We start from the raw sequence: 72089 nt of genomic DNA, 5'->3' as shown, positions 1-72089 counted from the left end.
GGTAGTGGGTTCCTTAAACTGGGGAGAAGCCCAAAAACTGGGGATAAACCCAAAGACTAGGGATAAACCCAAAACGTATGAGAATTCAGTGGATACCCAATCCTTTATCAAAGATGTACCAACTTCTGCAAAACTTAGAATTTAGTGAAGAAGGATAAAGGATCCTGGATCCTTCTCCTTAAAATCAAGTAAAATAAAGGATTAGATAAATTGAAATCAAATCATTACCAAAATGAGGATCATTAATCCTCTAAGGATCCTTAATGTGTATCAGATATGAAGATGGCCAAGGATCCTGGATCCTTCTTACATGAAGTATCTCTTCAAATGGACAGCATTCCAAGCTCTTGGTAACAAATCACCTTCCATTGTTAATAAACGGTATGTCCCCTTTCCTGCCTCAGCTTCAATAAGATAGGGGCCTTCCCACTTTGGTGCCAACATGCCATCAGCAGGATTTGTGGTATTTTGGAATGCTTTCCTCAAAACCATGTCACCCACTTGAAACTTTCTGATCCTGACATTCTTGTTATAAGCGCCAGCCATCCTTTGTTGATAGCTAGCCAATCTTATCCTTGCCAAATCCCTGAGTTCTTCTATGGTATCCAGATCTTGAACCAAGTTTTCAGCATTTCCTTCAGGATCACGGATGCTTGTTCTTGCAGTAGGGACTACCATCTCTATAGGGATCACTAATTCAGCTCCAAACACTAAAGAAAATGGAGTCTGGCCAGTAGCATTCTTGGGAGTTGTTCTATCAGCCCATAACACATAAGGTAGCTCTTCTGCCCATTTTCCCTTCTTGGATCCAAGCTTCTTCTTCAAGTTGTTGATGATGATCTTGTAAGATGATTCTGCTTGACCATTAGCTTGTGGGTGGACTGGTGTTGATGTTATCATCTTAATCCCCCAACTGTCACAAAAGTTAGTGGTTCTATTCCTAATAAATTGGGATCCATTATCACAAACAATTTCAGAAGGTATGCCAAATCTAGTAATAATGTTTCTTTTAATAAAGGATATCGCTTCCTTTTCTCTAACTTGTGCAAAGGCTTCAGCTTCTATCCACTTGGAAAAGTAATCAGTCATGGCAAGCATAAACACTTTTCCTCCTAGTGCTTTGGGAAGTTTGCCAACTATATCCATTCCCTATCTCATGAATGGCCAAGAAGAGGATATAGGATGCAGGAGCTCCACTGGTTGATGAAGGATACCGCTACGTCGCTGACAAGCATCACATTTCTTTGCATAATCCACAGCATCCTTCTTCATAGTAGGCCAATAGTATCCTGATCTAAGGATCCTTGAGAACAGTGCTCTGCCCCCAGTGTGGTTTCCACAATCTCCTTCATGAAAATCCTTTAGGACTTCTTGAATTTCAGGATCCTCGATGCACCTTAGATATGGACCTGCAAGAGATCGTTTATATAACATGTTATTTAATATTGTAAATTGAGATACCTTGACTCTGAAAGCTCTGGGATTTTCTCCTGTAGGAATCTCTCCATGTTGTATATATCTCATGATTGGAAGGATCCAGGATCCTGAGTATGACTGTGCATCATCACTGGGTATGATTTCAGAATTCTCCACTATTTCCATAGTTGTGTGATCCTCAATAGCAGGAGTCAAGATATGGATGATGGGAATTATAATATCCTTTGTATTCTTCAATGATGATCCAAAGTTGGCTAAAGCATCAGCTTCTGCATTCTCTTCCCTGGGTACCTGTGTCAAACTAAAAGAAGCAAAAGAGTTTGCCAATTTCTTGACTATCTCTGGATATTTGATTAGTCTTTCACCTTTAACAGCATAAGAACCATTAAAGTGATTAGTAATTAACAATGAATCTACATGTACCTCAAGATACTTGATCCTCATGTGCTTAATTTGCAAACCAGCTATTAAGGCTTCATACTGAGCCTCATTATTAGTAGTTTGAAACTCACAAGCAATTGAATGGGGTATTATGTCCCCCTGTGGAGATTTTAGTAGTATTCCTAGTTCAGTTCCCTTGATATTTGAAGCCCCATCTATGAAGAGTGTCCAAGGATCCTTAGTCTCTTCAAGCTGTTGAACTTCTAACTCAGCTTCCCTTTGTAGATCACTACTAAAATCAGCCACAAAGTCAGCTAAGGCTTGGGATTTAATGGCAGTTCTTGGTTCATATCTTATATCATAAGCACTAAGCTTTACTGCCCATTTTGCCATCCTACCTGACATTTCAGGTTTCCTGAGAACATTCTTAATTGGAAAGTTAGTCTTAACAATAATAGCATGGGTTTCAAAATAATTGCGTAATTTAGTAGATGCCATAATTAAAGTGAGGATAAGTTTTTCTAAATGTGAATACCTAGATTCAGCATCAAGCAAACTTTTACTTACATAATAGACAAGATGTTGGGTACCTTCATGATCCTTTACAAGGACTACACTTACCGCCTGAGAAGAAACTGCCAAGTACAAGGATAATATGTCCCCCTTTTCTGGTTTCATTAAGGCTGGAGCTGAGGATAGGTAATCCTTAAGGGCTTTGAGAGCATTCTCATGCTTTTCAGTCCACTCAAATTTCTTGTTCTTTCTCAGGATGTCATAGAATTCCTTGCATTTCTCTGATGACTTTGAGATGAACCTGTTCAAGGCTGCGATCCTTCCTGTTAATCTTTGCACATCCTTGGAATTGGCAGGAGACTTAATATTCACAATCGCCTTGATTTGCTCTGGACTTGCCTCTATGCCTCTTTTTGTCACCATATATCCTAGGAATTTTCCAGCTTTTACGCCCAAGTGGCACTTGGAAGGATTCAATTTCATGTTGAATTTATCAAGGATATCAAATGCTTCTTCCAAATCTCTAAGGTGGTACTCAGCTCTCTTGGACTTAACCACCATGTCATCTATATAGACTTCCATCGTGTATCCAATTTGTTCTTTAAACATCATATTGACTAGCCTTTCTTAGTCCAAATGGCATAGCAATATAACAATAGATACCGGTAGGGGTCATAAAGGTTGTATCCTCCTGATCAGAAGGTTCCATCTGAATTTGTTAAAATCTAGATGAAGCATCCATGAAAGTCAACAACTCATGACCTGCAGTAGCATCCACCATGGAGTCAATGTGGGGTAATGGGAAAGGATCCTTGGGACATGCCTTGTTTAAATCAGTGAAATCGACACATACCCTCTACTTTCCAATTTTCTTTTGAACAACAACCACGTTGGCTAACCACATTGGACACTTAACGTCTCTAATCATACCTGCTCTGAGCAGTTTATCTACCTCCTCCTGGATGATGGCATTCCTCTCAGGTGCAAACTTTCTCCTCTTTTAATGTATGGGTTTGAACGACCTGTCAATGCCAAGCTTATGAGTAATAATATCTTTAGAAATACCTGTCATGTCCTCATGCTTCCAGGCAAAGGTAGCTTTTCTCCTATTGAGGAAGGATACTAGATCCTGTTCGATGTAATTGAGGATCCCGGATCCTATAAAAACTTTGGATTCAGGATCCTGAGGATCCATCAGGATATCTTTCATATCTTGTTCTCTTGCCTCTAGGATATCTCTTGGAGCATACTTTAATTGCTATTGCTCCCTAGGTCTTGAGGCTGGCTTCATTGATGAAGTATAACAATTCTTGGCTTCTTGTTGGTCACTTTCAATCTTCACCACACCCCCATGGAGTAGGGAGTTTCACACATTGATGGTATGTAGACGGAACCGCTTTCATGTCATGTATCCATGGCCTGCCAAGGATAACATTGCAACAGGATAAGCAATCTATAACACAAAATTTTTGAAAAGAATTAACTCCCTTTATGTAAATGGGAAGTTTAATGTCCCCCAAAGTGTTCTTGGTTTCTCTACTGAATCCCACAAGAACTTATGATCTTGGGATAATTTCTGATTCAGGGATGTTCATCTTCTTGAGGACATCAAGTTGAATGATGTTCACTAAGCTTCCTCCATCTATCAGAATCCTACGAACAAAATGATTAGATATAAACAATGTTATAATAAGACCATCATGATGAGGATCCTGAATATCCACACGATCATCCTCATCAAAGGAAATAACTTTCTCATGTGTAAGGATTGAGGTTCGAATGGGCCTATCCCCATTATCCATCTTTGGCTCTTTGGCATGCCTCTTGGCTGCTGAAAAGGAAGTGCCACATATGTCTGATCCACCAGATATGAAGTTGATAATTTGTGCATCAGCTGGGGGAGCAGGAGCTCTTTCTGGAATCTTTTCAGGATCCTGGATCTTGACTTTTTCTTCCAAATAACTCATTCAAATGTCCTTTGCTTAATAGGTAACCAATCTCTTTCCTGAGTGCTATGCATTCGTCAGTGAGATGGCCGAAATCTTCATGATATGCACACCATTTGGATTTGTCTTTTGTTGCAGCTAGCTTATCACTCTTTCTGGGCCATCTTGCTTTTTCATCTAGATTCTACGTTGCAAGGATTAGTTCATTATTATCAACAACAAAGCAATATTCAGAAATGGGTGGATAATCTTCATCATCCTCTTCTTGCTCCACTGCATTCACATTTTGATTATCAGACTTGTTGTATGATTTGGACTTGTTGTTCCTGAAGTAGGATCCTTGTTTTTCCTGCTTTGAGGATCCTGATAGTCTTTCTTGGATCCTTTTATCATCCTCTAAACGGATGAATCTAAGGGCCCTGGTTCTTACTTCATCAAGATTCCTGCAAGGGGTCATGACAAGATCATCATAGAATTGTGAATCCTTAAGTAAACCCATTTTAAGAGCTTCTACAGCTGTAGCAATATCCAAATTAGGAATCTCTAAGGATTCTCTACTGAATTTAGTGATATAATCTCTAAGTGATTCATTTTGACCTTGTGTTACCCTATATAGATCACTAGTCAATCGTTCAAATCTCCTACTGCATGAGAATTGGCTATTAAACAAATTAACTAGATTAGCAAATGAAGTAATAGAGTAAGGGGGAACACTTAGCAGCCATTTAAGAGCTGATCCTGTTAGTGTGGATCCGAAACCCTTTCATAGACATGCTTTTTTTAACCTCTCAGGAATGGGATTGATCTCCATTCTTTCTCTGCACTGAGCTACATGCTCTTCTGGATCAGTTGAGCCATAATACAACTTCATGTTTGGTGTCTGAAACCTCTTCGGTATCTCTACATCACAAATAGGTGGTGCAAAATGAGATATCTTGTGGCTCCCATCTGGAATTTCAGGAATTGGCTTAACCACTCCAGGAACGTTGGATATCATATCCTTGAGTTTTTGCAATTCCCTAGCCATAGCTTGGTTGATTCCTGTATCCTGCACAAAGCCATGGTTAGGATTATAAGAAGTATTCAAAGTGTTACCTCCTGATGGATTAAATGTTGGAATTCCTGATGTGAATCCATATTGGTGAGATTCTGGTATAATTGAGGGACCGGATGAAGCAATAGTTTGCATAGGTATGAAGTCTCCCAAGTGAATCTCTGAACTTCTGGGTTCTGCACTTCTTAAGGATCCTTGATCCTTAAAGATGTTGGATCCTTGATACACCGAAGTTGGGGGTCTTGGAGGATAATCCATGGATCCGTGAGGCTGAGATGAGGATCCTTGACCCTGAGATGAGGATCCTTGAACCTAAGATGAGGATCCCGGATACTGAGAGTAAGATCCCTGAACTGTCTGCATCCCCATGTATCCTCCTGAACTATTGAAGGATCCTTGATGTTGGAAGGAGGATCCTTGAGGCTGAAGAGAGGATCCGGAAGGCGGAAAGTAGGATCCTTGAGCCTGAGTCATTGCCGATGATCCATAACGCATACTCGATGATCCACCCTGAACTGGACACCTGATGCTGTAGAGTGCTGGGCGGTTATGGCTGGAGTGTCGAAATTCAGTGATCTCGGCACCAATGGAGAGTGATCCTCTGCTGACCTCTTCAATTTCTTGATCTCGTCAATTTCTCGAAGGATCCTGTCATTAGTTCTGTCCTGGTGCTGCATGTAATCCTTCATCTGCAAAATCAAAGAATAAAAATCGTTGTTAGTAGGACTAGAAGAAACAGTAGTAGTTGATTTTGAGAAAACGGGGGTTTGTTTCTTCGCAGCATTCTCAGCATTATTCTGGGATCCAGAAGAAACAGGAGGCAAAGGTGGAATGCCCTGTGAAGAGGTGATCGCCGGCATAGAGCTTGAAGTGTTCTTCACTTGAGAAGCCATGTTATTGAAGGTAATGAGCCGAAATGAATGAAATGAATAAAATTTTCAAGAATGAAACACCGATTGCCCCACGATGGGCGCCAAACTATTTTGGTCAAAAATCACACAAGGATAATGCAACCAAATCTGATTTTGTGAGGTGTGATGCTTAATTAAATGAACAAATGTATGAACAATGAATGAATGAATGAAATGAATGGTGAACACAAGGATTTATAAGAAGAAAAAGCCCTTGATCAATGTATGATCTCCGGCACAAAAAACCTCGGGTGATGGAAACTACCGATCACCAACTATATTAAACAAACAATGTTTACAAATCGGGATGATAACAAGCTTGGTACCAGGACCACTAGTGTGCAAAAAGTGTATAATCGCCAATAACTTGCAGAGCGTTCTCGAGAGTAGTGTGTGTTGCGAATTATATTCTAATAAGCTTGTCATCCCTTTTTAAAAATAGAAACTAGCTAAACTAACAAACAATCCGAAAAAGGTGCAAGTCCCCCACGATCACCATAACGGTCGAAGAGCTCATGCACGTGTAGAATCATGAAGCATATTCCCCTAGAATCTCGGTTAGACAAGGTCCTACTCGAATACTCCTGCAAAACAAGTTCAAATATGATGGAAACAATTGTTAGTATTAGGATAATAATGAGGATCCTGGATCCTTACTCCTGCAACGTCTTCTGAGGATCCTTAATTCAAACTGAACTGAGGATTCGTGATCCTTGTTGCACTTGAGGATCCGTGATCCATACTCTGTGAAAATCCATCCCTAACAAATTTGTTAATTTTTTGAATGAAAAGTAATCATCGGTCTTTTATAGAGTTTAAAAACGCGTCTATATGGTAAATGAAGAGGTTAATTGTAATTATGAGAATCTGCTTTTTTTCTTTGAAGTTCTAAAATTTGTCCCTTGGGTTTCTTGATATTTAATTGTATAGTTTTCCCGTAAAAATTGGGGTTAGAAAAGGTTTTTGCATTAAAAGACTGTTGTTTTGAAATATACATTAATATGTTTATATTAAATCTACACATTTTGATTGATTAGATTATTAAATGTATAATGAGTTTAAGCGTGATTTCTTTCACTGTTAGATATTTCAGTATATAAAGTCATTGCCATTTCACCTATTTTTCATCACGTTTTCCTACGAAGATATCATACTTTCAGGAAAGTCGAGTAATATAGTTTATTGAAATGGCGTCATACACTTGTGCAAAATCAGATGATTTAAAGCAGCGTTTTATCAGGCAAATTGAGGAACAGGTGTATGAGGATAGAGCTACTCTTCGAGAGCTGAAGAGATGTTTTGATGGATTGCAAGTTAGCCTTAGGGGTGTAAACGAGCCGAGCCAGTGTGGGCTCGGGCTCGGGTTCGAAGTTAAACGAGCCGGTTCGGGCTCGGTTCGATAATTATAGCGAGCTGAAAATAAGGGCTCGAGTTTGTCTTGAATAAAGTTCGAGCCAGCTCGCGGCTCGTCACGACGAGCCAGCTCAGTTTTAAAAAAATTGTTCAAAAACTAACCTTTGTAAGTGGGTACTAGTTTTAATACTGGAACAGGAACTTGAAAAAATCACTCAAAAAAACAGGAACAAGAACATGAATACATAATACAGGAACATAATACCAAATGCAGGTTATAACCAAAAAATAACTCAAAAATTGTACTAGTAATGCAAGAACATAATACCAAAACAGGTTACAACCAAGTTCAAAACATAAACAACCAGAGTAAATGTCACACCCCCAAAATACCCCAGGCGGGAACACCGCGGGATGTGTGACGCATCAGAGTTCGAGCCACCAATCACATTGAACCAATGATAAATATTTAAATAAAACATGTCATTAATTACCAATAGTAAATGTCAATCATAAGATTAAATCAAAAGAGTTGTGTAGCGGAAGCATATAATAAATCGTTTAACAACCGTATCATAATAAATGTTCAAAACCAATGTATCAAATGTATGTTATTCCATGAGCCTCGATCCATGACCACTCCAGCACTCCCAGATAGCAAGTCCATGTCACGAATCCTAACGACCTGCAAGCATGTAGACAAGTGTGTCAGACGACGCTGGTGAGTTTAAAGTTTTGTCAACGCGTTTAGTTACCAGATGTGTGTTTAAGACAGTTCAACATTTTGTTTTGATGTTGTTATTACTCGATTACCGTATGTGGCGACTAGATGTGAATGCCCAACCCCAATGCCTCCATTTAGGCATTGGTCATGATGTCAAGGTATCAAACAACCTTGAATAGATGTAAGGGGTCTTATATGTACACGATGTGAATGCCCAACCCCAATGCCTCTAACTAGGCATTGGTCATGAAGTCTAGGTAATTAGTTCACGCCCGTCCTTTCGGCCCGGTGTGAGGGTGCCAAACCTAATAGCGCTATCAACTAAATACCTCGTTGCTTCTTCAGCAACACGGTAGATGTATGGGGTCTTACATGATTTATACTGTGTTCAATAACCAACATCCCAAATAAACAGTTTACCCAGTATTCCCTTTAGAAACGTTTACAAGATGTCCCAAACCACCGGGACGCATGCTTAGAAAAGTGCAGTGAACTCACCTCGATTTGCTCGGTAAGATTAACCACTCGTTCACACTTAATCAGTCAATCCTAAAGTAGGCACATGTACCAAAATCAGTTTGTATTCACAAAGTTCACGTATGGATACAATCAATGATCACCAAGAAGTACATAACACGTAATCAACATCGTACAAGTGATGCCTAGCATTTAACAGCGGTTAACTAACTGGGTTAACTCTTAACGGAAATAAACTAAGTTACTGTGCGGTTTGATCACTTTACGAAACACCCTTTGTTTCGTCATATATACCCTTGGCGAAACAAATCTGTTTCGTCAGACTTACTCATCACGAAACGCATTCGTTTCGTCGTAGCTACCCTCGGCGAAACACATTCTGTTTCGTCGTGATCCCTTCGGCGAAACACATTTTGTTTCGCCGTGAGTTCCGTTTCATCAAATCATCCGTTTCGTCAGTTACGTCAGTTACGTCAAATAATCAGTTACGATTTACAGAAACCCTAATCATGCTAACAGCCGTCAACCATCCTACAATCATTATCAATCACAGAATCATCATCACATACACCGCTTTTACCCTAAGCGTAACGACTTGCTAACAACCCCGCATATCTTTGTCATCAAATCATACATACAAGAATAAATCTGCTAGGTTTGTTAATTAATCAGAATTTGTCCTATCAATTACTAACATGTACAACCGTTGCAAGATCCATGAAACTCTATACAACATCAAGTTCCACATACAGTTATGTAATTGATTAATCATGCCTAACCAAATCAACATCATCAAACTCACAACACATTCATTCTAGAGATCGGACAAGCATATACAAACATATATCGAGAAATCAAAGCATCAACGAAAACCAATTTAATGAACACACTAACCGAGATAATAGAATAACGGATTGATCGCTAAGATTGTCTTCGGGAATCTCAAACTGTCGTCACACGGAATAGAAGGAGCTCTAGGGTTTTGGTTCTTGACAAAAGTGTGACAAAGTAACCCCTATCGTGTAACTTATACGCGTTTTCATGAGTTGGGCCGTACTGGGCTTTCGGCGAATCATGGGCCGGCGAAACGCTCGTTTCGTCGAGATTGGGTTGACGAAACAGACCTCTGTTTCGTCGGGTGGTTCTTGGCGAATCAACTTTTGTTTCGTCGGGTTGTTATTGGCGAAACACATCTTGTTTCGTCGAGCCTAATCATGGTTTAATATTCTAAGTTTTTCAACAAGCTCCACGTTATAACACCAACACATAAACATGCAATAATCACAATACGTTTCGTCATATCACGATGTGTACTTTACAAGTCAAACAAGTCAAACAACTAAACAGTCAAAGTCAACGTGTAATAAATGCGAAAGTGAAAGTCAGAAACTCGAGTTGTCACATCATCCCCAACTTGAAAGAAATTTCGTCCCGAAATTTGATTAGCCATCCGCAAAACGATGCGATGCTAATCAGGATGACTGTGCATTTTCCGCGGGTGCCACATCATCCCCAACTTGAATGGGAATTTCGTCCCGAAATTCACTAGTTACATTAGATCTAGAATTGGCAGGCTTGGTCTTGTCTTTGGGGAACAAGTGTGGATACTTAAGTTCCATTTGGTCCTCGCGTTCCCACGTCAATTCCGGACCACCTCTTGAGTTCCAACGAACTCTCACAATTGGTATACGGCTGTGCTTACGAACTTTAACTTCACGATCCATAATCTCAATTGGTTCTTCGACAAACTGTAACTTGTCGTCTATCTTCAGTTCCTGGAGTGGTACGACCAGTGTTTCGTCAGACAAACACTTCTTTAACTGCGACACATGGAACACATCATGGACGTTACCCAACTCAGTAGGTAGCTCCAACCTGTAGGTCACTTTACTAATTCGCTCCAAAATTTTGAATGGCCCTACATAACGAGGATTCAGTTTGCCGCGTTTCTCGAAACGCACCACACCCTTCCAGGGTGAGACCTTTAACATGACTCGATCATTAACTTCAAATTCCAAGGGCTTCCTACGCTTGTCGACGTAACTTTTCTGACGGTCGCGCGCTGCGGCCATACGGTTCCGAATCTGAACAATATTTTTCGATGTTTCGAGCACAAGCTCCGGGCCTGTGATCTGACTGTCACCCACTTCGAGCCAACAGAGAGGAGAACGGCATTTCCGCCCGTACAATGCTTCAAACGGAGCTGCCTGGATACTAGTATGGTAGCTGTTGTTGTAGGAGAATTCTATCAACGGCAAGTGCTTCTCCCATCCTTTCCCAAAATCGATTACACATGCCCGTAGCATGTCTTCGAGTTTCTGGATGGTGTGCTCGCTCTGACCATCTGTCTGTGGGTGATAAGCGGTACTCATGTCGAGTTGTGAACTAAATGACTTATGCATCGACTGCCATAATTCCGAAGTGAAACGCGGATCTCGATCTGAGATGATAGAAGTTGGCACCCCATGCCTAGAAACTACTTCCTTAAGATAAATCGCTGCCAGTTGCGAAAACTTGTCTGTTTCTTTGATTGCCAGAAAATGCGCTGATTTCGTGAGACGATCGACAATTACCCAAATAGTGTCGTTCCCAGCTTGAGTCTTTGGTAACCCGGTAACGAAGTCCATGGCGATCTGTTCCCACTTCCACGTGGGTATTTCTGGCTGTTGCAGTAGACCCGAGGGCTTCTGATGCTCCGCTTTGACTTTAGCACAAGTCAAACATTTGCTGACATAAGTCGCTATATGAGCCTTCATGCTAGGCCACCAGTATGTAGTTTTCAAGTCGTGGTACATTTTATCTGAACCTGGATGTACGGAGTAACGCGACTTATGTGCTTCCTCCATCACGAGTTCTCGTAAATTGCCATAAAATGGGACCCAGATGCGTCCGGTTACGTAGTAGGCACCGTCTCCCTTTTGTTCCAACCGTTGCCTCGAGCCGCGTAAAGCCTCAGCCCAGACATTTTCTAGTTTCAACGCTTCTACCTGAGCGTCTCGTATCTGGGAAGGATGATTGGACTGAATCGTGAGTTGCAACGCTCACACACGCCTAGGTGCATTATCCTTTCGGCTGAGGGCGTCGGCTACGACATTCGCCTTCCCCGGATGATACTTGATGGCACACTCGTAATCATTCAATAGCTCAACCCATCGTCGTTGTCGCATATTCAATTCTTTCTGGTCGAAGATGTGCTGAAGACTCCTATGGTCGGTGTAGATGGTGCATTTGGTACCGTACAGATAGTGCCTCCAGATCTTCAACGTAAATACCACAGCCCCTAACTCCAAGTCGTGTGTCGTGTAGTTTTTCTCGTGAACCTTCAACTGTCGCGAAGCATAGGCTATCACCTTCTCGCGTTGCATCAACACACAGCCGAGACGCTGAATCGACGCATCACAATAGACCACAAAATCTTCGGTACCCTCCGGTAAAGACAAGATCGGTGCACTGCAAAGTTTCTGTTTTAGCAATTGGAAAGCCTCTTCCTGCTTTGTTCCCCAAGAGTATACCGTGTTCTTCTGTGTCAGCGAGGTGAGGGGTTGTGCGATTTTCGAAAAATCTTTAATAAACCTCCGATAGTACCCAGCGAGACCGAGAAATTGTCGCACCTCAGAAGGAGTCTTTGGTGCCGCCCAATTCTTAACCGCATCTACTTTTGCAGGATCCACATGTATCCCCTTTTCATTAACAACGTGCCCAAGGAAATGCACTTCCCGAATCCAGAAATCACACTTAGAAAACTTCGCATACAACTGCTCCTTCCTCAAGAGTTCCAAAATAAGGCTTAGGTGTTGCTCGTGTTCTTCCTCGCTCTTCGAGTAGAGCAGGATGTCATCTATAAATACTATAACGATGTCGTCGAGATATGGTTTACACACGCGGTTCATGAGATCCATGAAGACTGCTGGTGCGTTTGTCAATCCAAACGGCATAACTAAAAACTCGTAGTGCCCATAGCGTGTTCGAAAAGCAGTCTTGGGAACATCCTCCTCTCTAACCCGCATCTGATGATAACCCGATCTTAAGTCGATCTTTGAATAGAAACTTGACCCTTGCAACTGGTCAAACAAGTCGTCGATGCGTGGCAATGGGTACGGTTCTTGATGGTTACCTTGTTGAGTTCCCGATAATCGATGCACATGCGGAATGACCCGTCTTTCTTCTTTACAAACAGAACTGGGGCTCCCCAAGGCGAAGAACTGGGTCGAATAAAACCTCTATCCAATAACTCCTGTAGCTGATTAGACAGTTCCTGCAACTCCCCAGGTGCCAACCGGTAAGGAGCTCGAGAAATTGGAGCCGCTCCCGGCGCAAGATCGATCTGAAATTCTACTTGACGGTGAGGCGGTAAACCTGGTAGCTCCTCAGGGAACACATCAGCGAATTCTCGCACTACTGGCGGATCCTCGATCCTCCTTTCTTCAGACTGAGCATTAGTAACTAACGCTAACATTGCAGGATACCCCTTTTTATAGATACTTCTGCGCATGCATGGCCGAGATAATACCAACCATCGTCCCACTACAATGCCCTTGAACTGATAATGACTCTCCATCGGGGAGAGGAATACGCACAATCTTCTCCTTACACAAAATCTCCGCTTGGTGCTTAGACAGCCAATCCATGCCTACCACTATATCGAAACTACCGAGCGTAACGGGAAGAAGATCAATATCAAACACCTGACCCACGAGATCTAGTTTGCACCCGAAAAGGACATGTGAGGCTTCTATCGTCTTACCATCTGCTAGTTCTACTACTTGCTTAACTTCTAAGGGTGTTGGGGTTATCCCCAATCGTCGACTAAATTCTAGGGACACATAACTCCAAACGGCACCAGAATCAAATAACACAGAAGCAATATGATTGTTTACAGGAAACGTACCGATTACGACATTGCCGTCATTCCTGGCATCCCCTTCCCCAAGTTGGAACACCCTGCCCCGAGCACCATTACCCCCATTGTTGCCATTGTTGTTGTTGTTGTTCCCAGCATTGTTGTTATTCGGGCGGTTGTTGTCGTTAGCGTTTTGATTCAACTGAGCGCAATCCCGCTTAAAGTGACCCTCATCCCCACACTGATAGCACCCCTTCCTGAAACCCTGGTTCTGCTGGGGTGGTTATCTCTGCTGTCTCTGATTCTGCTGGTTCTGTTGCTGCTGATGTTTGGGCTGCGGGGCTCTACAATCTTTGGCCTCATGGCCCACTTTATCACACCTGCGATATGTTCGGGCACACTGCCCGTAATGATGATAGCCACACTTGTTACACTGTGGCTTCCTCCCCACATACGTACCCTGACTTTGGCTACCCCCTGGCCTTGATTGAAAGAAGACGACTGGCTGATGTTGCGGTTGCTATTGTTGTCTGGCCTTTTCTGGGTCTGACCTGCACTAGATGTCTTGTCATAGTCGTTCCACTTCCGCTTGTTATCACTAGCGGACGCAGTGGCAGTGGATGCAGCAGCAGTAGTGGCGATAACACGCGGTGGTAACGAATTACTCTCTACCTCTTGATCCACAATCTTGTGGGTCAAACGGACAATCTGTGTTAAATCGTTGAGATTTGCTGCAGTGACCAAACTCTTCACACGCGGAGGCAGCCCCTTGATAAACAACTCAATCCTCCGAGACATGGGCCGAGACAAGTTCGGGCACATGTCAGCCAATTCATACGATCGCTTCACATACGCTTCGACTTCAGATCCTACCATCTTCAGGTCATAATACTCGTTTTCCAACTTCTGGATCTCATCCCGAGGACAATACTCCTCCCGGATCAATTCTTTAAAGTCATCCCAAGTTGTAGCATTCGCTGCCTCGATGCCTAACAGTTGAACTTGGGCATTCCACCACGTTAGGGCACCATCCGCCAATGTGCCCGCAGCATACTTCACCCTGTCCCCAGCGGGACAGTTACATATAGCAAACACTAATTCTGCTTTCTCGAACCATCTCAGGAGTCCCACAGCCCCTTCAGTCCCGGTGAAGGTCTGTGGCTTACAGTCCATGAACGTTTTAAACGTACAGACAGGCTGATTGTTTTGGGGATGCGTTTGCTGACCTAAAGGATGAAAGGAAACACATTATAGGAATGAAAAGACGTGTACGCGATATAAGAGTAAAGAGTACTTGGTACATTCCGTACTAGCTTGATAGGCTGCTAAAGCCTCAGCCACACGGGTGTTGATTAGGTCAGTCAACTCAGCCTGAGTCATGTTGATGTTGCCACGTCCGTGTCCTCGTCCACTCATGGTTCTATATATGGAGATGAACCGATTTAGGAATCGAAACGAGATGGAAGTCAAGTATCATGCTGATATCTACGTACTACCAAGTTCACACATAGTAAGGCAGAACCCTTCTCACGCTCGATAAGCCTCACTGGGACTGGCATGCACCCCACGTTATTATTAAGTGTGCACCCATAATAATAAGGCAATTTGCATGCTTATCTCAGTGCCTCTTAGCTTGCGCTCGAAGTTCTCCCCCATTCAAACAACACAACGAATGGTATCACAGGTTTACAATTCCCATAAGTCGAAGAGTAGTGTCACACTATCAAGTCACCATAGTATCAAGTGTATCGTTTCATGCAAGTTGTGAGTGTGTGACTACTAAGCAAGTAACGCATAAACTAAACAGAAAACGAACCTTGCGATCTGGAGCTGAGTGTCATGATCGATTCTTCGAAGGTATTCGGTTAAAACCTTGCTCTGATACCAAACTATCACACCCCCAAAATACCCCAGGCGGGAACACCACGGGATGTGTGACGCATCAGAGTTCGAGCCACCAATCACATTGAACCAATGATAAATATTTAAATAAAACATGTCATTAATTACCAATAGTAAATGTCAATCATAAGATTAAATCAAAAGAGTTGTGTAGCGGAAGCATATAATAAATCGTTTAACAACCGTATCATAATAAATGTTCAAAACCAATGTATCAAATGTATGTTATTCCATGAGCCTCGATCCATGACCACTCCAGCACTCCCAGATAGCAAGTCCATGTCACGAATCCTAACGACCCGCAAGCATGCAGACAAGTGTGTAAGACGACGCTGGTGAGTTCAAAGTTTTGTCAACGCGTTTAGTTACCAGATGTGTGTTTAAGACAGTTCAACGTTTTGTTTTGATGTTGTTATTAATCGATTACCGTATGTGGCGACTAGATGTGAATGCCCAACCCCAATGCCTCCATTTAGGCATTGGTCATGATGTCAAGGTATCAAACAACCTTGAATAGATGTAAGGGGTCTTATATGTACATGATGTGAATGCCCAACCCCAATGCCTCTAACTAGGCATTGGTCATGAAGTCCAGGTAATTAGTTCACGCCCGTCCTTTCGGCCCGGTGTGAGGGTGCCAAACCTAATAGCGCTATCAACTAAATACCTCGTTGCTTCTTCAGCAACACGGTAGATGTATGGGGTCTTACATGATTTATACTGTGTTCAATAACCAACATCCCAAATAAACAGTTTACCCAGTATTCCCTTTAGAAACGTTTACCAGATGTCCCAAACCACCAGGACGCATGCTTAGAAAAGTGCAATGAACTCACCTCGATTTGCTCGGTAAGATTAACCACTCGTTCACACTTAATCAGTCAATCCTAAAGTAGGCACGAGTACCAAAATCAGTTTGTATTCACGAAGTTCACATATAGATACAATCAATGATCACCAAGTAGTACATAACACGTAATCAACATCGTACAAGTCATGCCTAGCATTTAACAGCGGTTAACTAACTGGGTTAACTCTTAACGGAAATAAACTAAGTTACTGTGCGGTTTGATTACTTTACGAAACACCCTTTGTTTCGTCATATATACCCTTGGCGAAACAAATCTGTTTCGTCAGACTTACTCATCACGAAACGCATTCGTTTCGTCGTAGCTACCCTCGGCGAAACACATTCTGTTTCGTCGTGATCCCTTCGGCGAAACACATTCTGTTTCGCCGTGAGTTCCGTTTCGTCAAATCATCCGTTTCGTCAGTTACGTCAGTTACGTCAAATAATCAGTTACGATTTACAGAAACCCTAATCATGCTAACAGCCGTCAACCATCCTACAATCATCATCAATCACAGAATCATCATCACATACACCGCTTTTACCCCAAGCGTAACGGCTTGCTAACAACCCCGCATATCTTTGTCATCAAATCATACATACAAGAATAAATCTGCTAGTTGTGATAATTAATCAGAATTTGTCCTATCAATTACTAACATGTACAACCGTTGCAAGATCCATGAAACTCTATACAACATCAAGTTCCGCATACAGTTATGTAGTTGATTAATCATGCCTAACCAAATCAACATCATCAAACTCACAACACATTCATTCTAGAGATCGGACAAGCATATACAAACATATATCGAGAAATCAAAGCATCAACGAAAACCAATTTAATGAACACACTAACCGAGATAATAGAAATAACGGATTGATCGCTAAGATTGTCTTCGGGAATCTCAAACTGTCGTCACACAGAATAGAAGGAGCTCTAGGGTTTTGGTTCTTGACAAAAGTGTGACAAAGTAACCCCTATCATGTAACTTATACGCGTTTTCATGAGTTGGGCCGTACTGGGCTTTCGGCGAAACGCTCGTTTCGTCGAGATTGGGTTGACGAAACAGACCTCTGTTTCGTCGGGTGGTTCTTGGCGAATCAACTTTTGTTTCGTCGGGTTGTTATTGGCGAAACACATCTTGTTTCGTCGAGCCTAATCATGGTTTAATATTCTAAGTTTTTCAACAAGCTCCACGTTATAACACCAACACATAAACATGCAATAATCACAATACGTTTCGTCATATCACGATGTGTACTTTACAAGTCAAACAACTAAACAGTCAAAGTCAACGTGCAATAAATGCGAAAGTGAAAGTCGGAAACTTGAGTTGTCACAGTAAAACAGCAACCAACCGAGTTCAAAACATAATTCCAAAACAGGAAACATCCAAGCTCAAAACATAATACCATAACAGAAAACAACCAAGTTCACTTCAATTAAATGCATCGTCACTTGTCGGGATTGGAACTTCTAAATTTTCTTCTTCCATTGCCAATTGCTACGCATAAATAAAATAAAAATGTTAGTAATAAAATTATAAAATTTATGATGAACGATAAATATGAACTTACTTGTAATGTTTAAATAGTTGTTTTTGATGTGGACTTTATCCAATCGCCTCCACAAACTAGAAGCTCGACCATATCTTTTGTGAGAGAGCTTCGGTAGTCATCTAGTATACGTCCTCCGGCACTAAATGCCGATTCCGAGGCAACCGTTGCAATTGGAATGCTAAAAATGTTACGAGCCATTTTGCATAAAATTGGAAACTTGCTGGAATTTTGACTCCACCAGCTTAACACATCAAATTCTTTGTTTTGGCTATTCTAAGTACACCTCAACTTCACTTTTTTGCACAATGATCCTCTGGTAAAGCCAACTCCACCTAATTGGAAGAAAGTCAAAACAGTGGATTTAGATAACGCATTGAAGTTTAAAAGAATGAGAGCAGAGCTTGTGGCTGCTGGTTATGGTCCAGCTAGATCCATTGCCAGATGGTCTAAACTTAAGATAGTTGAGACCTACAAAAAGCTGGAAGAACTTAGAGCTGAAGATTCAAATGTTCTTCAAAACCAAGTCTATCGTACAACTGCTGCTCTAGCAGTTCGCGCAGTCAATCCCCCCGGGCCGCTCTGTCTCTAAAAATCCATACTCCGAAAAACCTTCTCTCATCATCTACTTTGTCTGAATCCATTGAAAATTTAATTAGCAGATCACAATCACCAAACTCATCTTCAATAATTCTTTTCCCAAGAAAACCAACTGGTCCAAAATACTAAAGTGGAAGTCATGCTCAAAAACTCAAGTATTGACTTTGATCAGATCAGATGGTAGTGTTGAAGAGATTAAAATAGATAGTGCATATAATCTGAATGCATACGATCTCCAAGATTTGTTGGACCTTCAACTTGAAAGGGTTGATGAAGAAAACATGTTCTCCGTGGACTTTGAACTACAATTCAAAGGACAAATCAGGGAGATGTTGATGAGAAATAAAAATCAGTAATAAAGAAGGGTTTTGGTATCATCTGTTGTATAGGGAGATTGTTGGATCAGCAGCTGTTACATTGTCTCCAATAGCATATTTAACCAGATCACAACATGTAGCAAATGACATGTTGTTGCGTAACAAATTCTTGATTAAGGTTTGATGAAAGTTGTTTAGGTAGGTGATCGTATGTTCTTAGTTAATGTTTGTTAAAACTTAAGTTGTATTCGAATTTTATTAAGTTTGTTAGACATTTTTTATATGTACTTATATTTATAACACTTTACATTGTCAATGGGTGGATACTCTATTTTTTGAATAAGAGAATGAAAATAATCATATGTAACTGATATATTAACCGATGATATATGTTTATAGTTGTCTTTTAGCTTTAATAGATAGCACGTTTTGGTACAATATCTATACATGTATCTATATGTTCTATTAATATGTGTTATGCATGGTTTTCTAAGAAACCACCCGTATTTATATACGGGTCTTACCGCTAGTAATAAATAAGATGAGAGAAGACTATTAATATGTGTTATGATGGTGAAAGCCTTGTAGCTAGAAAGTACATATGCACATTAGAATTTTCTCGTATTATAATTCTTTTTTTAACAAAAAGGGTAACATATGCACATTAGTGACGGATGTATGAATTAAATTTAGGTCTCTCATGAGGGTATAAGATAATGAGATAACTTGTGGTGTCTAGGCAATTAGGTGCCAACAAAAAATAACAATCTTAAAAAAACATTTTGTTTGAAAAATAGCAAAAAATGCTAATTCGAGAAAAAAACTAGCGACCACATAGGAAACTTACCTTGATTCAACTAAACATATCTTCTTTTGGCATATGGAAAAATTTCTCAAAAATTAATAAAACAATCACGTTTATAAATTAAAAAATCACAACTCCACAATTCGTAATTAAAGTTGACAATTAGCAATCTTAAATCTTAAAACAATGTAACACTTTCCAAATCATAAAATAGTATAGCAATACAAATTTTAGTGAATACTTTATTTGGACCACACGGTTAAGTATTTCTATTCCCCCCCCCTCAAAAAAAAAAAAAAAAAAAAACAAGAAACTAGCAGAGAGAAAAAGTACACGTTACTTATCAATATTGAATTTACACCACATATTTAGTCTAACTAGATTTTTGTCCGCCGCGCGATGCGCCGGCGGGACAAGGTGTTCGCCAAGTTCGCTCGTCGCAACTGCCCGCCGGGCGTTGCGCCGGCAGGACAAAGCGTTCCCGCGTTCGCTAAGTTCAGTTGTCGCTCGCGAGCTGCCAACGGGAGACCCATTATTTCATGTCATGTTGTGCCGGGAATTCAGTCATTTATTTTTCAGTTCCGACTATAAAAGCAAGACAAAATCACCTTTAAGGTTGTAATAAATAATAATTACATTGAATACCATAGTCTAAACACTTAAAATATTGGATCATATATCCACATAACCAACAATGCCTTCAACTAATCTTAATTCGGAACGTACACCACACAGAATTCCCCTAAACTCTACTAAATGATTTACCGATGCTATGTTTCCTGCCAAATTAGGCAATATACATGCGCAATAAACTCAAACCGCCGGCTTCACAAAAAATAACTACATTTGTTATAAATTAAAAAAACAATTCGGTTATGTCGATACCGCTAGCCATCTTAAGCTGGTGGTGGAATGGGAACAACAGCTTTCCCTTCGGCTACAACCTTCCCTCATTGTGCCATCCACCATGGCATCTCTTTTCCAACTACAAATGTTTATGGGTTAGTATCTTTCTCCTCTCTCTCTACATATCATCTGGGTTAGTCAAAATAACCTGCAAGTTGCACATGTGAGGTAGTGTACATGAAAGTATATCAGACTTAAAAGATAACTGATCAAAATATATAAAAAAGTCTATCTAACTTCTATTCTCATATTGCACGAAAATTAATCATATACATTTGCTTTTTGCCATAAACCTGACCAAACATTCCCTTCCTGACCAAAACCAATCAAACTTGTGCAAAAGCGTACCTAAAGCGAGTGGAAGCACCGGTGAGGCGAGGGGTATAGCTGGACACATTCTTCGACCAGAACCAAATGGTATGAACTCAAAATTTGCCCCATGTAATCAACATTAATTTTGTCATGGTCCAAGAACCTATTTTCATCACCTAGAAAAAGGCTTAGCTTAATTAGCAGATATAGATGCAGAATTAATTAATTAACCCCTAAAACAATACATCACAACATAGCCAAATAGAAAGTAAACTGTTACATGTCTCAAAGGGAATTAGAAGTAACATGAATTTCTATATACACAATAATTACAAACAACAAATAAAATTATAACAACTTACAAGGGCGTAGCTTTGTGGGGGCGGGAGGGGCGGCCGATCCCCCGAACTTTTCGCTCAGTAGTGGAGAGTATGTAGTTTTCGTATAGAAATTTTTGGGTATATACGTTTTTGACCCCCCGGTTTTATAGAAATTTTTGGTATATACGTTTTCGACCCACGGTCCGGAAATCTCAAGATTCGTCATTGACAACTTATATATAGTTAGCTCGATGCCCCCTAAAAAACCCCTAAAACCAACTCAAATTTTTACTCCCCCAAATCACATCAATTTAAATCAACCAATCATATAAATACACAAAGGATTAGCAAAATTTACCTGAAACAACAATGATCAACAACAAATCAACGTGATGGAGAATTAAGGTTTTAGTATTTCTGCAAATAAAGTAAAGTTCACGAAATTGGGGGTTAGGGTTGATTAAATCCGCAATTGATGAGCGTATATACATGTAAAATTAAGCAATATAAAGAAGATAGTAAATGATGATTTACCTGTTGATGACTAATGTAACTTTTCATATGTGAAATGAAAGGGGTTTGCATATTTGGGTTCTAAATTGTTTGGTGGTTCGGAAACTGAATGTAGTGGAGAACCACCTATCAATAAGATTATTTATTGACATGTAGAACCAGATTGGTCAACGGAGAACTCGCCGGAGCTTCACCTGAATTTTGTACTACCATAAATAGGTTAAACAAAAAAAAAGTAAATCAATCTAACTGAAAACGAAACATGCAATTGAATCGATGCTTTACCGGAGTTAAACGAAGACCCGTCACAAACCTACCTCGCACCGCCTCTATCTTGTTACTGAAACCAGACCCACCAGCATCACTGACATTACACCTTCATCTGAGAGGTGTACCGTCTAAAACCACACCACCGCCCCTCTCTTGGCCCAACCCCTCTCTCACTCTTGCATGTTACTCTTCCACTTTCTAGAATCTCCAGATTACAGATCTCAGGGGTTTTGTTGCTGTGGTGGTGTTTTGGCGGTGGGAGGATTGCTTTTGGCTTAACACGTATCAAGAAAACATACGTGTCAAAACCTAGAAACAACTTACAACCCACTAAACCAGATGTACCTCAAAGAGTTGCACAAAACACATGTTATGCACCATGTACAAACACTCAATGCCAAAACTTGTTGCTAATTCATAATATTTAATAATTGGGACCGAGCTCTAATTTTTACCCATGAGAATGAGGTCGCTTTTATATCCTTCATCATTTTCTTGAAGATGTTCGTTGTTTTGTTATTAAAACTTTGTCATTTCTTTATTTCCAAATCAGCCACGTGGTGAAGATAGCAATTGTGTTCGTAGCCTTCTTTTTTACTAATAGAACCGTCCAATGAAAACACATTATACCGCACCCATATATGCCACCATCTTGATTTGAGGATAATTACTGTTGTAATTTGAGTAGTTGAACAAATTAAGAAGTTAAAATCAGAAATTAATAATTTAACATCGTGATTTAACTATATAAGTCGAATTTTAGCCTCTGGGTTTAGGGTTATACAGTTTGGGCAATAAAATATGAATAGATGTCCATAAACTCTAAAAACTATGAACATGTGCCTCAACATTCCACTATCGGAACATATCATGAACATGTGCCTCAACCTTCCACTATCGGAACATATCAATTGGTTTAAATGCTTAGAATCTGTACAATCGATTCATGGTTTGGTTTGGAAAGCATGGATTAATGGTCCGGTTAACTGTTTGAAAATTGGAACCGTTGCATAAACCAAACAAATTATTTACTTTTAAATAACTTTTTCGTCTTTTGTTTTAAGTATGCAAATCTGTATATGTAACATTCATGAAACCATTTTTATCATCTTTAGAAAAAATATTGCAAACTAACAATTTTGAAAATGAAAATAAAAAAAAAAAAAAAAAAAAAAAAAAAAAAAAAAAAAAAAAAAAAAAAACATTTCAAACCGCATAAACCGAAAAACCCGTTTTGGCCGGTCCAACAGGCCCAACTAACCTTATTGGTTCAGCTTGTCATTTAAAACCGAAGTTAACATTTTGTCAACTAACTAAATTTAAAGGTTATATTATAAAGTTAAAAACAAGTTTTTAGACAAGTTCAAACCAAATAATCTTGAATGGATCTATGAACATCGATAAAATGACATCTGATAACTAAATAAGGAATAAATAAACACAGATTTATATTAGAAAATAAACATGTTTACCAACAACAAAAAAAGGAAGAATTAAAACACAGATTTATATTAGAAAATAAACATGTTTAACATGTTTGTAAACTTAAACAATAATAGATAAATAAATATGTTAACGCCATATTCCCTTTCGTATGTATCATGTTATCTTAAATTTCGTCTGTGGCTCATGTTATCTTAAATTTCGTCAATGGCAAGGTTGAGTTTCAAGTGGGGTAATAATATCTCCGTCCCCATCTTGTGACCTTGCCTCATTCATAGCGGTCCCTGGTATTAATATTTCTTATCACTACTCATGAATTTGGCCCCTCGTTGTAGACTTGTAGAAAACCTACATCATACAAATTTGTACATATCTAATTCCCATGTGGATTGAAACAAGCCTTAAATCATGCGCGTGTAAATTCGTGAAATCGTTACAGAAAAACCCCAAGTCAAAAAGGGATTTGATATGCGCTTTGATGACCTTCAAGTCATTTAAAAATATAAACCTGATTAGCTTATTAGATAGAGTTTTGTTTACATCGTATCAAAAAGTGATAGAGATGATTCACGATGAACCAATCTCCTAAGATAGGGACCCTTTGAGCGGGTTAGACTCCAAGAACACAAGACGAAGAAGATATTATTTTGCTACAATTTTTCTCATTATCATTACTGTAAACACAAATCCTTTATAGAGGCATATAATGCAAGCACTCAACTAACCACTAGTTACTAAAAATATGCAAACAATGGAAACATGAAATGTAAACAGAAAGTTGTGCAACTAAAGAATTATGCATGAGAACGTGGGAAGGCGTGTTGGGCTTCATGAGGGTTTACGTGGGTTACATGGTCGTATCAAAAAGCATGTGGTTAATGTCATAAGACCAAACGGTATGGGGTCAGCCCTTCCCTGGTGAGCCCTGACGCCGCACCCCTACACCGCCCCCCTCCCCTGTCCCGTCTTCATCGTCGGCCAGAAGACGTCCAAGCCGGACCTGTTTCTCTCTCCTCTCTCTTCATTCTCTCTCGTCTCTCTCTCTCTCTCTAAAATCAAATCAATTTAATATTTTTTAGTTGTTTTTATAAATAGTGTGGGGCTCCATCCTCCACCCCCTTGTACATCCCCTTTAGACCCATCCTCTCTCTTGGTGACGTGGCGGCCCATCCCCTTGGGATGAGCCTCACCATACCGGATAGTCTAATTTAAAATTTTTCATTGGTTACAAAATAAAATCCGAATTATCTATTCTGATGTTCCCATTAAAGTCAAACATCAATCAGATAGATATTAACCCTTGGATCAACCTGAGATAAAATCTGGACGGTAATAATTGATGAAAGCTTCTAGAAGCAGAGGTTGAGAGCGGTTTTCCTTTCCTTGGATTTCTCCCCATGTCGCCGGTCAAACCCACTCTTCTTCTCTTTCTCTGCTCAAAAACAATTCATAGTTTTCCCAATTTCTATTTCGGTTCCCAAGCACTGGAGCATATTCAAAAATCCGCTCATCTTACAATCCTTTGGAGTGGTTTGGTGGATTGGTGTTCAGATTTCCTCTCGCCGCATTTTTGACTAGGTTATTTCAATCGAAATCGACGGCGACGGTGGACTTGAAACCGATGATAATTAGGTTTTTTTTTTTAATAAAAGGGTTTTTTCATTCATTGGTATGTTTCACTTATGTATTCATCATAGTTATTGGCCAGTTTTTATAAATCAATTTTGTGTTTATGTTTTAGGGTTTAATTGTTGAGTTAAGTGAAATCCCAGGTTATATCTTCGTCAAGGTATGTCAATTTGCATTGTTAATAAATTCTAAGAAAACATATCCGATACATGCTACAAGGTTGAACATAATCCGTTTCTTATTTTTTTTTATTTGTATGTAAGATGGTGATTCGAACATCCAGTGAAAAGGGGTTAGGGTGAAATGCAAGTCCACTGAAGTTAGTTCAAATTGCATAAAACAATAACTGTTGGAATAAAAATAGTTGCAATTTTGATGGGAAATTTCTTACAAATCGGTGACATGGTTTGTGCAGGGGCAGGTTCAAATGCACTTGACCACATTAGAATCTTATGAAGCCGAGGTACTGTCAAATTGCATATTATAAGCTGAGGTGCTAAGTTTTTAAAATGCCTCATCTTATTTTAAGTGTCTTTATTACACTTGAAATCTTAATTTTTTATTTAATTTCATAAACACGGTGATAGCGTGGAGATCATTTCATATGGCCTAGCTTTAGTATTAGAGCCGTATTTCCCTGATTATACGGTCAAATATATTTAATTTGACCGTATAGTTTTTTATTACACTTGAAATCTTAATTTTTTATTTAATTTCATAAACACGGTGATAGCGTGGAGATCATTTCATATAGCGTGTTAGAATATTCCATGATTATAGGGTCAAATATGCTTTCCCTTCCTCCGAGTGTTAGAGCCGTATTTCCCTTTCTCCAAGAATTAGCCATATTTTTCTTATATTTTCCTTTTTTAAATCCTTGTTCATTAGTATAAGTAGATGTGGTTATTGTTCTCTTTGTATTCAATATGAAGCAAGCAATATCTCAATAAAGATAAAGTCTTATTTGTTTATGTTATTGGTCAACATGGTATCAGAGCAGTGTTAAGGTCCTCAAACCTCAATCTGCTCATCACTTACCTGGTACCTTTTCTTTGTTTACCATCCAAACCTTAACCACCATGTCCAACGATGATAGCTCGAGTTCGGACCTGTCCAAACAACTCGCAAATCTGATAAAAAATTCCCAACCTCAGAAAAAAAAATTTTCAGACAGTTTACAAATCAATCTCAAACTCAATAACCAAAATTACGCCCTATGGACCCAAATGATTCGGGTCGCCATAGGCGGGAAATCGAAAGCCCTCTTAACTCACTTAACCTCAAACCCTCCAGATCAAGATGATGCAGAATTCGAGCAGTGGGAACAAGACGACTTGGTTGTGTTCTCATGGCTTATACAAAATATAGAACCACAAATTGCCGGCAACCTAACCGAGTTTCCCACAGTGAAATCGCTATGGGATGCCTTGGTGGTTACTTACAGCAGCGGAAAAGATAAATTGCAAGCCTTTAATCTCCATGTCAGGGCCAATGAGATTAAACAAAATGATGCTTTCCTGGAAAGTTTCTGGATTTCCTTACAAGGGATATGGGGAGAAATCGAAAGGATCGATCCTAACCCCATGAAGTGCCCGGATGACATCAAGGCTTACGCAAAAATAAGGTCTGAACACAAACTTTTTCAATTCCTAAGTGCCCTCGACCAAAAATATGATCCTATAAAACGCGAAATACTCCGGTGGGAGCCTTTACCATCTGTAGAGACGGCCTATGCTGCTGTTCGGAAAGAAATCGCCCACGAAACTATTCTAGGAGCGGCTCATAGTGATACATAAGGCATCAGAGCTGGGTTGTCAGCCACCGAATCTGACGGTTAGGCCTCGCAACCAAAGGATATTGCAGGACAGAAAAGAAGAACGGAGCACCAATAAAAAAAGATAAATCACTCCTTAAGTGCACCCACTGTGATATGTGGGGACATACCAAAGAGCAGTGCTTTAAATCGTGGGATTTCCTGACTGGTGGAGTGACAATCACAAAACCAAGAACCCTAATCAAGAGGGTAAGGTTGCCATTGCCATAGGCAACAATAGTGCTACTAGCAACGACAGCGCCGAGAAGAGTGGTGGTGATGAAGCTTCCGAAGGAAATCTTTGGACCTGGCACTAAGCCCTAAGAGATGAAGTTCCTTGAAAGGAAAAAAATCTTTAAAAAAACGAAACCCAAAACCCAATTTTTTTCAAAACAGTTTACCAAAATCAAATTTAAAAAAAAAAAAAAGTCCAAATGCCAAAACCCAAATGGCCAAGTTGTTTTTCAGCTTGAGGGGAACCAAAACCCAAAAAAAAGGAAAAAAAACAAAACCCAAATTCTCAAATCAAAACAAAATCCAAAACCAAAACCAATTCAAGTTGAATTTTGGCAATACCACTATTCAACTTGAGGGGGAGTGTTAGAATATTCCATGATTATAGGGTCAAATATGTTTTCCCTTCCTCCAAGTGTTAGAGCCGTATTTCCCTTTCTCCAAGAATTAGCCATATTTTCCTTATATTTTCCTTTTTTAAATCCTTGTTCATTAGTATAAGTAGATGTGGTTATTGTTCTCTTTATATTCAATATGAAGCAAGCAATATCTCAATAAAAATAAAGTCTTCTTTGTTTATGTTACTGGTCAACAAAGATCATTTCATATGGCCTAACTTTAGTCCCTACAAATCGCATTTTCACCGTAAACTCAGTAAGGAGGTTGTTTATGTCTATCTACTTGGTAAACTGCCCTCTTACTACGGTGTATGATGCTTAGTGGCTTACAAATTTACTCATCCCTTGAAGTTTAGTTAGTAATGCACAATAGTTTAAAAGGTTGTCTATCTGATGTCCTTTTACTATTTTTTAAAGACTAATGTTTGTTTTTATTAGTTTTTTACAATTTTCTTTGGAGTATTCACTTTATTGCCACTTTGGTTTATGTGTATATGTGCTCTTCTTATTATGTTGCAGTTCTTAATTAAAAGGTAGTTAATTTTCTATGTTTGTGAACAAAGAGCTCATAGATTATTCTTTCCATTATACTTTGAATCAGATTAGTGTCACTTGCTCTATTTTAATTATATCAGGAAATGCTCAATATTGCTTTTTTAGAATCTATTAATGTTATAAATATGTTTTCATGCAGCCGTGTTGGAAAAAAGGTGGTGAAGTCTATAGACTTTTTTGATGTTGGAGGCCAAAGAAACGAACGGAAGGAACCAGACGAGGGGAATTTATTTATCTGAAAGGCGTTAGAGCTGTCATATATTGTGTTGCTATAATATATTCTTATGTTCCTCATAATCTCAACTACTTTCTAGGCTAATCTTAACCATTCAAAGTCCCTAACTTTTAATCATGACCCTTTAAAATCAAACTTTTCTTCCAGAAGCAGCAGTTAGTAGCAGTTCCACCCTCTCCCTCCTCAAAACTGCAGTTGTCGTCTCCCCCTTTTTTTCCTCCCCGTGTCGCCTACCTCCATATATAACCTATCATGAAATTGAAGACGATGATGAGTCCAGAGATGTATACATATTTTCTTTTAGATTTCTCCTAAGGTAGCTTTCAGATTCTGCATAAATTCTTTCATTAGTTAATTTTTAATTAGTGTTGTTATACGAATTCTGCTGCTTGTCCGTTGCTGCTCGATTTCGTCGTTTTATATCTCAATCACAACAAAGGAAACCGTTGCACCAACAATCGAAGTATTGGAGCAGCATTTATTAATATTTGTTTGTTGTGTCGCCGCAACCACCGATCGGGTAACAATATACGATCTCAAGTAGCCTATCTGACTCCCCATTCCAAAATATTATTGATTAATATCCTGAAGTTGTATTTGGTTTTGAGTTTGTGATAGTCCAGGAAAGCTATTGATAGACGCATTGTGTAGTGTTTGCAGGTTGCATAGACCAAGCTAGCATTGGAATTGCAGAAAAATGGGGCCGGCTCGAGATATTGGCTGAGCCAGGGATCAATTTCTTCGACCCTTGGGCCGGTCAGTATTTCGTCATTGCTTTGATATGAAAAATTGATTTCTCTCTATTCATGGTTCTTATTATTGCAATTTTTAAGGGGGAACCGATTGAAAGCCGTAGGAAATTGAAGGGTTCTCGTCGGGTTTGATCTTAAAATCTAGTGCTGCTGATTATTGAAGGTACACTGCTTTTGCCCTAATTTTACCCCAATTTTGTTGATTAGTTGACTTAAATCGGTTCTTATTTGATGATTTGGAGTGTTTAGTTTAAGGGATTTGTGTTGTTTAAATGATTTTGATGGGAATAGAGGATGTAAGTTCTGAATTGTTATAGCTTGATTATTTTGAAATGTATATTTTTAAGGTTTTCATTATGTGAACGAACATGTTGATGTCCAAGAACTGACTGATGGCCACTCGTCTGATGGTGTAATTTGTGTTTGTGACCAGGTATGATCCGGATCGGCTAACCCGACCCGGTTATCACCTATTATTTTATTATAAGTATTCAATTACACATGTTTATTCCAGAATGTTTTATTCTGTATGGATAAACCACGTAACCAAGTCCCCAACTTTTTGGGAAGATCATGCAAATCCCTAGCTTATCCGAGCTCATCCTAAATTAGGGGAAACCCTAATGGTAAACTATAAATAGAGGTAAACATCAAAGGTACGAATCATCTTACTCTCGTTTACTCTCTCTCTACATCAATACTTTCTTTCTCCCAAACCGAGACTTATTCTCACGCCGGAGGGTGGTTACAGGAATAACCCTATTCCTGTTACGAGTCCTAATGGTGTTCTGTTTTGCAGTCAGCTGTTCAGATCGCCAAAGAGTTGAAGTCCTAGCCGGAGCTTACCCATAAGGTCAGTGTTTCTTCATTGGCACCATCTATGGGACCTTTCGGTAACAACAACAAGACTGAACCCAATGGCAAGTGATCAGAACACGGCAGTAACACCGAGTCAGGAAATAATGACCAGCAACCCATTGCTGGAAACGAGTCCGGTTACCACCATGCCGGCTTCACCTGCTGTAACCAGGTCCCTCGACCTAGAATTTGAAGCAGAAGCACCACCACCAGGTTTCGCAGGCACCTCTGCTGTTTCTTCTGGGACGACAGCAGCTGGCCCTTTTTTATACACATCCTTGTAGTTCCGGTCAGTGGTACCAACCATAACAGACACCAACATCTTCACCCCAGTATCAACCACGAGTGCACAGACTATACGTCATAGCACTATGCCGGTTATCACATCCGCAAGCCCAAGTATTACTACACCGCAGATAAGCATGGCTCAATACTATCAGCCCTCGGCTACATACGCCATGCCGTCATTATACCCTGCAGCACTAACGGCGACATTGTCCACACCGCCACACCAGCAGGTCATCATGCCTCCAGGGATTATGAACGCCCCAGTCATGCCGTGGAATCAAGCTTACTTCCCAGGATACTACTATGCGCCCCCATACGGGTATCTACCCCCATACAATACTCAATCATACACTCCACAGATGGTGGGACAAAGTTACACTCAGCAATCGCCATACGCAGCTTATATGCCACCTTGTGGACTTTTCCAACATCCTAGCCGGCTTACAGCCAACCCCCGCCTGTAGCGGAACCTGTTTATGACAGAGGAAACGCATCTAGGCCTTGTTTTTCTCCAAACGGGGGCCCTAGCTCTACACTGAACATCACCCCGGCTCAACCCCTTATCACCCAGGGAACCAGCCAGGGTGGAGCAACCCCTCCAATACAACCTATTAACGTTGAAGATGACGATCTCACCAGACCTTATAAACCTGTGGACGCTACCTTCAAGTCTAAGTTCACAAGGAGAATAGCTGAAGCCCCAATCAAGAAAAAACCAAAGATGTCTCAGACAGTGGGTAAGTACGATGGTCTAGGTGACCCTGATGACCATCTCAACCTGTTTAAAAAGCGTCGGGGAAGTAGCCTGCTGGCCCATGCCCCTTTGGTGCAAAATGTCCGTCCAAACGCTGGTAGGGGCAGCAGAGTATGGTGGGACAGTCTACCTATTGGAGAGATCGATAGCTTTGAAGACCTAGAGGCCAAATTCACGTTGCAATTCAGTCAACAGAGAAGGCACACAAAGGATCGAAACGAACTCCTTCACATTCGTCGGTGAGACAATGAAACAGTGGAGAGTTTCATCGTTAGATTCAACAAAGAAAGCCTAGCAATGGGTGTCACACACGATCTGGTGTGTGGAGCTTTCCTACAAGGGGTAAATAATGACGAGTTGTTAAGGACGCTCTATGGAAGGGATAGTGTACCTCCCACCATAGACGAAATCCTGAGGATAGACAAGGTATACGTTACACAAGAAAAGACTGTTGCAGCCAGTCATGCGGCTAACAGAAAGAAAGAAGCCTAGAAAAGCCAGGATGACAGAGAGTAGCGGAGCTCTAAGGGTAAAGGTAGAGGAGACCGGTACCAAAAAAGTGACAGAACAGACTCGCGGTACAATAGATCTAGAAGCACATACTCAAGAAACGAGTCCTCTTCTAAACTGCGGTCCGATTACCCTAACTTAAGCAAAATGCCGGCAGAAATCCTGGCCTCTGAAAACCTCAAGTTTAACCCTCCAAAGCCATTGAAGGACGCTCCCAACAAAGACACCAGTAAATACTGTGAATATCACAAGGGGAGCGGCCATGATACCAACGATTGTTTTCAATTGAAGAAGCAGATCGAGTATTTCGTGAAGGCGGGTAAGTTGGCTCACCTGGTTCGAGACATAAAACAGGGCCCGCCCCCCACCAAAGAAGAAACTGACAAAGGGCGGGTAAGAGACAGCGAGAGCTAAATATGGTATACGCCGATAAGGGAAAGGGAGCAAAACGGAGTTTCTCCACGCTAAAACCCTGGATGCTGGTAACCATGACAATCGAACCACGCGTAGAGGACCTTCACCTCACCATCGACCCCCTAATCATATCCGCCATGATAGGCGATTATAATATGAGAAGAATCCTGGTAGACACCGGGAGTTCTGAAGACATCATCTATGAGCATTGTTTTAACAGAATGCAACCAGAAGACAGAAAATTGCTCGAATCAGTGCACGCCCCTATTAAAGGGTTCACCGGTGAAAAGGTTGATCCAATCGGCCAGATTACTTTCCCAGTTACTTTTGGACAGACCCCTCGGGAACGAACCGTACTCCTCACGTTTCTTGTGGTACGCGCTGAGTCTTACCACAATGTAATCATTGGAAGATTTACCCTAGGAAGACTTGACGCTATAGTTTCCACGGCGCGTGGGTTTATGAAATTCCCCACCCCGCGAGGGATTGCAACGGTATACCGGGATAAATGGGGAGAAGTATTGGATACCAAGAGATGCCGTCAAGGACCTACTGGCGCCATCGGCCCGGAAAGGTGGGTTTTAAGCACACGCCATCCATAGCAAACAGTGACAATAGGGGATAGTCTTTCCCCTGAGGTTAAAAACAACCTAAAATAGTTGCTGAGAAGGAATGCCGATATTTTTGCTTTCGAACACTCTGACATGACTGGGATACCCCAGGATAAGGCAGAGCACAAGTTAGCAACACTTTCGGGTATTAAGCCAGTCGCACAGGGTAAACGTAGCATGGCGCCTGATCGGAAAGCAGCGGTATTCAAAGAAGTACGAAAGCTGGTTGAAGCTGGAATTCTTAGAGAAACATAGTATCACACATGGGTATCAAACCCTGTAATGGTTAAGAAACCAGATGTCACATGGCGAATGTGCATCGACTTTAAAGATTTGAACAAAGCATGCCCTAAAGATGCTTATTCGCTGCCTGAGATGGACTTCAAGGTCGACTCTCTGGTCCCTTATAGGTACAAGTGCTTCTTAGACGCCTATAAGGGTTACCACCAGATCAAAGAAGACGAAGAAAAAACGGCGTTTCATACCGATGTGGGCATTTTCTGCTATACCAAAATGCCTTTTGGTCTGTGAAACGCCGGAGCCACTTACCAGCGGCTCATGGACAAGGCTTTCGAAAAACAAACCGGCAGAAACTTGGTAGTATACATCGATGATTTGGTGATCAAGAGCAGAGAGGAAAAGAAAATGCTCGAAGACATCGAGGAGACTTTCCAGAAGCTAAGAGAATACAACATCAAGCTCAACGCCAAAAAGTGTTCATTTGGGGTAGAAGAAGGTAAGTTTTTGGGGTAGTGGTCACCCAGGACGATTTTAAAGCTAAGCCGAAAAAAGTAGCCGCTATAACGCGAATGTCCTCCCCCAGAACTTTAAAAGAGGCACAAGCATTGAACGGGCGTCTAGTGGCGTTAAAAATATTCCTGGCAAGACACGCCAAGCGATCCTTGCCATTCATAAAGACGTTGAAAGATTGCCTTAACAAGAAAAACTTCAAGTGGACCAGTGAAGCAGAAGAAGCTTTGCAAGACATGAAGCGGTTCATTGAAAAACTACCCATGTTGACAGCGCCATACCCAGAAGAACTACTAAAAATGTACCTAGCGGCAGCTCACAACGCGGTAAGCGTGGTACTCATGGTGGAAAGAGATGGAAAACAAACACCCATATATTATATCAGCCGAGTTCTAGCGGGACCCGAAACGCAGTATCCAAAACTTAAAAAGTTGGTACTGGCATTAGTCCACGCTACCCGGCATCTCAGAAGATATTTTCAAGGGTATCGCGTACAGGTTTTAACGAATTACCCGCTAAAGCAAATTTTGCACAAGCCAGAGATTTCCGGAAGATTGGCTAAATGAGCGCTTGAGTTGGGAGCCCTAGATATCGAATATTGAAAGCGAACAACAATTAAGGGGCAGGTGATCGCTGATTTCTTGCCTGAGATTCCTGATGGAGAAGTAATACAAGACCCCGTGGTCCAAGACATACCGGAGTCCAGCACAGCCAAGCATACCTGGAAGTTGTACACCGACGGATCATCCAGTGGAAAAGGTTCTGGGGCGTGTCTCATGTTAATAAGCCCGGATGAGATAAGGCTAATGTACGCTCTGCGGTTCGATTTTGAATGTTCCAACAACAAGGCAGAATATGAAGCACTACTCGCGTGCTTGAGAATGGCCCAATCTATGGGAGCAACAAGAGACGACGCATACATCGACTCTCTGCTAGTCAATAACCAAGTAAATGAAACCTATGAAGCCAAGGATGAATCGATGGCAAAATATTTGGCTAAGACCAAGGAGCTCATAGCTTCCTTTGATAGTGTCACACTCAATCACGTCCATCGAGGAAAAAACCAAATAGCAGACTCCCTGAGCAAACTTGCTACCTTGGGTATGGAAAAAGAAGTAAGGTAGAAACATTACAAACGCCTTCCATTGAACCCCGGGAAGTATCCGCCATCACAGCGGAAGAACCCTTTGGTACACTCCGATCCTAAAGTTCCTCACAAAGGGGGAATTACCCCGTGCCAGAGGCGAAGCCCAAAAGATACAAACTAAGGCGTTGCAATATGAAGTAAACAACGGCGTCCTGTACAGGAAGTCATACTTGGGACCACTACTACGGTGTGTATCCCCAACGAAAGCAAAATACCTAATCCAAGAAATACACGCGAGCATATGTGGCATTCACGCTGGACCCCGGGTAGTGGTCGCCAAATTCCACAACGCCGGGTACTATTGGCCCGGGATGCATGAAGACGCGGTAATTGACCTCAGGAGGTGCCGTAGTTGTCAAAAGTGTCACACCCTGACTTTTGCAGAAGCGTGATTATGTGTGACTTGCTTAATATCATTGCATTCAATCATAACAACAACTATATGATAAAACTGAAGATGTTCATCCATTAAATAAGTTTATAACAACAACATTGTTTTAAAATATTGAATTCAAATTCGAGTACAAACCATGCAACTTGTTTTTAGAGTTCACAAGGACTCGACAAAAGACATTAAATAAATTCAGGTTTTGGAAGACATGTCTCGTCCAGGATAAGACACACTAACCAAACCCTAAGACCATGGATGACATATTTTATTCTCAAACAACACTTGGAACTTCTGAACCCCCGCCAGATCCACATTTAATTCCCTGAAATACATGTAGTTTAAAAACATCAACAAAAGTTGAGCGAGTTCGTGTGTTTGTTTGTGTGTATGAATAAACCTTTGAAATCATTGTAAGTATGTATGTAAGTTTGTAAATTCCGGTATGAAAGCAACAAGGAAAACAGATCATTAATGGTTTGCAAGGCCATTAATATGTGTGACGTGATGCAGGAAGGCTCAAACCTAGCAGACTTTGCACCGGGCTTCCGGCTGTAAGACATAGTCAACCCATGGGACAAACCCTGGTCCAACATGGGCGGGGCTCGCTACACCCAAATAGATCTATCACTCATGTCCCTCGGTCCTACAACGAGGATTAATGGTCTTAAGCGTCATACCCACCACTCACATGATCTAGCAGTACCCTTCCTTAGCTAACCATAAGAAATAATAACGTTTGTAAACAGTTATAACATGTACTTCACTCCCGAAGTTAAAAAACTGATAAATAGTTAAAAGAAAAGGGGGTCACGAACTCACAGCCTTACGTCTTCGTAAACACCGTAACTCAAAGCTTCACCTGGCGTACACGACTACTACAATCGTACTAACGTCTATTAGACGACCGGGTCTTGCCTTGACTCAGTATTAATTAGTGTCTTTGATATTATTCCAAGTTATAATTATTTGTTAAAATAATAAATATTTTAACTTAAATTATATTTATTAAATTTTAGAATAATAGTTAAAATAATATATTTTAACTTGATACTTCTCAAGTATTTATACTTGTATATCCTTCCCAAGGATGGGTGTATTTGTATTCGTATTCTTACACTTGTATATTTTTGCCATGTATGTGGGGTCGTATTCCGGAGTGTAATTATACGTACGAAAATACGTATCTCTTGTATTTGTGAAGTATCCTTAGTAAAAATCCATATATATTTCCAAAATATATATTTTAAGAAATACTACTTAGAAAAATTATTTATAATTTTTCCTTTGGCAAAAATATTTGTATTTTCATATAAGTTCCAAAAATAATATATTTTCATGTCTAACTTAGAATATATATATATATATAGGGAGAAGATCATGCGAGAACCAACTCTTATTGTGAGAACCGCGAGAACCAATGTGAACACACCAAAAATGCCTAAAAATAGCTAAAAATCACATAAAAATTTTTTTTTTGATTTTTTTAATATTTTTTAGGTTAAAATCGCTACTTTTCGAATAAAAAAAAAAAAATTTTTTTTTTTAATTTTTTTTTTAAAAAAAAAAAATTTTTTTTTGCTTCGAAAAGTAGCGATTTTAACCTAAAAAATATTAAAAAAATCAAAAAAAATTTTTTAGATTTTTTTAGATTTTTTTAGATTTTTTTTAGATTTTTTTAGGTTTTTTGGGGGTTTAGTTTTTAGCATTTTAGCTTGGGGGGGGGGGGGGTTAGGTTTTTGGGGGGTGGGGGAGGGGGGTTTAGGTTTTTGAGGGGGGGGGGTTAGGTTTTTTTTAGTTTTTTTAGGTTTTTTTAGGTTTTTTTTAGCTTGGGGGGGGGGGGGGGTGGGGGGTTTAGGTTTTTGGGGGGGGGGGGGTTGGGGGTTAGGTTTTTTTAGGTTTTTTTTAGGTTTTTTAGCTATTTTAGGTTGTGTTCACATTGGTTCTCAAGGTTCTCACAATAAGGGTGGTTCTCGCATGAGCTCCTCCCTATATATATATATATATATATATATATATATATGCTTATTCTTCTCCAAAATAATATATTCCGTTTTTGTTTGAGAAAGTATATATTTCTTCCAAAAATAATATATCTTCTAATATTTTCAAGAAAATGCATATCTTTATTCACCCAAAAATAATATATTTTCTTCTTGTCAAATATATGATATAACTTTGTAATAATTGTAAAAATCATGTTTTTGTTTCCTTTGGTGTCCAAAGTATTATTTACCAAAATATACTTGTGAATCAATTTTCCGGAATATTTTGTAAGTTACATTCCTTTGTTCGGTTTCACCAAAATTTGGTGTACAACTTGTATATTCATATTCTTGGAATTTTGGTAATATTTTGAATTGTAGTTTTCGGTATTTTGATGAGTTATATTATTTCAAGTCCTAAAATAATATAACAAATACACAAAGTATACAAATAATCACAAACATGGTGTCTTCTAAATATATATTTTCCTAAATACATATTTAGTCACTTTTATTTATAAAAACCAACCTCCAATATTTATATTTTTTTTGTAACAAAAATTATGGCAAGGTTTGTGTAAAGATTTATGGTTCGAAATACACTTGTAAATATTTTATCTGGAAATATTTTTCTAAATGTTTAATTTTTAGAAAAATTTTGCCATAGTTTCCCCTAAAAATGGAGGTTTCCATACCTTGAAGGTATATCATTTTCTTTTGTAAAATCAACACAATCAATCCACAATCAACAATACACATTCTACACTTACCAACTTTGCCAAAAACAAGCATAATCTACTACTTCATGGACTTGAAATTTCTCAAAAATTTGTAGTAACTTACTAGTGTTCTTAGTAAGCCTTCTTACCCTTTAAAGTGTGATTGATTCTTTAAAAACTTCATTTTAAAGACAATGGATCTTCACAACTTATAATCATATTTTTCAAAAATGTTTCTTCTTTGATTTTTTTTGTTACATAAGTGTTTCTACACTTATTTAACCTTTAAAAATAGGGTTTATTTATGTAAGAACCAAGATCAAGTAAATCTTGTGTTTTTAACTTGGTTCCTTTGAAAAACCATCCATGAAATTTTAGATCTACAAGTATTACAACTTACTTTGATCATTATTTTACAAGAAAACCACATATTCTTTCAAGTTCATGCTTCTCATGAGGATGATCCATTAACTTCTACCATGTTCATCCTCTCATCTTGCTAGATTATGTTTTTTATCATGATCTAGCAAGATCATATGATGATCAACATCATTTTCACAAGAAATCAACAATCAACAAGTATTACAACACATAAACATTAAGATTTCTTATGTATTCATGCTTATGTTTAAGTTTCTTTCTTGTGATTCTTAGTGTTCTTCAAGATTATCATTATGTAACATCTTTTAACCACTATGATATGATGTAAAATAGAAGGATTAAGGTTCTTACCACTAGCTCAAGGCTAGGGATGATCAAGAGAAGTTAAGAGATGGATAAAAGCAAATGAAAGAGGTCCTTGAACTTCCGAAAGCTCCTAGCTTCTTTATGTAACCTCTAACACACTTGTATATACTTGAAATGGATGTAGGATGAATGAATGATAGTGATGATGGTAGTTCTTGGTTCGGCCGAGAGCAAGGCAAGGGAGAGGGAGAAAGTTGTGTGTGTTTTAGTGTGTGTAGAAATGAAGTTTAGAACTCTTAGGTTAGTTCTTATAACCAATTTCTCATGTTTTCCTTTGTGTAATGTGTCACTAGAGAAGCAACATAATCTATTATTTAATCACAATAAAATCAAGATAGTGGGGCCCTTGTTGGCCGTCCATAGGTGGGGGGGGGGGAGGTAGTAGGCTAGGTTTAAACTAAACTAGTTAGTTTGTAGTTGAAAATCAAGTATAAGTTAAGTGTTTTAGAGAATAGATATTTGTATGATGTGTTATAATGTTCGGGGACCATAACTAGCTTGGTAATGTTAAAACAGTGCTTCTAGTGAAAATTTGGTGTTTCGGGTAGTGTCCGGTTGTTCGATTGGTTACTGGTTCGTTCGTTAAGGTGCTAAACTATGCAGTTTAGTGTGCTTTATGTGCCCTTTTATGACAGTTTTGATTCCCGACACTTAGGAAAGCATTCAGGACCATTTAACCATATTTCTGCATGATATTAGGTTGTTTAAATGCTGAATTTTGTTGAATTCAGCACTCTAGGTGAGTTTTAGGCACTTTCCGGCACTTAAACTATCTCTAGGAAGGCAGTTTTATGATCCTTACTTTCCTACACACTATACTAATGTAATACTTAGTTTCTGGCTCATTCTGTGTCTCAACACATTGTCTGGCTATGTACTGAACTCCGTCAGCATTTTCCTGATTTGTCTGATAACTATGCTAACTGAGTCAAATAAAGTTCTCATGCATTAATGATATGACATTAAGTAATATGTGATGCACATGTATGTATATGGCAATGATCAGAAAACAATTCAAGTCATTAATTGTAATTCAGCACACTCATTAAGCATTAATCATGGTTTAATAGTTGTACGGATACCTGAAATTTTGATAGTTGTCACAAAAAGTTTGCCCCTCAAACGCTCCACCCCAAGAACAATCTAATTCCTGTCACGGCGGCCTGTCCTTTTCAAAAGTGGGCAGTCGATATTGTGGGGCCATTCCCGCTGGCCCCCGGGAAGCTAAAGTACCTAATTGTGGTAATCGATTATTTCACCAAGTGGGTTGAGGCCAAACCTTTGGCTAAAATAACTGCTGAAAATGCAAACAAATTCCTGTGGGAGCACATAGTGTGCCGATTTGGACTGCCGCTATACCTGGTGAGCGACAATGGAACGCAATTCACAGACAGGGTCCTACAAGATTGGTGTGCAGAGCTTCATATCCAACAGATCTTTACATCGGTAGCACACCCCCAGGGAAACGGCCAAGTGGAGCGGGCAAACAGGAGTTTGCTTGACGGAATAAAAAGAAGGTTAGTTTACGAAGGAAGCTCTTGGGTGGAAGAATTGCCAAATGTCCTCTGGGCACATTGAACTATGCCCAAGACAAGCAACAATGAAACCCCCTTCAGTTAACCTACGGCGCAGAGGCCATGATACCCGCAGAAGTCGGATTACCATCATGAGACGCCTCACTACTAACGATGACAATGGCAGGCTCCTAAGGGAAGGCCTAGACCTACTGGAAGAACGACGCGAGGCAGCCGCCATTAGCGAGGCAAAGTACAAGAAAACTTTGGAAAAGTACTACAACCAGCGCGTGGCTCAACATACTTTCAAGGAAGGCGAGTATGTCATGCGTGACAATGAAGCCAGTAGAGCGGAGCCCTCAGGCAAACTGGGACCCAACTGGGAAGGTCCTTATGTCATCCAATAAGACTTAGGCAAAGGGGCTTACCGCCTATCCAGGCTTGATGGCACCACGGTTCCACGTAGCTGGAACGCGGCTCAATGGAGAAAATGTTATATGTAAAGCCCTGTCCCTAACGGCGGGTCTGATTGTTTTTCTTTTACAAACAAGTGTAATTCATCTCTAACGATTTCTTTTTTTCCTTTAAGTATTGAGTTAATAAAAATTCTTTCTTTCTTTTTATTATTTTCCCTCATTACTTACATGCACAATAAAATTTACCATCGCATTCATACTGCACTTTACGGTACAAAAAATTACCATCGCATTTAAACTGCACATAACGGTAAAAAAGCATCCCTGACACAAAATATTTTTCATGTATAAGTCAAAGGATCAAAAATATACAGCGCTAAGAGTGGGTATCTTGGTAATAGATATACTAACACTACAAAAAAGATAGGTATTTTGGTAATAAATACATACAACTATCTTACAAAAAACCAAGTACTTGTCTCTGTTGCTAAACACCAACGTACGGGAACTAAAAAACGAACATGTTCTAAATATTTACTTCTTGGAAAGCATTGCCCTCACCTCTGCAGGGGTGCACAATGCCACACCATAATCTTCCAACAGATGAGGATCAACGACCAGGTCATCGACATTATCCTCATCTACCAGAAAAGCTAACACCATCCGATCGTCAACCGGGCTTGTACAGCGACGGCCACTGCGGCGTCGTTCATACACCAGTCTACAACGTTGAACATGATCAAAAGGAAAAGCTTCCATCTGAGTGTCAGATGATAGAGAAATTACACCTGCATCAGCTTTTGAAGGACCCTCATCTTAGACATTCTTGCAAGACCGGCTAACCCGGGGTAGAGTATCATCGGAGCTCACCTCCCTTCCCCTAATCATCTCCTCTATCACTGGAACTTGAAGATGAATTAGACCATCAGCTGCATCCAAGCGTCGGAGAATTTGGGAAATTTTCTGTTTATAACACTTCCGGCCCATTTTTTCGAATTACCAAATTTGGAAAGAGTAAGACTTAATTTATACAGGTCTAAGGGGTCTGACAGTGATGACGATGGCAAAATTAATAAAAAGTCATCATTACACGTCAAATCGCCACGTTTCAGGCAAACGACGGCGTCATTCATCATGATATTAGCATTAAATGTCTGACAGAAAATCAAGTGTTTGCACATAACCCAAACAAAACAGTGTTTATACAAAATATCTAAGGAATAGTGTACATAACAAAATAAAACACTCATTCCTCTTCTGACTCCTCCGCTGGGTCCAACATTAGGCGTAAAGAGTCCACGCCGTCTTCAGCCACTTTGCTCGTCAGATCAGCATACGCGGGCAGTGGATCATTGCACGCCGCCTCAAGAGCATCCGCCATATCTCCCTGAAGTTTGCCTATTTTCGTGTGAAATGCGGGAGTAATCTTATCTGGCTGCTGACATTCAAAGTAACCATGGTAAACGTCATCATGGTGACCTGACTAATAAGCTGCAGAAGAAAGGCGGTCCAACAAAGCAGTAAAAGACTCCGATTGGCGTAGGTACTCAAACGCCTCAACCAGGCCATTGGTTATCAACCAATTCATGTCACCTCGCAGTCCAGCAAGTTGACTGGTCAAACTATCCACCTCAGCGTTTGACTGTTCCAATGCACTATCTACCTCTTTATGGCGTGCCTGATGTGCGGTGGAAGATTCAACCAGTTTGTTCTTTTCGTAGACAAAGGAATCGCACTGTTGCCGAACCTCCCTAAGCCGTGCCTCCCGCTCTTCCAACTCATATTGCTTGGCTTGAACCTTGGTGTTGGACGACTCTAACTCCGCAGCTAAAGCCTGGTACCGCTCCTGCACCTGAGACACGAAATCAGTGTCAATACGGAACTTTTCCATTTTAGCAGACATCTCAGATCTCACCTTTTGAGCTTCAGTAGCAGCTTTACGCTCCAATTCTTCCTGGACAGTTTTAGCATGAGTAAGGACTCGATCCTTCTCCGCTATATCATGAGCCCATATTATTCTCTCCTCAGGAAGATGGGCCGTCACAAGCTTCAAATCATTCTCTGCCTTGTTTTTCTCAGACACAAACCTGCTCTCCCTTAGACCAGCAGCTTGAAGTTGACTTTCCAAACGATATCTCTCATCCTTCAGCTCTTGAATAGCAATCCGCGCCTGGTGGAGCTCATTGTTATCATGCATCCACCGGCGTCGGATTTCTGCTAGCCTCCGGGGCTGACTAACGGAGTCCACCATCGTGGCAGTCATCAAATTTTCATTGTTTAACCCCTCAACATAAGCTGACTCAGCTGGGGGGTATGCACGCTCGATCCAATGACGTACCACTGGGGGAAGATGAACCTTGATGACTCCGCTATCTTCCACTTGGGCTGATAACGCTTGTCTTGCACATTCGGATCCCAGTTAATAGTGGGCAGATAAAGATCATCACCCAAACGGGCCCCATCATCAACAATCTCGCTGCTAGATCCCCCAGCATCGCTCACGGCGGTATCTCCGGCACTGGTTGCCTTGTGAGCAGCAGACACTATAGGCAACTCCTTTCCAGTTGCAGAAAAAACGCTGAAGGGAGAGTCGAACAAAGACGTAGGGGTAACACTTGAAGGCAGCGGTGTTGAAACCGGACTGGTTGTCACAGCCACAACGTTTGTGGGCATAGGAGGCGGCATAGCACAAGTGACAGCAGTGGCAGCATTTGCCTGGGATAAAAGCTCTGTAAGGCTTGGTCCGCTTGTAACGGAAGACATCATATCCAAAGACGTTAAAGGGGTGGAAGACGTACCCTCAACTTGAACTTCAGCAGTAGAACCTGTGTTAAATCAGGTATTTAGCAACATGGAACACAAAGTCCACAATAACACCCAAAAACAAGATTACTTACTAGTGGTCATGGCATATGCGGTTTGAATAGCTTCATAAGCAGTCAGGGCAGGAATAACCCTCCTTTTTTTTTGACACACGAGTTGGACTCACCAACTCAGCAGCAACAGATATAACAGCAACACCCCCAGCGGGCACAGAATCGCCAACCGTAACAACGGAAGTGGCGGCCCCCACGGCCATGTACTTCCTCCCGATGACTCTCACCCGGATCGGTTTTTTCGCCTCAGCGGCAGAAACACCACTTCCTCCGCTGGGGGGAGGCTGGGAAATATAAGCAGCCGAGTCCGCCGGCACAGCGGGCAGCAAAAACTGCTCTAGGCGGATCTTCAGTACATCAGGTTCCTGTTCACCAATCACGCGGTCCGTGGCCCTCAAAGCAGCATTTCGCGGAGGATCAACAAAGTCAAACAAACTCCATTTACCTGTGACATTTACACACGATTAATGCATATACAGTTGGCAAAATAAATTCAAAGCAAAGGGTCACATACCTTCATCATCCCTTTGAAAGGAGGGATACAACCTGATATCACGCCATAACATGCTCATTCCCGCCATCACCAAGGCTCCCTCCGGGATCACCGTGCATTCGGAAGGACATTGATACAATCTCTTAAACAGAGCGTTTTCCACATATGCATCCTTTGGGGGACCGTCGTCTTTAACCTTGTCCTTAGGTCCCATTTCCCTCCACTGCATTTCCCCAGGGATCACACCGGCGTCGATAAAGAAGAACTTCTTCTTCCAATCCTTATCCCGGGAACTAGTAGGAATGTCCCTCAAACAAGACACATCGACGTCTCGCCTATCAAAGGTAAAAAAATGGGGATTTCCACACGAGAACGAAAAATGCCCTAAAAATGGTGAGTTCAGGGATGAGACCCAGGGCTATACAAGCGAATTCAAACTGTCGAAGTTTAACCAACCCTAATGTGTCACACCCTGACTTTTGCGGAAGCGTGATTATGGTGTGACTTCTTAATACCATTGCATACAATCATAACAACACTATATGAACCATTAGATGTTCATCCTTAAATTAAGTTTGAAAATAACACAACATAATTGTCTGAAACGTAGACTCCAAATCTAAATTACAAACCACAACATGTTTTAAAGAGTTCACGAAGACTCGACAAAAGACCTTAAAATAAAAACCGAGTTTAGAACCATGTATCTCGTCCAGGATTAAGATACATCTCCTAAACCCTATTGTCTTCGGATGACATCTTTTTATTCATAATGCAGCTTGAACATACAACTTTGCGCCAATCCTACAACTTCCACATCTAAAATCATTATAAATTTCTTGAATAACTTTGCGCCAAGACCTTTTTTCATGTATAGCAAATACCATAAAACTGGTTTGTAGAAAAAGATTGAAAACGGTGATAACCTTTTATCCAGATTTAGAGTTACAACTTAGTATTTTGACTTCATAAGTCAACATGTTCATTTTTCTAATTGAGAAAGCAAATACGTTCTATCTTAGTTTGTTTTATGTTGTATGGCTATTGATACAAAATGGATAGAACAAGTAGAGTTTATCCAATGTTTGAAAGCTGGAAATATACATGTCCATGTCTAATTTCTTTTGTTGGGTTGAAATGCGAATTTAAAAATTTATCAACTTTACAAATATTTGATTATTCTTCTCTTTGCTTCATCAAGCATGTGAGAGAATATGGTTCCAGCCCATACTCATGGTATCACTAGTATGTCCGTCCACCGAACAGGTATATAACTAGTATTGGTTTGTTACCGAATGACAGTAGAACTAAACTAAGTGCAAATCAAACTGAACATGAGAAACACAAGATCTAGGTGGTTATGTTATGGATATGCGAAACACACAATCACTTATGGTTTTAGGTTTAGTCCCTTTTTTTTTTCTTTTTCTTTTTTAAACGTTTAACTAACATATCCACTAAACTTTACTCCTAAACCTACATCAATGTCCACCAATGTATTGGAATTCCCAACCATTTGAGAATGAACACCTTCTACTATAACTCATTGATATCGCTAGGCTACAAGCCATTTGGTAAAATGACGTGACTTGGATTTTGTGTCATAATAGTTGTTTTTTTAACGGCTAACTTACACACCCACTAAGCATATTCCTAGTGGCGAAACTTGAGATTTCCGACCGAGGGTCGAAAACGTATATACCTAAAAAAATTATAAAACCGGGGGGTTGAAAACGTATATACCTAAGAAATTCTATACGAAAACTACATACCGGGCACCAATGAGCGAAAAGTTCGGGGGGTCCCCCCCCCCCCCCTCACCCACAAAGTTGCGCCCCTGATTCCTATATCTACACCAATGTCTAACATGAGACTAGAGCCTTCAACCACCTAAGGATGAACACCTTTACTACATTCCTTGATACCATTAGGCACTAGACTTTAAGCCCTTTGGCAAGTTAATAGAGAACTAGACATTGTCTACTGAAGGTTATGCTTGATTTGAGTTACACAAACATAGTTACAGTGTCGTAGGGCATAGATAATGCACTAATGTACCAATTGTCTTTATCTCTAACTACGTTACACTAATAGGGGACTTGTAGCAACCGATATACACTCGATAATGTGGTCTTACATTTGAATTCAATATTTAATGTTGAACAAAGCATGAATGTTGCAATAACATTTTTTATTAAATACCATATCAACATTAATTTGATCAAGATCACTCAAGTAATAATATAAAACAATCAAAGGCTTTATGTTCCTTATGACACCCATTGCTGCTTCCATACACATTATACTGTGATTTTGATGTTGTAGTCAACGTGGGTTACAAATAACACTTAACTTGGGTTTTGCTTTTATCAACGATTTCACTGATTTATGCGCTTGATTTGGGTTTTTAGCTGGAGATGAGATTGATTTGTAAAAAAAAATGTGTTTTTACAATCTCAGATGTTTATCGACCATCCTAAGTTTATGATCCTTTGGATTTGCCATCTACTTGATGAACTGTTTGGAAATCCTTTGTGGGTTTCATGTTTTGAAAGATTGTTAAATACTAGATAATCTTAACAAGTAAATAAAGATTACTTTTATATGATGCCCGTTTTTTTATAAATCACTTGTGACATCTATCTGGATGATCAAGAGATCCCAAATTAAACATGCACTTCAATCAATTTATGTTTGTGACACAGTTACTTTTTAATCTAGTAGCAAAATCTCTCAATGAAAGATTGGCCTCTCGTTAATTAAATGTTGTTTCAAACGTTGAACAACGTACTAGCTCATAGTATGATGAACTTCTCTAACCATTATATCCCATATTCTTTAATACATCCCGATGATTGTTACAAGAAAATTAGGCAATTGCGACTAAAATTTGCGACGTACATAAGACGGTCGCAAAATTAGCAACCCGTTTGCAACCAAAATCAAAACAATCGCAAACTTAAAGACCAACCTAGATTCGGTCGCAAATAAGTTGAATAGTAGTTGGAAAACTGTTGAAAATACGATAAAATAAAAAACCAAAAGTTGAGCGTTAAAGCGGTCACAAATAGGAGAAATATATAAAAAGGTGAAAGTTGCGACCGTCTAAAAGCAGTTGCAACTATGAGAAAAATAAAAAACAAAAGTTGTGACCGCTTTAAGCGTCGCAAATACAAGAAATATACACAAAACAAAAGTTGTGACCATAAACGGTTGCAAATATAAGAAAAATAGAAAAAACAAAATTCGCGACCGTTAAACGGTCGAAATTACAAAATAGAAAAAGCAAAAGTTGCCGTTTAAAATCCCCTGTTATGTGTCTACGCTCTTACTTCATCTCCTCAGCCACCACAAATCTTCATCCTCTCAGATCTACCGTATTCAACCCCTAATTTCTGCAATCCGGTGAAACAAGAGGAAATTGCAACACGTATTTCTGCATAAGATGCATAATTCCTCACCGAGTTTCTCAGATCTGATCAAATCGAAATCAACCTCATCGAAATGGAGTAATTGATAAGGTTTTCTGTTTGTATTTCGGTGAAGGAGATCGAGAATTCACCAGAGACGACGATAACTTCAGATCTACTGCATTTAAGCCCTAATTTCTGCAGTCCGGTGAAACGGGAGGCAATTGAAACCGGTTTTCTGCGTAATTTCTCACCGATTTTCTTAGATCTGATAAAGTCGAATTCAAATTCAACGAAACGAAATAATCGAGAGAAGGCATGTGAATTCAAAAATATTTATTTTATGGAATTGTTCACCGATTATCAAGTAACTGAAGCGAATTTCATTGCTACTATAAATTAGGTGAGATTATAGCTGAATGAGTAATCATCATGATTTGTTTATCAAAGTTGGTGTAATTATCCTGTTTAAGTATCATGAATCTTTGCTTAAAGTTTATAATTATTGGTTAATTGTTGATTAAATTGACAGGCAAGAAGAGAGAAGATCAATACTCAGATGAAGCTTCTTCAATAGCAGGTACTTGGCTGTAATACAGGTCCAAAGTTTAGTGAAAATGTTATTTGATTAATTTTATAACACTTTACTTTTTAGAAATATTATTTTAGTAATTAGCAGTGAAAGTGAAAGTGATAATAAGGTGTATAATTAGTCACATTGCAGATTATTATCAGCTAAATGAGGGGTAATTTGGATTGTAAAGGTGTGGGGTCTAACCAGTGATCTGGCCGTATAGGAATTCTGCTGTTTGGTTGGGATCGGTAGGAATTAGGATGCATGGGATATGCAAAACCCTGGGATTTATAAGGACAGACCACCCCAAGACTTTATATTCCACTGCAAATAATATCTGTAGATCTAGATCTTGGGCTGGAAACCATTTTATACAAAATACTGTGTCTGTCTGCCTATTATTTTGATATTTTTTAGTCATCATGGTCCATTTAACTGAGTAGAGCTCAAGCTTGAAAAAGTACTCAAGAATCGAGATCATAGTTGCCACTAGCGGCTATAGCACGCTACACGGCATATAGGTCATACGTCGTTATATAGTATACAGTGTTGTAGAAATCGGTTCTAGGCGGCGCCTAGGCTGCGATTAGTCGCTCGTCGGCGGTTCGCAGCCCGGATTTTCCAAAATCGGTCTAATTAGGCGGTAAAAGTCAACATTGGTCAAAGTCAGGAAAAATCGGTGGAAATCCGCTGAAAATCGGACCTAGTCGGTCAAAATTAGGTCAAAACCGGTAGCAATTTGATCAGAATGGGTTAAGATTAGACCAAATCGCTCAAGGGAAAGGTGTTCTTACCAGAATTTGAACCAAAATCGGACCAATTTAGAGTCAAAACGAGTCTCCATTGTGCGAAATCAACATCAGCCAAGAGATTCCTGATGTCGCTGTGATTAATGAAGGAGAATTTTGGGGGTCTGACGAACGAAGGACAAAGGAGACGACCTATGAAGAACGATGGTGGGATTATGGTTAATAATGTTTGGGTGTTTTAACATTTAACCCCTCTCTATTTTCACTAGTTTACACTTGGTCCCTAAACTTTCAATTTTGTAGATAAAAAGTATAAAGTAATGTTTTTTATATATAAATTTATAAAATTATACATAAAAGATTAATCCCGATTAATCCATAGGCGGTACCCCGCCGCCCGACTAGCGCCTAGCGTCTTCTACAACATTGATAGTATACAACGATAGATAGAGGCGTTTTTATTTTCTTTAGTTTTTTTTACTCATCTCCACTGTTCGATAATTTTTTCTGTTCATCTACTTTATAGCTAAAGCTTTCACTATGTAGCATATTAGTGAAATAGCGGGTAGCTTGTCACTATTGAGCGATATTCGCTTTTAACAACTATGGTCGAGATCGAGCTCTCATAAGTTTAACGAGCCAAACTCGAGCCTAATCAAGCTTGGGCTCGGCTCAACTCGGCTCATTTACATGGCTATTTGAAAGGCTTTTGCTGTTTAGTTGATACAGTTGTGTTTAAAACTTTTGGTTAAGATGGGAAACAGGATATATTCAGGTATTTAATTTATATTAGCTTACATCTCAAACAGTCTTAATGATTCTGCATTTAGATTTCGGAAGTTGCCTCTAATATAATGACAGTTTTCAGATTTCAGCCACCAACACTGAAAGAAAAACAAAATTATGTTGAAGTTTTTGTCGAAAGTGAAGATCGAATTTAACGCCCTAGACCCACGCGCGGCTGCTTGCATGGAATTCTTGTCTCAGCGCAATGCTCGAACCGCCAAGGAGTCAAACCAACCATGCCAACTACTGCTCAAACGCCCACTGATAGCTTCCCACCCCAGATAATCATGGAGAACATAATCTTGTTGCTTGAGTAAGTTTCTATTGCATATGATATTAGCAATGTAGAGGACTAGAGGTGGCCAAATGGAATGGGCTGGGGATGTTTACAGGTTAAAACTCAAAAACGGGCAAGTTTTTGCAAGTTGACCCAAAATATAATTTGGTGAATAACTAGTTTTTATTCTAAAAATTAATTTATATTTTGAATAAAATACACGTAGAGGGATGTTCTGCTACCCTTGACCCATTTCTTTTTGAATGTCTTCTTAAGTTATAACGGCTGTAGTAGATATTGGCTGTGGCTCAGGAATCCTTTCAATATTTTGTGCTCAAGCATGAGCAAAACAAGTAAGATTAAATTGATTAATTGGGTAATAAATAATAATGGTTTTGATGAGTAAACATTGTACGTTTTTATTTATTGCTCTGAATTTACTTTTACCAGGTTTATAGTGGATGCGATTGAGATAGCTTTGCAGGTATGTTTTGCCACTTCTAGCAGTTTGGCATAGTATTGCTAATGTTGTTTGCACTATTCATCATATATATATATATAAAATAGTGTATATGCCAGGGTATATTTTGATATAATATACATATATTTTTTATTTAATTTTTTTTCTAGTGTATTAGTATTCCATGCAAGCAGCCGCACGTGAGTCAAGCTGTTGAATTAAACTGAAATATAAATAAACTGATTTATTAAATTTAAAAGAGTTTTCCAACATTCATAAAAACGCAATAATAGTTATACAAATGCTAAATCATCGGAAAAATTATCATCAAACAATCACAATATTTAACATCAAACAATCTGAAAATTAACATCAAACAATCTTAACAATTAACATCAAGCAATCAAAAAAATTAACAGCACAAGATTAAAATAATAACATAAAAAAACTAACAACAAAATAAACATCATAACATTATAACATAAAAAAAACTAAAAAAAAAGAGAAAACAAACCTGAAGTATGAGTAGGCGGCGCTGCTGTTGAAGGATGGAGGAGCGAGGTTGGCGGTGAAGTAGGGAGGATGAGAGGCGGCGACGGCTGTGCAAGGAGGGAGGGGGAGAAGCTGCGGCGGCTAAAAGCAAGGAGGGAGGAGGAGAGGCGGTGGCGGCTGAAAAGAAGCAGGAGGGCAGCAGCGCGACGCCAGCGGTAAGGAGGGATGAGGAGTGGCGGCGCCGGCGGTGAGGGAGGAGGGAGTGGCGACTGTGGTGGAGGAGAAAATGTGCTAGGATTTGTGTGTTTCGCGGAATCATTTTTTGATTTTATGAAAATAGTTGAATTGTTTGTTGAATAATTAAAAATATTCTTTTTAAGATTTTAAGGAGAAATATGTAAAATCAATTTTGAAGTATTTTTAACAGCTAAAATAAAATTATACCTTTCTTATCCTTCTATCTTCTTGTAAGTTTTGATTTCTTCTGTAAGTGACCAATCCAACCTATATTTTCCCTACGACCTCCTGTCTAAGCGGTACTTCATCAGGCCACAAGACTCTAGGTTTTACAAATTATGAACTTTCATGATAGACGATAAAAGTTTATACATGAAAAGTAATATACTTCATCAAACTACTTGATGCAGGTTTGATATATCCGATTTCTGATTCACCATGGGTTAGCACTGTACATGTAGTCCCAAGGAGGGATGACAGTGGTGACTAATGAGAAAAACGAGTTGATCCCTACTCTACTATCACCGGATGTAGAGTTTGCATTGACTACCGCAAACTCAATGACCACGAGGAAGGATCACCTCCCATTTCCTTTCATTGATCAGATGTTGGAGAGATTGTCGGTCAGGATGTATTCCTTGATGGTTTTTCGGGTTATTTTCAGATTACCATCTCTTCTGAGGATCATGAGAAGACGACATTCACATTTCCCTATGGCACATTCGGCTACAGGCGGATGCCCTTTGAACTGTGCAATGCCCCGGCCACATTTCAGAGGTGTATGTGGGCTATTTTTCATGACATGATCGAGGACTCCATGGAGGTTTTCATGGATGATTTTTCTGTGTTTGGAAGTTCTTTTGATTAATTTCTCGGGAATCTGAAAAAGATGTTGGCTAGATGTGAAGAAGCCAACCTTGTGTTGAACTGGGAGAAATGCCACTTCATGGTGAAGGAGGGCATTGTGCTTGGGCACAAGATTTCATAGACGGGGCTCGAGGTTGACCGAGCCAAAGTCGAGACTATTTCAAAGCTCCCGCCTCCCACATCCGTGAAATCTATTAGGAGTTTTCTAGGTCATGCAGGTTTTTACCGGTGATTCATGAAGGACTTTTCCAAAATCGCTATGACTCAACTCCTCGAGAAGGATGCCCAGTTCGATTTCTCCGATGAATGCCTTTGGGCATTTGAGTTGTTGAAGGAGAAGTTGGTGAATGCCCCGATCACGGTTGCTCCCGACTGTGAGCTACCGTTTGAGTTGATGTGTGATGCGAGTGACTTCGCAATCGGGGCTGTCTTGGGTCAAAGGAAAGATAAGCACTTTCACCCGATTATACCACGACAGAGAAAGAGCTCCTAGCTGTGGTATTCGCCTTCGATAACTTTCGGTCTTATCTTGTCCTTTCCAAGACCATTGTGTACACGGATCATGCATCCCTTCAGTATCTTTTTAGCAAGTAGGATGCTAAACCGAGATTGATACGTTGGATTTTGTTGCTGCAAGAGTTTGATATTGAAATCCGTGATAAAAAAAGGGCTGAAAATTTGGCAGCCGATCATTTGTCTCATCTTAAGCATTCCAAGGGAAAGGAAACTCGTGGGCTTAACATCAAAACACATGAAACTAACAAGAAAAAGGAGAAATTCGTACATGGAATGATTGTTGGGATGAAAGAAAACAAGAATCTCTTGGAGGAAGCTAGGAGATGCAGAGGCTTCGTGAGTGATTTGAATGGGTTCAAGTGAGAGGATGAAGAAGTTATAAAGAAGATGAAGAGGGTGGTTGGTTTTATTTAAAGTTCTATTATTGGTCTGCAAAAGGGCTGGCACCCCCATGTCTGGTAGTGCCAGATTTTACTGTTGGTAGTGCAAAATTTTCGATTTTTTTTTGACAACAAAGCTCAAGCGATAGAGCGCCTCCCCACACTTGAATTGTACATCGCCCTCGATGTACAACAAAAAATTAAATAAGCAATGGAAATGCAAATTCAATACAAATACAGGAAGGTAGGAACACGAAAACTCCCCTGAAACATAAGGGCTAGAATCGGAGCAAGATGAAGTAAAAAGGAGCATCCACAACGAACTACCAAGCCATCCACACTGCACATTTAGCAAACATGATCAAATTCACAAGAATTTCACCCAACCCATTTTTCCCTTGCCTTGGTTTATTAACTTAACCCACTACTAAAGCAATAAAAACAAAACTACCTACGACAGAGGGGTGTACGTACAACGGAAAATGGCACACCCCTCAAACACGAAATGATGATAAAAATACGAGATGGGTAGCGGGACTAAAACCTTTCACTGGATCCCGAAGGACCGGCGTTGTCCCGGCGATCAAATCTAGATCTGCGTGAAAAACGTGGCGGTGGCTGCGTGTGTGGGTTGTTAATTGAGTTCATGATGTGCTGCTGCGAACCAAACAACCAATCCATGCTGCGTCGGGTCTACTCATACATGTCTTCCATGAAGTTCCCCTGCCTATGTTGTTCCGCGCGTATCAAACCCACATCTCGCCTCACCTCCTCCTGGTCTAATGCCAGCCCGTCCATACGCCTTCAAAGATCCATCGATAACGGCTCATAAGGGCCGTAGGCGCCATGCTCATAACCTCCACCACCATATCCACCATACACGTTCTCACAGTTCGGGCTATCAAACCCGTGACCTACTTCCCCAATTTGCATGTGGGGGACCGCTCCTCCAGCGGCCCCCTCCTGTCCCTGAACCGGAATATCGTGCATGTGTACGTCATGATCGTCACCATCACCACCGTCACCAGCATAATCAGCCTCATCATCTACAGGTAGTGGGTCCCAAATCCTTCTCAATTTGTCCACAAGCTTCGGGACCCCGTTTACTTTGCGAGTCAGATGCATAGAGTCAAATATCGATTGGGAAAGAAATGGCATCATCAACCGATCTGCAACAGCTGAACTCTATGCATCTGACTCGCAAAGTAGACGGGGTCCCGAAGCTTTTGGACAAATTGGGAAGGATTTGGGAACCACCACCTGTAGATGATGAGGCTGATGATGATGGTGACGGTGGTGATGGTAACGATCATGATGTACACATGCACGATATTCCGGTTCAGGGACAGGAGGGGGCCGCTGGGGGAGCGGTCCCCCACATGCAAATTGGGGAAGTAGGTCACGGGTTTGATAGCCCGAACTGGGAGAACGTGTACGGTGGATATGGTAATGGAGGTTATGAGCATGGCGCCTACGACCCTTATGAGCCGTCATCGATGGATCTTTGGAGGCGTATGGACGGGCTGGCATTCGACCAGGAGGAGGTGAGGCGGGATGTGGGTTTGATACGCGCGGAACAACATAGGCAGGGGAGCTTCATGGAAGACATGTATGAGAAGACCCGACGCAACATGGATTGGTTGTTTGGTTTGCAGCAGCACATCACGAACTCAATCAACAACCCATACACGCAGCCACCGCCGCGTTTTTCACGCAGATCAAGATTTGATCTCCAGGACGACGTCGGTCCTTCGGGATCCTGTGAAAGGTTTTAGTCCCGCTACCTATCTCGTATTTTTATCATCATTTCGTGTTTGAGGGGTGTGTCATTTTCCGTTGTACGTACACCCCTCCGTCGTAGGTGTTTAGTTTTGTTTTTATTGCTTTAGTAGTGGGTTAAGTTAATAAACCAAGGCAAAGGAAAATGGGTTGGGTAAAATTCTTGTGAATTTGATCATGTGCTAAATGTGCAGTGTTGGTTCAAATTCTTTTGAATAAACAATGAGATGTTGGCTTGGTGGATGGCTAGGTAGTTCGTTGTGGATGCTCCTTTTTACTTCATCTTGCTCTGATTCTAGCCCTTATGTTTCAGGGGAGTTTTCGTGTTCCTACCTTCCTTTATTTGTATTGAATTCGCATTTCCATTGCTTATTCAATTTTTTGTTGTACATCGAGGGCGATGTACAATTCAAGTGTGAGGAGGTGGTCTATCGCTTGAGCTTGAGCTCGTGTAAGGAAAAACCGTCAAGTAACATATTTTTTGTATAAAATTGAGCATGAGAAATCAAGCGATTAACCTACTTGTTTACCTTGCATATTTACCCAATACGCCCGTTTCCATGAGTTATTTTTGAGCCTTATAGCTTTAGCATTATTTTTGCTCATGTTTTTGCAGGCAAAGATTGAGTGAGCAGGAGAACTTTTGCGATTTAGAACTTGTGTTAGGTATATATTTCGAGGCCACGAAGCAAGAATAAAAGCATAGAAATGATTGAGGCATTAGGAAACCTTTTTAATTTAGCCATTTTTTTTATTCATCTCCCTACCCAAATCATTCCCCTAGTTAAACCAATTTGAGCCTTTCCCGTTCATTTCTTTTAAACCACAAAATACTAGCCACTTAGCCAAATTAGCCTTTTATATTTTTAACCCATTTTTGGTCGGAAGCCCGGTTCGGTTGATGATTAACTTGTAGTTTTTGTATAGTTTCTTCGTTGTTGTTATGTACCCTCATGATCAAGAGTTTTTATCTAAGACGTACTTAATTCTCTCCTAATCATGGGTTAAAAAAATAATAAAATAAAAAAAAATAAAAAAAACCCAAATAAATATAGATGAAAAAAGCCTTATCAATCGGCTTTGTTAGAGCAATTTTGGGAGTGAAAAGCAATACTTGTCGGTTAGCTCTCGGTTAGTTATTATTTAGTTGTATAGTCTTTTTTTTCTTGTATTTCAAGTTAGTCGAGCCGTCGGTTTACAACCGCTTTAGCCACTTTTAAAAAATCCACTTCCACACCCTTAACCCAAGCCAAGTTACAACACAAACAACACCTCATGATTTATGCTATGTTTTTGCCGAGTGATTAGATTTGATCCTTCCACAAGCTTATGACATCGCATAGTTATCGTCTTGGCATCGAGTGTTCTAAACATACTCCACAAATTGTATGTGCACATATATTTAGCCGAGTGTGTGTGAACATTGTGAGGATGCTTGGTGAACTTGTAGGGATTTCTAAGATGTACCATTGCTCTTTTCGGTTCTTTCTTTATATCGAGCACTCCTTAATTGTTATAACCCGAGTTATTTATTTGTGCTTATGAAATGCTAGTTGAGATGATTGCCATTAAGAGAGTTCCGTTAAATTTTAGTTTGCTTGAGGACAAGCAAAGTTCAAGTGTGGGGATGTTTGATGTATAAGAATTTATACATATTTTAAACGTCAAATACGCCCTGTTTATGCGAAAACTATTTGTATTTTCATTGATTTTGGTACTCATTTGAGCTGTTTATGAAAATACAGGTCCGGGCTTCGGCCTGGTGTTGAATCGGAGGCTTTTGGAGCAAAATGGAGCGAAAATGATGCATTCCACCAAACTGCCAGATATGGCATACACACGCACGACCGTGCGAGGCCTCCCAACATCGGCACTCTCGGCCAGCACTATCATCCAGCACCACGACCATCGAAAACCAGCTCACGCACGACAGTGCCGGACACAGGCACGACCGTGCCAAGTCAAAATCATCATCTGATCAGCCCGTTTTCGAAATCGCTTCAGTCATTACCGAGCACTATCGGCACGCACAATCATGCCGTGGCCCGACACGGTCGTGCCACCTCGGAAACTTTTGAGCGCGGTTTTTCCCAAAATGGAAGCAAACATAACATGGTCAACAATCGAGAAAGTGGTTCTGTCACTTGCCAAGCACGACCGTGCCAAAAGGTGGCATGGTTGTGCCATTTGCCCAGCAGCTTAAATACGAGTTTGAAGCTCATTTGCAAGGGAGTTGGGGCATTTTGGTGAACTTCACTCAATAATCCGGTATTGGAAGCTTGTTGGAGCCAGGAGGGAGCCTTGAAGAGGACATAATCACTTGAAGATATACTCAAACATCATTTATTCTTGTCTTTAACTTGGTTAGCTTACTACATTATGAACAATTTATGTTTATTTGCACTGGATTCGGTAGTCATGAGCCTTATGGGCTAAACATTTATGTTGTCTAAACTTTGTTGAAGCTAATGAATATGTGATAACATGGAAGTAGATGTGATGATTGTTCTTGTTAATCTTCATGTTGACACTTAATCTTGTTCTTGGAGTTCATGTGCATGCTTAAAGTTCTTGTTCTTGAATGTTTGCTCATAAGTATTTACATGTTGTGTTGGAAGCCCATGTAAAGATTATGATTATTGAATCTTGTTAACTTGTTAGTATGATTCATAGCATGAAACTAGGAATGGTGAATGCTAATGTGATATGAATGATGATTTGAGCATTTGTATGAATTCTTGCATCAAGATTTGGAAAGATCAAAAGTATGTTTATTTGAATTCTATAGTTTGTGTTCATGTTAGTTTGATGATTTAGGCCAAAGTTGTTAGCTAGCATGACCATGCTTGTGGTTCATATCAAGAACATGATGATAGTGCCAACTACTTGAAACCAAGTTAGGGTGATTAGTGTGTTGTTCGTATTAGTTTTCCCTAATTTGTAGAGTTAGGAGTTTTGACAAACAAATAACTCATTATTAAAGATTAACATCAACTTAGCTAGTGAGCTTAAAAGAATAATTTTTAGGTGATTAGAATGTTAATTCATTTTAAGTTTTCCTAAGAATTATATGACTAGGAATCCTTGATTGGGGACTTAGTTAAAATGAGAGCTTGCATCAACACAAACCCTTCCTCTTTGTTGTCACATGTGAGTTAGTAGATACTTAGTTTAGGCAACCTTTCTTAGATAGTGTTCTTTTCTAGAGTTTTTAGTAGTTTATTTATTTGCAAGTTAAGTTAGGAAAAATCAACCCATCAATTGAAAAGGCTTTAAAGTAGCAAAAGTTTAGTATCGAGACACCGCATCCACGGATTGATATCCGGTTCTTGCCGATTAGCTATATTACCACCCGACGAGTACACTTGCCCTTTTGTGTGTTTAGTTAGTTTCTAGGTGAAAAACCATTTTTAAAACTAAATTTGTGTGAAGAAAAACTCAATCAAAAATATATTTAATTCACGCACATCAGGTACGCTGACCAAAGTTGCGACTCTGATCAGTCCACGCAAAGACAAACATTTCCTTATAATCTTTCAGCCAATTATCATACACGTACTTAAAGACCCTTAAAAAGTAAAAGTAATTTATTAAATGTACATAGCTGAGTCATATGTTTTAAAAAAAAAAACTTCCTTGAACGTTTGCACTCCACAAGTCGCTTTTGTAGGTTGTGCAAGTGGTACTCGTATATGGGTACTGATGGAGACTCACACAATGTCCCCCAGAATGACAGAAATTTTTGCCATTCTTCTTCTGTGGTGTCGCTCTTGTAGTGCTTACAAATATTCTGTTGTATGTGAAACCTGAAAAGATATCTAGAGGCGTTTGGAAATACTTTAGCACACGCGTTCATTAGGGCCAGGTCTCTATCTGTTACAATCACACGTGGCTCCATACATTCATCCAACATTGACTTGATCCCCTCAAGCACCCATACAAAGTTATCACTCTGTTCTTTACAGATAACGACATGCGCGATAGAAAACGAATAGTTGGTAGGCGTTATACCAACAATCTGGACAAATGGCATGTTGTATATATTTGTTTTGTACGTCGAATCGATTAGCAAGACGTGCGGGAATACAGCCACATATCACTCGAGTAGTGATGAACAAAGATCTCTGTTACAACCTCTGTTCCGGGTTCCTCCCGTGTCTCGTTAATAAATTCGTTTTTAATCAGGATGTTTTCTAGTGACTTCATGGGAGTCAATCCGTCTCTTTGTTTGCCTCTAATCTTCTATATTGCGTTTGTGCGTCTTTCAGAACATGAAACTTGTCGAGGTCCTGCTTCCTTATCGTTTAAAAAATTTTGCGCGACTCCATGTTTTGAGCTGTCAGATGCTCGATTAGTCTGTATTCGTTGGGAGTAAACCTTCGCACAAGGCGTGGGCTGACAGGTCCTCACAAAGTTCGTGGTTATGCTCAGTCTTTCCCCCTTTTATCCCCTAGATTTCATACGGATGGCTCTCACCACTACTGTCACATTCAAGCCATACCCTCCCGGTCATTCCCCCAATTTTCTTTGATTGACGGGTTACAATAACGAAACCATCTGCGTTTGCCATTTCTTGTGCCCATTTCTTTAGTTCATCTAGAGAGTTGAAAACCTATAACATTGATAGGGTTAGGTTAGATTTGTGAAGTACTAAATCAATTTGATACCTGCTTTATGAAGTACGGATTGCCCGGGATGGGGGTGCCTCACCACCATATCCTCCATCGTCCGGATAATTTTATTGAAAGTACTGTAACTTTCGTAAGTTTGCTCGGGGGAATGAATTGCTGATGACCACCGTCTCCTCCATATCCATCCGGATAGTATTGTTGCACGTAAAAATATTCACACCTGTATCCATAATCAGGATATCCTTGTTGCGCCGGATAACATGGTTCATCAGCATGGTTTAAGTCATCTACAGGGGATGTTTCATCAACAGGGGGATGCGTGTTCAAATCTAGAAACAATCTGTTTGATTTCCTTGTACACTAGACACAACCTCCTCTTGCTCGTTAGAATCGGGAACGCCATTCTCCTCTTAAAAACGATATCATCATTAGTAAATAATTAAAATAACAAGTAATTTAAGCTAATCACACATTACCGGAACGACTTCGAGCACCCATTACTCGCCAGAATACGACCCAAAGAAATAGTTGCCGCCCAATATGATGACATTTAGCACCTTTGAATGTTATCATATAGAAGGCAAAGAAGAAGCAGGGAATTAGGATAATTTGTCAATGGTTGAAGAATGCTCTGCATGTACCTATTTAATTCCAATATATATGCCTCATACAGCTTTATACCCATCGTATTACTTTAATCACGTGCCAGCAAGATAGTCAAATCAGTCTTCAAGACGCCCCCGTCTAGGCCTAGGATGGCAAATGCGGATGATTTGTCGATGGTTGAAGAATGCTCTACATATCCCTATTTAATTCCAATATGTATGCCTCGTACAATTCTATACCCATCGTATTACTATAGTTACATAAGACAGATTAATAAAAATATATAATCTAACCCTACCCTATCGATGTTACCGGTTTTCAAACTCTCTCGATAAACTAAAGAAATAGGCACACGAAATGGCAAACGCGGCTGGTTCCATTATTGTGACTCGTCGATCAAAGAAAATTGGGGGAAGGACCGGGAAGGTATGGCTTGAATGTGACCATGGTGGTGAGCACCATATCACAACAACGGTTAGAAAAGCCAGAAGCAAAAAAATCAGTTGACCGTTTTACCTGTTGGTGGTGCGAGACAATCCATATGAAATCTGGGGAATAAAAGGGGAAAGAATGAACATAACCATGAACTTTGTGAGGACCTGTCGGCCCATGTGTTTGTGCGAAGGTTTACCCCCAACGAATACAGACTGATTGAGCAGCTGACTGCTCAAAACATGGAGCCGCGCAAAATTTTTCAAACGATAAGCAAGTAGTACCCCGATAGGTTTCACATTAAGAAAGACGTAAAAAACGCAGTACAGAAGACTAGAGCTGAACAAAGAGACGGATTGAATCCCAAGCAGTCACTAGAAAACATCCTGGTTAAGAACAAATTTATATACGAGACACGGGAGGAACCCGGAATAGAGATCTTTGTTCATCCCTACTCAAGTGATATGTGCTGTGTATTCCCGCACGTCTTGCTAATCGGTTCGACATACAAAAAAAACGTATACAACATGCCATATGTCCAGATTGTTAGTATAACGCTTACCAGCTATTCGTTTTGTATCGCGCATGCCGTTATTTGTAAAGAACAGAGTGATAACTTTGTATGGGTGCTTGAGGGGATCAAGTCAATGTTGGATGAATGTATGGAGCCACGTGTGATTGTAACGGATAGAGACCTTGCCCTAATGAACGCGCGTTCTAAAGTTTTTCCCAACGACTCTAGGTATCTTTGCACGCTTCACATACAACAGAATATTTGTAAGCACTGCAAGAGCGCCTCCACAGAAGAAGATTGGCAAAAATTTCTGTCATTCTGAGGGGTATTGTGTGAGTCTCCATCAGTACCCGTATACGAGTACCACTTGCGCAACCTGCAAAAGCGACTTGTGGAGTGCAAACAATCAAGTAAGTTTTTTAATAACATATGACTCACCTTTGTACATTTAATAAATTATTTTTACTTTTTAGGGGTCTTTAAGTACGTGTATGATAACTGGCTGAAATATTATAAGGAAATGTTCGTATTTGCATGGACTAATCAGAGTCGCAACTTTGGTCAGCATACCACAAACAGAGATGAGAGCCAACACACCAATTTAAAAAGATACGCCCAAGATAGGAGCTCGCTGGACCGTATAGTTGGCTGTGTCGTGTCTAGGAAATAGTTGAAACACAACACTGTGAAATAAGGAGGAGTTTTCGAGAAAGCATCGAAAAAAGAATGAGCCACCACAGAAACCCGCTGTTTAACCACCTACGTGGAAAAGCTTCCCATACAACACTTGACTTGTTGAGTGGAGAGCTACTTAGGAAACTAGACCTGTTATAGCGCTTTGATTTATCATATGATTGCCAGATGTGGTACAACTGTGGGTTGCCATGTGCTTATAGGCTGGAGAAGTACGTACGTGCAGGAATAATTGTTAAACATATACAACACTTGTGTGATATATGTCCATCAATCATGTGGCTCAAACAATGCATTGTTTTAACCGTGCAGAGCGTCCGATTCAACTTGAAGACGTAGACGTCTTCTGGCGGAATCTTAACTTTCAACCATGTAAATTGATAGATGATTACGTTGACGTGTTAGATGTCACACACTGACTTTTACGGAAGCGTGTACGTGTGACTTGATCAGTTCTCATTGCATTCGACTATAATAAACAACTATATGACTAAAATGATGTTCATCCATTCATAAGTTTTAAAAATATTACAAACAAAAGTTGTTAAGTTTCAACCAACATAACTTCAAGTTTAGTTACAAACCATCAAAAGATTAAGTTCCATACATGGACTTTTGACAAAAAAACTAGTTTAACCTAGGCTTTGCTTCATATATCTTATCCAGGATGAGATATACAATATACAAATCAAACCCTTCAAAGTGGATGACATCTAATCTTTTAGTTCACTTCTTGAAAACATTTCCAAAGCTGACGATCCATCTAGTTTCCTGAAATACATGCAATTTGAAAACAATCAACAAAAGTTGAGCGAGTTCATGTGTTTTTATATAAGCTCCAGATAAACTTGTAAACATTTGAGAGGATTCTTTTAATAACTGGTATGTAAAGCGTCTATGAAAAGATCATTAATGTTTTGCAAGGACATTGATATGTGTGGTTCCTCCGGTCCACCCGGCTGGAACGACATAGTCATTACATGCGGCCACACAAGGACTTATGTTGGAGTTTTGGTATACTTTGAGTTACACCCTCGGTGTATGTTGTATTTGTAATTATATAATTCTATATATATATATATATATATACATGGGGGAAGGTTCATTTGAGAAGAAATTTAATGTGAGAAGAAAAGAAAGAAAGGGCATATTAGTAAAATACTATTTCATTTATAACTCATATCATTAATTTTTCTCTCTTTAATTAATTAATCAAGAAATCATTAATTATCCTACATATAATCTACAAAACCTACACATATCAAAATTTTCCTACATATACCCTACACATTATAGAATTTTATCCTGCACATCTCGAAATATATCCTACAGAACTCGTAATTTATCCTACGCAACTAGTAATTATTCTACACTTTAAATTAAGTTGTTTTTTTTTAATTTGGAAAAAGTATATATTTTGAAAAGGAGTTACAAATTTAATTTAGTTAGTTATTAAAGTGGAAGAATACAAATTAATGATTTATGTAAGTTTACCAATATACCCTTATATTCAAATTAAATGCAAATATTAAATAAAGTAAAATTAAGCATTCTTATTGGTTGAAACTTCTTCTTTTTTCTTTTTACAAAAAAATTCTTCTCATTTGAACCCTCCACTATATATATATATATATATATATATATATATATATATATATATTAGTTAAAATAATGATATTTTAACTTAATTTACTTTCATACAATTATTCGGGGGTATTGTTAAAAATAATATATTTTTAACTTGTTTTGTCATACGGTTTTCATATACGTATTTTATTTTGTATACTCGTATTATATGTATGTTATTTTGTATTTTTATATTCATGCATAATACTTGTATATGTATTTTACCAAGTGTTGGTAGTGTATGTCGGTATGTATTTATACGTATAGAAATACGTATTTTCTTGTATTTATTTAGTACTTCATGCTTAATTTATGTATAATTTTCCGGAATATTGCTTTTGCACAATTACAAATCACCAACTTTTTTTCTGAATATATATATATATATATATATATATAGTGTGAGTTTCATTAGGGAACATTTAAAAAGTGGGGAACAGTGGGGAACCGACTCAAACGAACTCCGATTGGACTCATTCCAGCGGCGTTGGAACTGGCTCGTCGAACCCTAACTAGGATCTCTTAACCCTAAACCCTAAATCATAACCCCTAAACCCTAAATATATTAGGGTTAGGCTTTTAGGGTTTAGTTTTAGGGTTTAGGGTTTAGCTTTAGTGTTTAGTTTTAGGGTTTAGCTTTTAGGGTTTATAGTTTAGATTTTACAGTTTAGCTTAGGTTTTAGCCTTATTTTTTAGCTTTAAGGTTTAGAGTTTAGGAGTTAGGATTTATGGTTTAGGGTTAAAAGATCTTAGTTAGGGTTAGACGAGCCGGTTCCAACGCCGCTGGAATGAGTCCAATCGGAGTTCGTTTGAGTCTGTTCCCCGCTGTTCCCCACTTTCTTAGTGTTCCCCAACGAACCTTTACCTATATATATATATATAATATAGTGGAGAGTTCAAATGAGAAGAATTTTTTTGTAAGAAGAAAAAAGAAATTTCAACAAATAAGAATGTTTTATTTTATTTCATTTAATATAAGTATTTAATGTTACTATAAGGGTACATTGGTAAATCCACATAGGTCACTAATTTGTAGTCTTCCTCTTTGATATCTAATTACATTAAGTTTTTTTGTAACTTATCTTCAAAATATATATTTTTTTCAAAAATAATAATAATTTAAGTGTAGGATAAATTAAGAGTTGTGTAGGATAAAATACGAGTTGTGTAGGATAAATTTCAACGTGTAAGATGAATTTCGAAATATGGAAGATAACTTTTGATGTGTGTAGGCAAAAAGAGTTAGTGTGGAGGATACTAGTCTTCATGACTAATTAATTAGTAAAAAATAATAATAAATTAGATAAGTGAAAAACCTATTTAATGTTTTACAAAATTACCCTTTGTTCTTTTTCTTCTCAAATGAACCTTCCCCTATATATATATATATATATATATATATATATATATATATATATATATATATATATATATATATATATATATATATATATTTTAAGAGAATTTTATAGAAAAATATCCATAATTTTATTTGGTAAAAATATGTATACATCCACGTATATCTTAAAAAAAATATATTTTTAAGATCAAAGTTAGAAAAATACATATTTTTAGTTTTCACCAAAATAATATATTTTTGAGTTGTTTATGGAAATATATAATTTTCATAAACAACTCAAAAATATATTATTTTGGTGGAAACTAAAAATGTATATTTTCTAACTTTGATCTTAAAAATAGATTATTTTTAAGATATATGGATGCATACATATTTTACCAAGTCAAATTATAGATATTTTTCTATAAAATTTCATTAATATATATATATATATATATATATTAAGCATATAAAAATGATGATTTTAATAATGCAAAAACAATATTCTGAAAAATTACACATAAATTAAGTATGAAATACTTAATAAATACAAGAAAATACGTATTCCTATACATATAAATACATACCGACATACACTACCTACACTTGGTAAAATGCTCATAAACAAGTATTATGCATAAATATGAGAATACAAAATAACATACTCAAAATACAAGTATACTTACCTAAAAATTTCACCCCGAAAAGTAAAATACAATTACAATCCACTCATTACTAACTAAGAATCAAGGTAAAAGTAAACGCATGCACCTGATTATCTCGCTAGATGCTCATGTGTTCTTCTTCTTCACAAAAATGGTCGTCCCTCGAACATAATGTACCTGCAAATCTTAATCCCTGTGTAGAAGCATGCTTCTCACAACCATTAAAATTTGTTAGTTACCTAGTTCTACCACCTTTATGAAACTATTACCAAGTCGTACGTTAGTTTACCTTGATTTATGTAGAAAATAAATTTACAACAAAAATCCTAACTCACTTTCATAGGAATCACGGTTGCATTTAGCTTATGCAACAAGCCCTTTTAAACCCCCCAACAACTTGGGAGGACGAGTAGGTCTCGTGAGGGTTATATAGGGAACACACCCACAACGTTCATTTAACTAGGAAAAATGAAATACTGAAGAAATTAAAATAAACTAAAAAAATATACAACAACAACAAAACACATACCTCACCATCACCGCTGATATTGCTCATTCGGTTCGACTGGTAGGTTCGGATGGTACGGGTATCCGGTAAGAGCCTCAAACATCTCTTGTTAGTTATCAAGGGGACCCGGCTCTCCTTCTGCTGGCTGCTAAAACTGGGGCGTGATGAAACTAGACCCCGCTGCCTCGGGCCAATGAGGTGATGGATCAGAGGGGCCTCGAGGAACAGGGAGGTTGGAATAGTCAGTACACCCCGAATGTTCTGCGTAGGGGAGGCCGGCTTCCCAATCTCTCCGGTGTCGTTCCTGATCATGGAGGACCTTGGCATTATTAATAGCCAATTCATTGGATATGTACAAAGCACTCCATCGGCAGCCTTCCATTGTGTTCTGCTCGACTCGGAGCCTCTCCTTGTATTCCTCCCATGCTCGTCTTCAGGCCACCTCTTGCTGCTGCTGTTGTACCATCTGCTCAATTTATGATCTTTGTAGAGTTTGGAACAACTGTTGCTCCTCCATATATTTTCCACCCTTTCCTGGTGGGCCGATTCGGCATCCCATTGAGCCTGCAACTGGGCTTGGTGTGCCTGCTCCCATTTTTTTCTTCTCGCCTCATACTCTCTACCTTCACCCATAACCGCAGAGATGTTATCGAAGACCTCCTGCTGACTGCGGTTGAAATTCCGGTACGATGGTACCCGTCGTCGATTCACAAACCTTGCCACATCCTCATTTAACTCTCGGTGTGGCCGTATGTAACTTTGCTTAGGTCCCCATGGACCGGCAGGTTCAACCTCGTCCTCTTTATCCACCATCTCAACATCTTCCGCGACCCCTTGATGTTCGTTCAGGTCGATGAACTCATACTTGTGACCCAATTCCTCGGTTACAGAATACTTACTACCACAGAGTTGCACTTGGATTTTCCAGTTTCTTTTTATTGTTGCCAAGTTAAACTCCTCTACGGGCTTAGACACCCAAAGCGACCCGGGTGGTAGACAATTATGTTTGAGGATCATTGCACTGATTAGACGCACATATGGTGTGACAACCCGAACTTTCAAGGTTTGTGCCTTTCAGTCTTGTGATCTTGATTCCTCTTTATTCCGTTTGCCACGTTCTTGTCACGCTAATTGTTAAACGTTGTGAATAAACTTGTTAAACCTAAACGTAAACGAGAATGATTAATTGTATGTTTGGGCCGCACGCACACATCGTATGCTTGGGCCGCGCGTATATTTGGGCCACACACCCACCTTAGTTACACCCCACTTATTGAAAGACTATCCTTGTTTTAAACCCACATCGGCCCACACACATTCCGGGCCCAAAGTGCTCTTCGAGCCCAACCCTCATAGGTTTCGCATGTTTTTAAATTTGTTACGTAACCATACTTTGTTTTAGAATAATCATAACAACCCTAGACCTCTCCAACCCCCCTTGCATACTTGACGACAGTAAATCCCCTCATCGAGGCATCACCTTCTTCGGTCGAGCTTATTGGTTAGTGGATTCGTAATTGTGTTAATTCTTAACTGTTTGATTTCATTGATGTGTGGACATGATTAATAAAATAGTATATGGATGTTCTATAAACGTGATGTGATGCCATGAACTAGGTATTATAATTAAGGTGTTAAACAAAAGACGTAAAGCTAATGATTATAATCGAACATGTAGTGAATTGACTTAGAGTTTTATGTGAACTTGAATGCTTGTTAAGTATGATGATATAGGGCTCTAGATTCATGCACAAAAACCAAATTCTTGAATGTTTGGGAAGGGGACGGGGTTACGGGTTGAGAATGATGTTTGTATGGAAATTGTTAGGTGTTTTAGGATAGGAAACAATGTTGTTTAAAAGGGATCAATGCATGAATTCAGGTTACTTAATGATTATTAGGTGTGGGATTAACAGATTGATGAACTGATTATTAGAGGGTGGGGTTTTGTTGTGCAGATGGTCTCGAATCAGGTTTGTTGTTGTTGTTGATTTTGTAACAAAATGGAATAACAGTTATGGTGAATAAAGATTAAGAAACAAAAGGTTATTTGATTTTACACCTTCTTGATGGTTAAAACGTCATTATATGGGACGGGATATGTTAATGGGTTAAGGGACAGGTTGTTGGGCCGAGTAGTGTTGTTTGGGTCGAACAGGAAGTATGGGCCGCATACTTATTAGAATTGTGTAATAGACTGTTAACTGATTATTTGAGCAATGGGCCGCATATTTATAACAAACTTGTGTGAGGCCCAAATGCTTGCTAGATGATTACATGAGGATAATCTGCTGAAATATGTTGCATGATTTCTTGTCACAATTAACATGTTCACTTGAATGCGAACCGAACCACTTGACATGTGATAAGGTATGGTATGAACTTGTATGTGGAATGCAACATAAACCCGGATACTTGCTAGGACTAGTATAGTGATATATGTATTGTTTGTTTGATACTTGAGTAATGTGTGCGACGAATACGTATATTATATGTAAGCAAAACTGACTATTTTTGGTAACCACGGTAGGATTTGGATTGACCAACTAGGAACGGGTAACATAACACACCGAGCAATCTAAGGTGAGTTCATTTCTTTTGAGCATGCATCCCGGTGGTTGGGGCAGTCAAATGGGTATCCCTGAGAGGGATAAATCTTTTGGGTAAAACGGGAATGTTAGATAATACACTCTTCCAATTATTTTAAGTCCCATCTTATACCGAATAGTTACCTGAGAGGTAACGGGGTGTTAGTTGATAGCGTACCTTAGAGGACGGACGTGAACTAATGACCTTAAATCATGACCAAAGTTTGGATAGAGGCATTGGGGACGGGCAAAACAATCTGGTAACCATCTTGTACGGTACTTGGGTTGTTATCTACATTATATTCAACGAACTGAACTGAACACTTGATAACTAACGTTTTCACAAACTATGAACTCGCCAGCTTTGTCTGATACACTTGTTGCATGCTCGCAGGTCGTTAGATTACTTGGATTGGGAACTTGCTGTCTGGAGTAGCTGGAGTGGTCATGGGTCGAACTGAGTGGATACACATGACGTGATTATTGACATTACATATTTGCTTTGAATTATTTAAACTTGATTTATTTATTGCTTCCGCTGAACTTGTTAGATTTTCATTAAACTTATTGTTGGTACATTTCACTAATAATTGGCAATTCTATTTGAAAACTTGTTATGAGTTCAACATGATTAGTGGCTCGTTATTGGTACGTCACACGCCTAATAGGGTTTCCATGGGTGGTACTTTGGGGGTGTGATAGTTTGGTATCAGTGCCACTGGTTATAGTGAACTAGGTTTTAAAACATTTTTATAAAACCAGACTCTAACCGAACAGTTTCGAAATCAACCATGACACTCAGCTCCAGATTGCAAGGTTCGTCTCTTGTTTACTTATTTTATAGTATATCTAGTATACACTTATGAACAATGTTGCATGTGATTGCACACACTTAGCATTTCAGACTGAATTCATGAGTATTTACCTAAGTTATGTGATAGATAGAGTCATAGTGCGATATCCCGTTAGATTTTTGTGGTTTACGTTTGTGGTGTTTTGTCTTGTTGCGAGAACTTGAGGAACCTTTTAGCATGAGTTGGGAGGAGCTGAGATAAACATGCAAAACGCATTCCTATTATGGGTGCACACATGATAGTAATGTGGGGTGCATGTGAGTCCTAGTGAGGCCTAACGAGTATGAAAGGGGTTTCGCTCTGTGGTATGATGTAAACGTTGTAGTCTATAGAAGTCAACGTGAGGTTTGACTCCTACCTTATTTCGACTCTTAATCTATCTCCCCTTTTCTCATATAGAATCATGAGCGGACGAGGTCATGGACGTGGTCTTATTGCGATGACTCAGGCTGAGTTGACAAACTTGATTAACACACGAGTGGCTGAGGCTTTGGCAGCCTATCAAGCTGGTACGATATGCACCAATTACCCTTTATTCTTGTGTCGCGTACACAACTCTTACCCGTGTGCTGCATTTCTTTTCGTCTTTAGGTCAGCAAGCTAATCAAAATCAAAACAATCTGCCTGCTTGCACGTTTAAGACGTTCATGGATTGTAGGCCACAGATGTTCACTGGGACTGAAGGGGCTGTGGGGCTACTACATTGGTTTGAGAAGGCGGAGTCAGTGTTTGCGATGTGTAACTGTCCTGCTGGGGACATCATGAAGTATGCTACAGGCACACTCGAGGATGGTGCCTTGACTTGGTGGAATGCCCAAGTCCAGATGCTGGGCATTGAGATGGCGAATGCCACCACTTGGGATGAGTTCAAAGAATTGATGAGGGAGGAGTACTGTCCTCCAGACGAAATCCAGAAACTTGAGAACGAGTACTACAATCTGAAGATGGAGGGGTCCGAAATCGAAGCATTCACGAAGAGGTCTCATGAGCTAGCAAATTTGTGCCCTAACTTATCTCGACCCCCACCTCGAAGAATTGAGTTGTATATCAAGGGCCTAGCACCAGCAGTAAAGAGCTTGGTCACTACTGCAAACCTCAATAACTTAGCTCAGATCATCCGCTTAGCCCACAAGATCACAGATCAGGAGGTGGAGTGTGGCTCACTACCACCGCGTGTTTCTGCTACTACTACTACTGTCACTGATAGTAAGCGCAAATGGAATGATGTGGACAAGGTGTCCAATCCGAATCAGCCTCAGAAAAAGCCAAACACCCGCAGTCATCGCACTTTTAGCCAGACATCCTCAGTCAATCAGAATCAAAGCAACAACTTAAACCAGGGCTCGTACGCAGGGAAGCAACCTAAGTGTAACAGGTGCAACTTTCATCATCGTGGGCTGTGCACCCGACTTTGTCACAAGTGCAACAAAGTGGGTCATATGGCTAAAGATTGCAAGGCTCCACTCCCGAGACAGCAGGAACAGCAGCAACCTCCACAGCAACAGCAGCCACAGCAGCAGGATAGGCAGCAACCTCAGCAGAATTAGGGTAATCGTAATGGTTGTTTTCAGTGTGGTGACGAGGGTTATTTCAGGCGGGATTGCCCTCAATTGAATCAGAATGCGGGTAATAATAACAACACTGTGAATAACAATGGGAACAATGGTGGGAACGGTGCACGTAGGAGGATGTTTACTATTGGTGTTGGGGAAGCTAGGAATGATGGCAACGTGGTGACTGGTACATTTTCAATAAATGAACTATTTTGCTTCTGTTTTATTCGACTCTGGTGCCGATTGGAGTTATGTATCTATGGGGTTCAGTCGTCAGTTAGGGTTGAGTCCTACACCCCTTGTACACAAACATATAGTAGAACTAGCTGATGGTAAATCGATTGAAGCTTCTCATATCCTTTTTGGTTGTAAACTTGATCTCATGGGTCAAGTGTTCGACATTGACCTACTCCCCATTACTCTTGGAAGTTTTGATATGGTCGTTGGCATGGATTGGTTGTCTAAGCATCAAGCGGAAATTCTCTGTAAAGAGAAAATCGTGCGTATCCCTCTCCCTAGTGGGGAATCTTTATCGGTTTAGGGTCATCGTAGTGGTGCAATGGTTAGTATTATCTCAGCTATGAAGGCTTAGAAGTGTCTGCGTAAGGGCTACCCTGCTATTTTAGCTCTTGTTACTGATTCGCAACCTGATAAGAGAAGGATCGAAGACCTTCCAGTGATTTGTGAGTTTCCTGAAGAGTAGTTTACCTCCACATCGTCAGGTGGAATTTCAGATTGACCTCATGCCAGGAGCAACCCCGATTGCACGTGCTCCTTATTGTCTCGCACCAGGAGAGTTGCAGGAGTTATCAAATCAACTCCAAGAGCTGTTGGATAGAGGTTTTATCTGACCCAGTTCTTCGCCTTAGGGAGCCCTAGTTCTGTTTGTGAAGAAGAAGGATGGGTCCTTTAGGATGTGTATTGATTACCATGAACTCAACAAGGTGACAGTCAAGAACCGTTATCCTTTACCACGTATCGATGACCTGTTTGACCAGTTACAAGGGTCAAGTTTTTATTCAAAGATCGACTTAAGATCGGGCTATCATCAAGTGCGAATCTGAGAGGAGGATGTTTCCAGAACAGCTTTTCGAACGCGGTATGACCACTATGAGTTTTTGGTTATGCCATTTGGGTTGACTAACGCACCAGCGGTTTTTATGGATCTCATGAACCGCGTGTGCAAACCGTACCTTGACAATTTTGTTATTGTGTTCATCGACGACATCTTGATCTACTCCAAGACCAAGGAAGACCACGAGCGACACTTACGTCTTATCTTGGAGCTCCTGCGGAAGGAGCAGCTCTACGCGAAGTTTTCTAAGTGTGATTTCTGGATTCGGGAGGTACACTTTCTTGGACACATTGTTAACGAAATGGGGATACACGTGGATCCTGCTAAGATCGATGCTATTAGAAATCGGGCGGCACCGAAGAATCCTTCGGAGGTGCGACAATTTCTTGGTCTCGCTGGGTGTTATCGCCGGTTTATTAAGGATTTCTCGAAGATCGCTCAACCTCTCACCTCATTAACATAGAAGAGTGTTGTTTACTCTTGGGGAACGAAGCAAGAGAACGCGTTCCAACTCTTGAAACAGAAACTCTGCAGCACCGATCTTGTCTCAACCTGAAGGTACCGAGGATTTCGTGGTATATTGTGATGCTTCTACTCAGGGTCTCGGTTGCGTGTTGATGCAACGCGAGAAGGTGATACCATATGCTTCTTGACAGTTGAAGGTTCATGAGAAGAATTATACGACTCACAACTTGGAGTTAGGGGCTGTGATTTTCACGTTAAAGATTTGGAGACATTATCTGTACGTACCAAATGCACTATCTACACTGATCACAGGAGCCTTCAGCATATTTTCGACTAGAAGGAATTAAATATGCGACAGCGTCACTGGGTAGAGCTCTTGAACGACTACGATTGTGCTATCAAATATCACCCAGGTAAAGCTAACGTTGTAGCTGATGCCCTCAGCCGAAAGGAGACGAAACCCAAGCGTGTGCGAGCCTTGCAGCTCACTATT

At 39.7% G+C, this 72089-nt stretch overlaps 2 long non-coding RNA genes across 23 annotated transcripts; one reads left to right on the top strand and one right to left on the bottom strand.

The window, feature by feature from the left end:
* Positions 1 to 20279: 20279 nt before the first annotated feature.
* Positions 20280 to 22439, bottom strand: LOC118489003. 2 transcript variants are annotated; one of them, XR_004885674.1, is made up of 5 exons: positions 22007 to 22439; positions 21743 to 21927; positions 21567 to 21625; positions 20925 to 21064; positions 20280 to 20724 (listed from the first exon to the last, which is right to left on the bottom strand). It is a non-coding gene; the product is annotated as an uncharacterized LOC118489003 (long non-coding RNA). The 2 variants fall into 2 exon arrangements; XR_004885673.1 differs by having other exon boundaries at positions 21743 to 21915; positions 22007 to 22437.
* A 2302-nt stretch (positions 22440 to 24741) lies between these two features.
* LOC110923168 lies at positions 24742 to 68196 on the top strand. Of its 21 annotated transcripts, none has more exons than XR_004885664.1 (13): positions 24742 to 25066; positions 25176 to 25223; positions 25327 to 25382; positions 25479 to 25526; positions 28203 to 28818; positions 28959 to 29054; positions 29132 to 29213; positions 47463 to 47510; positions 49115 to 49352; positions 49593 to 49669; positions 49767 to 49800; positions 67592 to 67644; positions 68044 to 68196. It is a non-coding gene; the product is annotated as an uncharacterized LOC110923168 (long non-coding RNA). The 21 variants fall into 21 exon arrangements; XR_004885655.1 differs by lacking the exons at positions 67592 to 67644; positions 68044 to 68196 and adding an exon at positions 55793 to 56563 and having other exon boundaries at positions 28203 to 28614; positions 28738 to 28818; XR_004885661.1 differs by lacking the exons at positions 67592 to 67644; positions 68044 to 68196 and adding an exon at positions 55793 to 56563 and having other exon boundaries at positions 28203 to 28614; positions 28738 to 28818; positions 28950 to 29054.
* The last annotated feature ends 3893 nt before the right edge of the window (positions 68197 to 72089 follow it).

This window comes from Helianthus annuus, chromosome 17, assembly GCF_002127325.2.
Source record: "Helianthus annuus cultivar XRQ/B chromosome 17, HanXRQr2.0-SUNRISE, whole genome shotgun sequence".
In the NCBI taxonomy this organism is placed as follows: domain Eukaryota; kingdom Viridiplantae; phylum Streptophyta; class Magnoliopsida; order Asterales; family Asteraceae; genus Helianthus; species Helianthus annuus.
The sequence above is the reverse complement of the archived record's forward strand: the minus strand, read 5'-3'. Positions and strand labels throughout refer to the sequence as shown.